This window comes from Glycine soja, chromosome 15 (genome assembly GCF_004193775.1).
Source record: "Glycine soja cultivar W05 chromosome 15, ASM419377v2, whole genome shotgun sequence".
Taxonomy (NCBI): domain Eukaryota; kingdom Viridiplantae; phylum Streptophyta; class Magnoliopsida; order Fabales; family Fabaceae; genus Glycine; species Glycine soja.
In genome coordinates this window covers 48,406,160-48,478,248 of record NC_041016.1, presented here as the reverse complement: position 1 = coordinate 48,478,248, position 72,089 = coordinate 48,406,160, and the positions used below count along the sequence as shown (strand labels likewise).

The following is a 72,089-nucleotide window of genomic DNA, read 5'->3' as shown; positions in this document are numbered from 1 at the left end:
TGTTTGAAACGTTCTTCATGGTACTATGCATTTGTCTTTATTTGTCAGTTACAAGCATTTTTAACCCATCGTTTTTTTTTTATCCTTGTGAAACTACACAATATAAAATTGGCCATATGATTCAACACTGATTATCGGAATGTACAAAATAACATAAGATAATGAATGTCAGAGTCATGTCTCTTTAATTGTAGCCATAGCAAAACACCCTGCTAAATAAGTTAATGGGAATTGTTGTATTGTATCTTCATGATAATCTTTAAACTGACCAAGTTAACACAATAATGAAAAAAAAAACTCCTGGTTTATGCTTCTTGCTGCTATAAGCCTTTAACCCTGATCTATATTGCGTCATTTAATTTGCCTATTTGCCTCATTAAATTTCTTTGAAACTTGTGTAATTTTTAGATTTGATTACAAATAAGCCACTTTGCATGTATTGTAGTTAGGGATGGCAAAACAATCCATTTATTTGTTATCATCTAATTTCTAAATAAAATCTAATCAATTCACACGTTGTTAAAATAAAAAAGACTTTCTATTGGATCGGATGAATCATATAGTTAAATGGATAAATAATAATCCACCTTCTTTTATTTTCAAACCCAATGTACCATATCTATTTGACACTTAATGAATTAAAATCATTTCAAAATAATTTTTTCATATTTAAAATTTATTAAAATATTTGCTCGCATTTTTCATTAAATAATTTTATTCTCACTATTGTAACATCTAAAGTTAAATCAGATTTCTCTTTAATATAACCGTGTGTTAGGAGGCTATTTCAAAAAACTGAAAGTAGTTGGTATCACGGGTTTTGGCTAAAATAAGTTTTTTATTCTTTTCTTCTTGTATCTACCTAGCAACACATATGAAATTAACTTTTGCTTATAAAAAATATATATAATGTTGTAATATAATCGTTGTTTTGTGATGAGTTTTTATATTGAAATTTGATAGTTGCACTGCATCGATTCACAAGAAACATAGGAAATTTGGTTATTAATATAAAATATAATAATTTTTTAATATAAAAACATTTTAGTAATATAGCATATACTCCTAAGAAAAAATAATGTGAATCAAACATGTATAAATAATTTTTTTCCATAAATATAATTTTTTTAACAAATAAAATTTCATATAACAAACGTCTTAATATAAATAAGATCAGAGTAACACTCAATAAAAAAACTAACAAATTAATCAATTTGACCAAGTAAAAATATCTTAAGAGACAGTGACACATTTTATACTTAAAAAATATACTGAAATAAAAAATAAAATAAGGGATAAAAATATATTTTAGAAAGAAAAAAAAAATCTCTTGCTTATTAGTTGTTTTAGGATACTTTTGCTTATTAGTATCATAGAGAAAAGTGAGGGGAAAACAAAGTATATTACATTAGTTGATTGACAGCTGAAAGAAAAGTAGAATTAAACATTCATACTATTTTTTGTAATGAGTGATGATATAATCTCAATCTTAACTAGGTTCAAGAGCTTACTCATACATATATTTGGCCCCATATAAGATATATTATGAGTGAAAACCATAATTATGTTTAACATTCATGGGAAGAGTTTCTCCCACAACCTTCCATTCTGGTCGAGTGTGTAGAAAAGCTTCATTCTCAAGAATCAAGATGAAACCTTTGCTGACCAGTCAAGTCTTTGTTCATTCAAGTAACTTTTGTACTTGATTAAATGATTATTTATAGATATGTTTTATCTAATAAATATAGACGGGACAAGTTTGACTTGAAAAAGTTTAAAGACAGGCGTGACTACTATTCAATAAAGAATGTGCACATGCAGAAATAGTCAGACAGGCAATAAAACGTAGATACACGTAAGCTTGGGCATGACAAGCACGCATGCATGCATACACAATCTACATCATCATTTATGCGAACATAATTAACATTTAACATTTTGGAAGTATAATAATGTAGGACAAATTAACAGTAACTAGTTTCTTTTTTACTTGTATGTGATACAGGATATATAGAAAGTTTGAAATTTTGAGTATTTTTATTTAAGTGAAAAAAATAAACACAAACATCGGTCAAAGATGTAATACTTAATAGACTACAATTAAGTTAAATGATAAATATCTCGGGATTTTATTTGAATATTAATTCAGATACTAAAGAATAAGTGAAAAATTCACATATCTCTATCATATGAATATTATTTTCTTTTTACCAACAATCCTAGTGAAATTAGACTCAAATTATTTGAAAGATTACAAATAGGTACATTATAGACAAGGTCAAAGCCAAAGGGATGGGGTTTATTGAAAGAAATGTTCATATAATAATAGTATCTTATTTAATCAATTGAGTTAATATTTGGGGTTAAGACAAAATTTATAAAGAGATTTAATATAATATTAATTATTATCTTCTAGTTTTTTGAATTTTACTTTGCATGTCACTTTGCTTAATATTTACTTGTTACTCTTGATTGGAATTAAGACTACCAATGCTTTCAACATCTTTTAGTTGTGATTGTTCTATCATTTTTTTCATCAATTGAGCTCATTCTTATATCTTTTCTTAAGGATAGTAATAAGTTTATCAAAAGCATCACGTTCAGATTGAATTAAATTTTCAACTTCACTCTTTTTAATTTTTTTTTTTCAAAATCAGATTTATATTTTTTTTTGTTTGACATTTTGTATTACCACAATTCTATAAAAGTATAATAATAAAATAAAATGAAAAGGTAAAAATATAAATTATAAATAGACTATGTTATAAAGTAAATTAGAGAAAATGAGGAAAGGATAGAACATGGGAACCGGAAACATGAGAGAATTGCATTATTGTTAATTGCAACAATTTGATATCACTTTTTTCACTTTTACTATTCGCTTCTAGTCTTAAAAATTACACTACAAGAAAAACGTCAATTTCTAATAAACAAAATCCGTTGTTAAGGTTACAAATCCATCAATAAATATACATTTTCAATAGACTAAAATCCATCAGCAGTGTCAGAAAAAACTTCTTTCGGAGTTATGTTAGACTTATCCGTCAAAATTACCAACAAAAAGTATTCGTCGATAATAATGTCTGTTGTTTCCGACAAATAATTCGTTGGTGATGGTGTCTTTTATTTTCGACAGGTTATTTGACATTAATGATGACTTTTGTTTTTGACAGATAGTCCATTGGTAAAGGATACTATAATTTTCAATGGATATTTCAACGGTAATGGTGTAATTATGTTTTCCAATGAAATATCCATTGATATTATTATCCATGGATTAGAAACAAACAACAAATGCCTTGATTATTTTATATATTACTGATGGATTATTTATCGGTAATTTGGTTATTAATATTTTTTTATATATTTAAAATATTATCTGGTTATTATATAATATATGCTACTACAAATTAATACTCTACAGTGACAACATATACAATTCAATAATAAATTTAAAAGAGCATAATTTTTATATATAATAATTCAACTAAAAAATTACTGTCATACATCATTTTGAGAATTTCTGCCAGTCTGGATTGTATCATCTTGGAATTAAACATTCACATGATATAAACCTTCAAGGCACATGGAAGGAAGCAAAACCATTTGCTGTATGTCAATTTCAATTTCTTCTATTATTTCAAACTATTGTCATTATAATGCTCGTAAATCTTATTTTTACTCTGTCTAGGACTTTATTTTCTTTTTAGCAGTTTTTTTCTTGTTGCGTATATATGATTTCTTTTGCTACTTTGTATGTAACTTTAAAATTTAAAATATTGTTATAATCAATTGAATTTGAATTTGTTCTGTTTGTGTCCCTATGATTAAAATGAATGGGTTGCCTGGTTAGAATGCCTACTTTTTTATGAGAGGAAAAAAATGATTGATTGAGTGCATTGTTTTAGTTTAATGACTTACACATTCTTCATATTTTGACTTCAATGTTATTCAGATTGGTTAAGCTTCTAACATACGTAAGAATTCAATTTTCATGTGGTGAATGGGATATAGTGGTGGCAGACATATTGGTTGGATGCATCATTAGTTAGATTATAATAGGCAATTGCGCATGCAAGAAATGAAATCGTAAATACAGTCCACACATTAATTATAATGTTTCTAGTCACCTAAGGTAGTAGGATTTAGACGATTAGTTAATAAGGTTGGATTTATAAGAAAAAAAAATCTCATTGCAGCACATCGTTAAATTTTTAGCATGAAGAGGAAAAAAGAACTTTTTAAAGCCTAAAACCTTTGGTAGATCCTAATTTGTTGAAATTATAGGTATGTACATGAGAGGAGGAGGAAAAGAGATATAAAAAGGACTATGAATGGCGTTCAATTGTGTACATTGATGTGATATGTGATATGATGAGATACAAAATATTAAGTGCTATTTTTAATTGAATGAGGAAACAAATCATGAAACCTCATGAAATATGAAAACATTCCTAAGATCATCCAAGATACCTCAAAGTATCCTAGAGACAAACAATAGTGATATGAATGCTAATAAGATATTTTGCAGATATTCTAACCCTCTTTCCCAAGTTAAAGCTTACTGCCCTAACACATCAAACCCAATGGAGAGGACACATCAGATTTTACCACTGAATACAAAGTCCACTTTCCATGGGAACGAAACAGCCATGGAACGGTGGCAAACAGAGGTCACAGGCCAGGCTTGACTGAAGATTGTGAGGCTAGGAAAATGACAGCAAAGGTGGATGGAATAGGGTCAGTGTGCACATGAGAAATTATCATGTTGAAAGTATAGAAACTTAGAGGAGGGAAAAGTAGATAATAAAGGCTAATAGTTTTATCTTGAATACCGATGTGATACAAGATACAAAGCCTCAACTTCTATTCATACTAATTCTATACTCCTAATCTCAATAAAATAAGAAAACAAATCAAGAAATATAATGAAATATGGAAACCATTCATAAGATTATCTTCCAAGTTCCCAGATACTCTTTAATATTCTAAGATACAATATTTATATTTCTACCTATTGGTGTAGTGTTTTCTTGGTTCCATCATGTCATATAATTTTGGTCATAAAATAAAGTTTTCTGCAAAATTAAAATAATTTGTATGAACTGCTTCTACAAAGATGTTTGCTAGAATTAATGAAAACAAAATTTCACGTGTTTTGCTGAAGTTACATATATTTATGCTGTAATCTAAGTTAAGTCAGAAGGCAAAATTATCAAGTACTTAATGTAACAAAATTATGTACAGGACCTTATAGGACCGTATTGGTCTCTCAGAGCTGCTTTAGGGCCCCTTTTGGAAACTCTTATTCTACTTGATAGATTATTGTTTCTTCAAGAACAAGGCAGTGCTCTAGAAGCCTGCATGTTACCGATATTTGATCCTAACATATCCCCAAGAAATGTGGTCATAATTGCAAAAAAGATTGACAAAGATGTAAGATCCTCCTGTTAGTGAAAGGTAAGTAGTGTGTGCGTGTGCCATTAATATTTATGTGTATCCCTACCATTTAATGCAGTTACCCAATTACAGCCCTTTGAATATGCTTTCATTTTATTACTCCATTACTTTCTTTCTGTAGCAAGATTACATCCTAGTCTTCTCTTTCCAAAAACAAAGGTGTGAAACCAGACCATGTAGAATCTGTCTTCGAGCATGAATGACTCCATATTGCCTGGTTGGAGTGGAGTTTCTTTATGAGATTCTTTTCTTGGTTGGGTGATTTTTCTGTCACATGCTGATATTATTAAATCTGTTAAACCATGTAAAGTACAGGTATTGCTTCTCCCCACTCCACTGCTAGACTCTTAATTTCTTGTGAGTTGAGTTGATTCTCAAGACCCTCAAGATGAAGAAAGTCAAATTCACATGGGACAAGGCAATGATGTTGCAATCATTCAATGTCCAATTTTGCTGAGTTTTGTTCATTCTCAAGATCCCCTCAGGACAAGGTCAAGTTCATGTGGGTCAAGGCCACAATGCTGCTGACTGCTTCCCTCTGTCCTTCGTCAGTGAAAAGTTGTTAGTCAGGTCCAACATCACGAGAAGTTACTTTGTTATCATTAATCATATGTAATGTCTTAGAGTAGCTAGCTAGCTGAGCAATTCACTTACATGATGCAAGCTTGTAAATTTTTTACACCCGTGCTGTTTGTATTAATTATTATTGTTAACCTTCCAGAATATATATTTGTATATCATCATTCATTTTGGTGTCTTTCCTCGGTGGGCATGGGAATTTTGTCCTAATTTCTTTTAGAGTGCATTTAGATACAAAATTTTACATGAGGAAAGTAATTTATAAGATAATTTAAATTTCTCTAATCTAAAATTGATTGTTTGGATGTTTTTTTATAAAGAATTTAAATTTTTAGAATTTTAAACAACTAAAATATAGAATTTTAATTTCCTTCTAAAAAGTAAAAAATTGAAATTCTCTTCTTGATAAAAGAGTCTTAAAAAATATTTGCGTATTTTCTTTATAACCTTCGTTCTCTCTTCCACCTGAAAGTTAATCTTATTTTCGAATTCGTGACTCTTCTCTCGCGCTAATGATCATCTTCTTCAAAAAATATCGTTTGAGCTCATGGAATACAGGTGTAAGGGGACACGTAGAACTACATCCGTCAGTCAGGGAAGCAATCGTCGCTACCTATCACGCGGTGGAGGTGCTTGCCGGAGCGAAGGGTCTGGGTCTTGCCTTGTACTGTTGACTGAATGCTGTGATCGGGTGTGGTGTACGTCGTCGTGTCCCAGTTCCCCTGCGACTCCCCATGTCGCATCGATATTCTTTTCTTTAGAAGCATACCAACCAACTGTATCTTTTCTTCTCTCTGCATTCATTTTCTTTTACCCTCACAATTTTTTTTATCTAGACACAAAATTTTAAAAATAAAAAAATTTCAATTGAAATATTTAAAATTTTTAAAATTTAAAATTTCTTAAAATTTTAAATTTCCTTTTCCAAACATACTCTTAAATCATTGAGTATTCTCAATATACAACATTGCTAGAAGTAATTTTCAATAGTATGTGCTGAAAATGTGTAATAGATGTAGGGATCAAAATGTTAGGTACTTCGAGAAGTTGATAGTTCGGTCCAAACTCGTTTATACTGTTGCATTTCTTTCTGAGTCATTTATTGTCGTGTGGTTTTATCATATTGTGCTTACTTGAAAGTAATATTCTTTGTAAAATAGGGTATGGTACATGAAATAGCATTTGCTTTCTTCTTATTTCTGTTTCAATCTCTTTTGATGATCATCTTGCTGTTTAATAAGTTGTTCAACACTTTATGTGGTTCCCTAAATGATGATGCAGTTAATCTCAAGTTCTTGTGTTATTTTGCAAACAATTGATGACCTAGATTTATAGCCTGTTCATTGATGTTAGAAATATTATGTGCTACATGTTTTTCGTCTTCGAGATATGCTCTGGAACCCGAGTACTTCAGCTAGAACACACTTGCATCTACGTGTAGATTCTTTTAGGGCTGTCCATGGTTTAGTTTCACGTAAACCAAAATAAAATCTAAGTTTAGATTAATTCAAAGGGTTGAATTTCTAAATTAAAATTTACTTTTCAAAGGATTGGAAACTAAAATCACACACGTCAAACTTTTGTATAAAAAATCAACGAATTGTGACATATAGGTTTGAAAATAGCTTCATTATCTTAATATTACCTAATTCTATCTAAGAGTTTCTCTGACGTCATGATCAATCTTCATTATCTTACTTGTATACCTAATTCTAAGACTTTGTGTCACGCGTCATGATGATAAATAGGGGTGTTACTGGTTGATTTGAATTAGTTTCAATTAATTCATATAGTTTGGATGGAGTACTTTTATTATTTGAGTCAAATTTAACACAATATATTTAAATTCGTTAATTAGAATTGAATAATAAATTTTATTATATAAATCTATTAGTCTACTAACTAACATGACTTATAGACTCCTTAATTTATATTAAATTATTATTATTATTATTTTATATATAATATATATTTTTAAATTTTAAAAAATTAATTATTATTATTATCAAATTTAGGAACTAAGAATGAGATCACTTATTCTTTTACTAGCTCTTAACATTTTACTTAATCACGGATTTCAATTTTTCTTTGGTTGTAGTACGTCTATTTTTGCTTTCTAATTTATTTCAAATTTTTTTAGATATAATTGATGTTTTAGTTCTACTGGTCATTTTTCTATTTGAAAAAAATTGAATTTTTCAAATTATGGTGTAATAATTTTAGTTTTTGGATTTTTAGGCTTTAGAAGTGTAATACTTAAACTTATTTATTATATTATAATAATGTAATTCCTCTCTTGAACTTTTCTTTTATTATTTGACCATACTTTAACAATTATAAGTAATACATTTAATATTTCATTTTATTAAAAGTTATTGGATTTTAAAGACTAACTAACAAATTTAAATGTTTTGACTTATTGATCTAATTTAATGCAAACTTTTTACAAATAGGTTAATTTAGGTTAGGTTTTAAGTTTTTAATTTCTTGAAAAATCGAATGAAAAAATTAAATCAAACTAATCTGTTTAAATTTAATTAGATTGAGTCATTTATTTGATCAAATCCAATCCAAATTGGCCTAAATACACCCCTAATGATAAATGATTTAATCTTTTTCTTAATGAGTAAATATTACAATTAATTTTCGATGCACTCCGAGATGAAGGACATCCTGCATGACTTAGACGTTGTGATTGATATTGACAAAAAAATTCATATAATTTAATTGTCATATGAGCACATAATCAACACATTTACTCATGCAGACAATTAAAATATTACAAATTGATTAAAAAAATTAACATGAAAAATAGAAAAATAAAGTGTGATGCCATTTAATTAACAAAAAAATAAAAATTTAGGGGTGAATATACTGACTGATATGGACTATGAAACCTACACTTTAAATAGATGGGATAAATTCTTTCCGTAAAATAGATATTTTTTTCTTCAAAATCTGATCTACAAAATCCTGTGGATAAATGGGCCGATCCGAAGTCTAAATACTAATTTGAAAAAATATATTTTCTTTTTATGGTAGAAAATATAATTTTTAAAAAATAAAAAATGTATAAAATTAGAAGAAAAATATTGATTTCATTTTTTAAGCTAAAATCTATCACACTAAAATATATAAACCTTTTAAACATAACAAATTAATAATAACAACTTAAATTAAAGATCAAAATCTTAACATAACAAATTGATAATACTTACACATTAGACTCAGGTGAATTACGCGGATAGTTTGTGAGTCTGCGAATAAAGTCCGCTAGGTTCATGGGCTTAACGACCAGACAAAAAAATTCGATATAGTTATATAGATGTTAGAAAAAGAGGTCCACTGGTCCGCGGGCTTAACGAACTGGTCTGGGGATCCAAATCTGCATATCCACCCCTAATGATGAAAATATTTTGTTAAAATGTTAATTTTGTTAGTAAAGTGGATCAAACTTATGACTTTTTTTCTCTTTTATTCTCCCTTAACCATCCAACCCATATGAAGGGTCGAAAATATCATTTCTAATTAGTGGCGTTGTGGCCAGGACTAGGACTAGGACAGTTTGGAGATGTTAATTGGGATTTAAAGGGGAGGTTATGGAGGTTGTCAATGAGAAATGGTGATATGATGTAGTATGTATGACTTGGTTGCAAGTTTTACTTTTCAAATTTTTGTGGTCAGTAAAACGGGCAACACATTTTGTCAAGCAACGTTATCATTGTCTGAGCACTTAGAGGAATTTTTTTGACCAAATCGTCGCAATACTAATTACACTTGTTTGTGGAACACAAAATGTTATTATAGATCATACTAAATGATAAATAAGAACAAACTCTTAATTGTATAAATAGAGTTCCCCTCAAGTTGAAGCCATACATACCCCTTAGCTCACACTTTAGTTCTCTTGTAACCATGAACACATCTCCCTCTGAATATGCAATCATCTTTGCATGGTTGCTATGCGCAATCATGTTCAACACTGGCATGTGCAGCCTCAATATTCGCTGCAGCCAAAAAGACAAGCATGCTCTCTTAAACTTCAAGCAAGGAGTCATAGATCCATCAAGTGTGCTCTCTTCATGGTCCACTCAACAAGATTGTTGTGAATGGAGAGGTGTCAAGTGTGACAACATCACAAGTAGAGTCACTCACCTCAGTCTCTCATGTTCCACAACTCTTCCAACTTACACTGACAAAGAAGATAAATCACATTGCCTCACAGGTTCTATTCACCTATCCTTATTGTTGGTGGAATTAGAATTTTTAAATTACTTGAATTTGGGGAATAATGACTTCTTAGCTATCCAATTTGATTCTGTGCATAGTCAATATTGTGACTGTGCCAATTCTTCAGCTCTTCGTTATCTTGATTTGTCATATAATGATAATCTTTCCATCAATAGTCTTCAATGGATTTCCAGCATGCCCTCCTTGGAGTATCTCTACCTCACTGGCATTGATCTTCACAAGGAAACTAACTGGCTTCAATTTGTGACAATGCTTCCATCGCTTTCAGAGCTTGATATGGGTGACTGTCAACTTAAAGACTTGAGTCCATCTATTCAATATGCTAATTTTACTTCACTCAAATCTCTCTCTCTCTCTGCAAATGAATTTCCCTCAGATTTGCCTAAATGGTTATTCAATCTTAGCAGTGGTATCTCTAGTATCGAGCTTTACTCAAATTCTTTAAAAGGGAAACTACCCAAGGCATTGTTAAATCTTAGACACTTGGAAGTCTTGAACTTGGAAGACAATAAGTTGAGTGGACCAATTCCATATTGGTTAGGCAAACTCGAACATCTAAGATATCTTGCTCTTAATTTAAACAAGTTTTCTGGATCTATTCCCACAAGTTTTGGAAATCTATCATCCTTAACCAGCTTGTTGGTTGGCCACAATCAATTATCAGGAGTTGTTTCTGAGAGAAATTTTGCCAAATTGTCAAAATTAAGGGAATTGGATATATACTCATCACCACCATTAATCTTTGATTTTGGAGTTTTGTGTCAAGAGTGGCACAACTCTATTTAAAAGATAATTTGATAGATGTGAACATGTCAAAGGTGTTGTTGAACTCTACATTCATATATATGTCATCAAATGATCTGAAAGGTGGCCTGCCTCAACTATCATCCAACGTGGCCTTTCTTGATATATCAAACAACTCATTATCAGGAACCATTTCTCCTCTTTTGTGTGATCACAAGATGCTGAATGGGAAAAACAATTTGGAATACTTGGACATATCCCTGAATCATCTATCTGGAGGGCTTACAAATTGCTGGAAGAATTGGAAATCATTGGTTCATGTTAACTTCGGAAGCAATAATCTAACAGGCAAGATACCTACATCAATGAGCTTGTTATCTAATCTTACCTCCTTACATCTACATGAGAATAAGCTCTATGGAGACATTCCTCTCGCGCTGCAAAATTGCCACTCTCTATTGATCTTTAATGTTCGTGAGAACAACTTTTCAGGAAATATACCAAACTGGATACCACATGGTGCAAAGGCTCTCCAATTAAGATCCAATCATTTTAGTGGTGTGATCCCAACACAGATATGCCAAATGTCATCCCTCATTATTTTGGATGTTGCAGATAACACAATCTCAGGACATATACCCAGCTGCCTACATAATATCACAGCCTTAGTTTTCAACAATGCTTCCTACAACAAGCTTACTTTTTTCTTTCCTATAGATGGTTTCAGTTACTATATCTTCGAAGACAGTCTTGAGCTGGTCACAAAAGGTCAAACAATAGACTATGGAATGAACCTGCACTTTGTGAGCTTAATTGATATGTCAAGTAACAATTTGTCGGGAATAATACCTCCCCAAATGTTCAGCCTCATTGGATTGTACTCCTTGAACTTTTCCCACAACAAATTAACAGGACAAATACCAAATGAGATTGGCAACATGAAAAACTTGGAGTCCCTTGATTTTTCAACAAACCAACTTCGGGGTGAAATTCCTCAAGGCCTTTCCAATTTGTCCTTTCTTGCTTCCTTAAACCTGTCATTTAACAATTTCACAGGCAAAATACCATCAGGCACACAGCTTCAAGGGTTCGGTGCACTCAGCTATATAGGCAATCGCAATCTTTGCGGACCTCCACTTACAAAATTTTGCTTGCAGGTTAGTGAACCTAAAGACACAAAGGCCATAGATGAAGATGGGGATGAATCTGCATTTTGGTCATGGTTTTACATTGGAATAGGATCTGGATTTGGCACCGGCTTTTTGGGAGTTTCCTATAAGTTTCTTTATGACTTGAGAGGCTGACTTTATGCCATGGTGATGGTGATCATCAAAATGTGTATTAGATATATGTAGGGGTCAAAACGTTTGGTCCAAACTCTTTTATACTGTTGCATTTTCTTTCCCTGTACTTTATTGTCTTGTGCTTGTATCATATTGTGCTCGTTAAGATGTAATATTCTTTGTAAAATAGGGTGTGGTATATGAAATAGCATCTGACTTCTTTTCTGTTTCAATCTCTTAGATGATCATTTGCCGTTTCATAACTTGTTTAACATTTTCTGTGGTTCCCTAAATGATGATGCAGCTATTCTCAGGTTCGTGTGTTATTTTTGCTTACAACTAACTGATGACCTAGATTAATTATTCTAAAAATTTCACTATAGCCTGATTAATGATATCAGAAATATTATGTGCTACATGTTTTTGGAGATGCTTTGGAATCCGAGTACTTAAGAGTTAAAAATTTGCTTGCATCTATTTCTAGTTGTATATTCTTTGAGGGCTCTGCATAGTTTAGTTTCATGTAAACCCGAATCAAATCTAATTTTAGATTAATTATATGGATTGGATTTCTAATTATATCACTTCTACTTTTGAAAACCGGTTCTAAAATTGATTTTGGTTCAAAACTAGTTCTAAACCAGTTAAAATATAGAAAACCATGTTTTAACCAAGATTAGTTTTAAAACCAGTTTTGGGTCAACTGATTCCAAAACCAGTTAACTGAATTAGTTGTTAAAAAGTAAATCAATTTAAAAACATGTTTATATTATTTGAATTTTTAAATATGGTTTGGTTTGGATTGTTTTTTAAGGGAAGTTTGAAATTAATGTTTAGTATACATTTAATTGAATATTTTCCACACACTATACTTTCGTGTATCGATATTGGTTGTCCAAGAATGTGTGTTGCAATCGAAATTGTAGATCTATAGATCTATTCTTGAAAGAGGAGATAAATTGTTTACTCAAATATCACAAATTTAGTGTAAGATAAAAGATGTTCAAAAAACACATATTACGGAATAAAATGATCTATTTTATATTTAAATTATATTATAAACATATGACATATTAAAAATATATCTATTGATGAGCTCTTGAAGCAAAAAAATTCTTCAATAGTGTGAAGACTCTATGTGTATTCACACTGAACTCTATTCATCAACAACTTTGACATGTGAAAAATTAAGAATAGAGAAGTGATATTGGGATAATTTTAACGTGCATCTCAAGGCTTTATTTATAGCACGCTAAGGATACCAAATTTCTTATCAAATCAAAATCATTATTGATAGTAACTTTTTTTAAAATTAAAATAATAATTGACCAAGTCAAACTTGTATCTACCCGCCTTTTCAATCTAAATTCCATATTCAAAATCATATATGTTTGTTTCTTGTCCTTCATCAAATCTTTCACATTATTTATATTTTCAGTGTTAGCAAAAATATAATAATATTCTACCTTTTTGAAATCAATTCATCATTTGATTATATTAAATTCTCTAATTTAATTAATCATCAAATATTAAAATAATTTCTTTAATAGAGGTTAGAACACTCGTTTGTGTGTGACCTCGTAAGTTTAATACTAAGCTGATAATATATTAATCAAGTTAATATATTAATCAAGATAGACGTCTAACAATATTCCTTAACGTCCGGATAGCATGAAGTAGTATTTTACTTTCAAGAACCATTAGAAGAGTAATATAATAATTTCTTCTATCTTTACTGGGTTAACTCTAGAGTATAGTATTACTGTCAAACCCTTTTTGAGTTAACTGATAATGACTTACTTAAGAAACTCATTTCTTCTTTTATTTAATTTTTCTGGTCAGGATATAACTTTATTCATAGAACTCAAACTCATTACCAAGAGTTGATGTATTCCTTCTTGATTAATCATTAATTCTACATGTATTTAATCATATCCAATATCCATTCAACAAGTGCTCTAAAGCATTAGGTGTTCGGAATCAAAATAGAACAAATAACCTGTTAATTACTATGACAATCTCATGTCAAAGAAAACTATTATACCTCTTCTTGAGAATTTTCTATTGACAGTTTATGGTAAATTTTAACCAATTGAGTCAGTTCAATGATCACGTCAACATGTGACTCATCTATATATACAAATTAATAAATGAGATATATTAATATTTATCCAATAAATACTATCACATATATATTAATTTATCTAGATTATTGATATTCTACTTACAATAATCCTATGATTAAGAATGATTTAGATTACAATTAGAACAAATCTGTTTTTCATTATCATAATCTATATTATAATAACAAGTCTTTAATTTTAATCAAGGACATTATCAAATAAACCATTTAATCAAATAGTAAAATATGACAATGAAAATAATATTCTATTATTTAAAATTAGAATTGATTATATGATGACTTGGATCGTGAACATACAAATTTATTTCCAACATTTAGAACAATTCCCAACATTTAGAACAAGTTATTTCAAGAATTACAAAAATCAGTACTTTTGTCACGTAATAGAGGTGAGATTATGGTTATTTAACTTAATCTGAGTACAAGATATTTATAAGACCTGAACAAGTAGCTTAGTATAATTTATATAATTCTGTTTTGGGTTGCTATATGCCTAATGATGCCCTGTCGTATATTCCTTTTCTACCTAATCCACTATTTAGATTTGATTGAATAGTTTGATAGTTAAAGTAGATAAATTAATCCAGAGTTGGCTATTATTATAGTTACAATTGTATTCTGTATGGTATAAATAAAGAATCCTAGGGTGTTTTTCACCAGTTCATCTAGGAGTTTTCTGTTCAATTCTTATCATGATGCTGCAACAGCTAGTCAATATTGTTTGCGTCATGTTGATAAGCCACACCAGTTCTTTTGGTTATGTTTTTAAGTACTGCAAACGAGTTATAGCAGGTTTGGATTCATGTTAGATGAATTTAGAATAATCTTAGAACAAACGAGTTATGGCATGCCACATTGAAAGAATTTTGTCATTTTTTTTGGTTTTTTACTTTTAGTTACTTGTGAGTAGGGTAGTGTGACCTTAGCTGCATGTTCTTTATTGATGGTGATTCCGCTTAAAAATGTTATGAAAGTTTGTCATCAAGAAAAAGAATGACTGGTATGTTATGTGCATAATGTTGAGAAGACTAGAGAAAGGCTACTTTGTGGTGCATAATGTTGACAAGATCACTTTCATGAATTAGTCCAAAATTTATGTTCGAATGGAATCTAAACTGCATTTTCACTTCTTACGGACGAGGATTTAGAGGTGCACTTGATGAAAAAAAGACTTTTTGTCTAATCATTTCCGAGATTAACATGTCTTTTGATTTCACAACAGGTATATAAGTTAAGTGAAGTTGCCCAATAGATGCGTGAATCATAAATGGTAGGTGCTCGTCGCAGCAGAAGCGAAGGCAAGGTCCGAGGGTCAGAGCCCGCTCTGATACCATGTTATATTTCATTTTAAAACCAATTGACATTAAGTAAAGTTGTCCAACAGGCATATAAGCTGCACTTCAAGGATTGAGGCAGTCGATGTTGAACTTAGATATTTCCCAATAATGATAGTATAATTTTAACCTCATATTAGTATTATATTCTAAAATAATTTTAACAATGAGTCATGAGTGTTTTGTGAGTTATAGGCACCTCTGAATGGGGTCTGGGGCTCAAAAGAGAGTATACATAAGCTTGAGTGTTTAAAGTGCACCAAGAAACTTTTTTTTTTCTCCTCATCTAGTCATCTCTCCTTGTCATAGAAATGGACCTAAATAAAGCAAAGAATATGGCAGTGTTTTCATTTCTTATGTAAAGAACCTAAAGATTGCATTGAGTTTTTTTCCCCTTATTTTAATATTGCTTCTCACCGGTTTAGGCATTGTAGGTAATAAAATGGTCTGAGTTTAATTTCTACGAATTATTTGTGTAAATTTTTTACATTCTCAGTTAATTAGAAATTATTATACTAATAATTTTTAAAACAATTATTACAAAAATCAATAATTTTATTATACTGTTTATTACCAGAGGCAGAGACTTAAGGAAGCTGGCTGGAGCTGGACCATAATTATGTTTATTACCCTTTCAAAGAAGTCTCTCTCTCACATTATAATTATCTTGTAATTTTTTTATCTTAAAATAATTATCACAAAAATAATGAAGTAAATTTTTTTATATATTGAGAACATTTGCTGGGGTTAATATAGGAAAATAAAAAATAATTATTTTTTATTAGCATACATACTTCATTTGACATAACTTACTTGACAAATACGTTAAATTTTAGGTGTAATTATGTTTTAAACCGAGTCACTTTTATTGCGAGAGCTTGAAGGATTAAATTTGTGAAAATATCTCAGGTTGAAAAGCAAAGATTGTAATTATAATGGTTGAACTCAACAAAAAAAATATAATAATTTTCAATATTTTTAATGTAACATATTTTTTTTTACTTTTATCTCTTATAATATTAATTATCGACAATAAAATTTATAAATAAATTAATGATGACATAAAATTAATTTTATAAAATTATTGTTTTTCATTTATTAAACTATTACTTTTTCTTAATATGTTATTTAAGAAGATAATTATTTTGAGACGATTCAAGGAATGCTTTATTATTAGTATTGATTAAATTGTCTATTTAGCCTTGAAAGAATTGTCAACTTCTTACTCTGTGGTCTCATAATTATTAGAATCAAAGCCAACCACGATTGCAAATATAACTAAATCTGTATTGAAGAACGTAAAAGATTTACATAATAAAAGATTTACATAGATTTTACCAAAAATTAAATAAAGATTTACATAGGACCACTCAAAACTCATGCAACCATGTGTTTAAACTTTAAAAGCACACGTTACTATTTTAAAATGACTAGTGTCAAGCTTTAATAAATAAACCTCTGAATCTAACTTATTTAGTTGAGGATAGCAAGTGTAAATATTATAATTTTTTTTATATCATCTTTGGTTCTTGTATAAAAAAAAGTAAATAAACCTCTTTAATCTAAATTATATTAAACATCATATAAGAATTTCAACACTTCACAAGGGGTGGCAGTGGAATAACCAGCGTGGTTGAAGTGGGAAAAAGCTCTCTGATGACCTCTTGATTGGTGACTAGAGAGAAGATGGCGGCAAAAGCATCAGTTTGGTGTCTTTTTAAAAACTATTTATCAAAAGGGGTTGTTTTGAAACTATTTACCGGAGGGGGGGTCTGTTTTTGTTTGTATTGCGCCAAAAACAGGGGTGCAACTCAACCAGGAATTGACAAGTGGCATGAATTTGTTGTGCCAAAAACTTTGCGCAATGAGTTGCTACACATGTAGTGGCGCAACCACTTTTAGACAGACTTGACTGCTTTGGGCAGCGTGTGACCAGCTGAAAAGGTGTTGTGGCATGTCAGTTGGAGCAACCCTTTGCTTAAATTAAATTAGCTAAGTACAACGTATTGTGCCATTACTACCGGCGCAATACATGCCTATATAAATGAGACACACTTTCTGCTACATTTGTGCATCTCTCCAATTTTCTTTCTTTGGTATAATTCCACATCTCTCCCATTTTCTTTCTCTCTATATTATAGCTTTGCTGATCTTTCTTCTGTAGGGTGAAAATCGACAATATATTTATTAATTTTTTATTAATTTGTATTATTTTTTATGTTATTATAGTTAATGAAAATTATTGATGCCATTATTGATTTATTTTGTAGGTTTTATTATAAAAATGAGTTCTTCGATTATTGTTCTGGTTTATTTGAATGGAAGAATATTTCAAAGTGACGATGACATCAGATTTGAAGGCCCTAAGAAGGCTATTCAAATTAAACGTGGTGTAACTTTTGATGGGTTAAAAAAAAGAATTCGTGATAAGGTAAAATTAGATAAAAATGAAAATATATCTACTATGACTTGTCAATTTTTAGTTGCAGGTAAATATATTGCATTGTAAATTTGTGACGATGAAGATGTTGAAACAATGATTGAAAGTTTTCAACAACAACAAGAAATGGGTGTCATTGAATTGTGCGTTGAAGTAGATGTTGCCAGTGCTTCTGCGTTGAATGTGGCAAATTCACTATTATCATGTGGGAATAATATAGCTGGCAATGAATCAAAAGTTCAAAGATTTGCAATAAATTTAGATGATGATTCTGACGATGATGATTACATGATATCGAATTCATATGTTGAGGACTCGTCGGATGAGGAGGAAGATATCGATGATATATCTGACACAGATGAAGAAGGTATATTTAATTAAATAATATTGTAATCTTATAATATTTTAATCTTATATTTAATTCATAAATACTTTTGAGAAAAAACCGTATATTAAGATTTATTTGCAGGTGGAAGTGGAACTGCATTTTGGGAATCTGCTTCTTATTATAGTAACATTAATTGGAGTCATCCAGATGAAGAAGACATCCGTGGTTTCGATATGGGATCAACCTTCAATATTGGCCAAGAATTATTTGTTGGCATGGAATTTGAAAGCAAAAATGCAGTAAAAAAATGCACTCCAACAGTATGTTATGAGGGTGCACCAAACTTTTAAAGTTGTTGAATCAAAATCACAAAAATATGTTGTTTGCTGTGCAAATCGAAATGATGACATCCCATGCCCTTTTTATATGAGGGCAATTGTATCTAAAAAAACTGATACATGAAAAGTTACGCAGGGGGGACCGCACACGTGTTTAAATACAAGTATAACACAAGACCATGACAAACTTGATTCTGATTTGATTTCTACGTGTGTAGTAGGTATGATTTTAACTATTTTAATTATTCATGTTTATTTATCATTGATTTGGTTTATGTTGATAATTAATTATTGTTATAATTATTTTCATAGGGATGATTAAAGAAGATCCGTCATTGAAAATTTCTTTGATTCAAGAAAGGATCAGTGGTATGTTTAACTATAAAATTTCATATAGAAAGGCCTGGAAGGCTAAACAAAAGGCCATTATGATTGAGTATGGTGATTGGGATGAATCTCATGGCCAACTTTCGTCATGGATGAAGCACATGCAAAATCATTGTCCAGGATCATATTATCAAATATGTGACGATGATTTTGTAGTTGGCAATACGGTGAGTCGTGAATACCGTCAGTTCCATCGAGTATTTTGGACATTCGGTCAATGTAAAGAGGCTTTCAAGTATTGCAAGCCAATCATACAAATCGACGGTACATTCTTGTATGGAAAATATCGTGGGACATTGTTAATGGCAACAACACAAGATGGAAATGGCCATGTTCTTCCGCTCGCATTTGTTGTGGTTGAGGGAGAAACATTAACAACATGATCATGGTTTTTGGCACACTTGCGTGAACATGTCACAGATAAAGATGGTATATGTCTCATTTCTGATCGTCATGCAAGTATAAAGTCAGTCGTTGCTAATGAAGCACTTGGGTGGCAACCTCCCCATGTTTATCATGTTTACTGTGTGCGACATATCGCAAGCAATTTCAACCACAAGTTCAAGAATTAGAAACAAAAACAAATGTTGAAAAAATTAGGTAAGATTTGACTTATAATATATCTTATTTTTTATGATAATTTTACTGAAATTGGTAATGACTAATGTGCAGGATACACTCCTTGCAAACATATATTCAATAGGAATTTTGACAAATTTTGTGATTTGAGTCCTGCCATAAAAACATGGATAGGCAAGATTTCAAAAGTAAAATGGACCATGGCATATGACAGAGGAGGGCGTAGATACGATCATATGACAATTAATCTATCTGAATGTGTAAATAAAGTTTTTAGAGGTTGCCGCAACATACCAATAGCTGCCCTTGTGAAGTCAACATACAGTAAATGTCGACAATATTTTGTAGACCGCGGTCGTAAAGCTCAAAGAGAATTACAAAGCGGTCAGATTTATTGCTCGAAGGTTATGAAAGAGATTCAGAAAAATCAAGAAAAGGCTTGTTCTCACATTGTCCACATTTATGATATTCAGAGAACAATGTTTGAAGTTGAGGAGGCTTACGATCCTATGTCTCAACGAGGTGGACAAAAATGGTCAGTTAACTTAAACGACCGTTACTGCCAATGCGGTCAATTTAGTACTTACCATTATCCATGTTCCCATATTATCGTTGCGTGTGGTGTTGTCAGCATCAACTTTTATCAATAAATAGATGTTGTATACACAAATGATCACATCTTATGTGTTTACTCTCCACCGTGGTGGCCCCTGGGGAACGAGGATGCAATTCCTCCATCTGATGCGTCGTGGACACTTGTGCCTAATCCAAGTTTTAATCGTATGAAAGGAAGGCCAAGATCAACACGGTTAAGGAATGAGATGGATTGGAGGGAACCTTCTCAAACTCGTCAAAAATGTGGTGGATGTGGTGTACAAGGACACAACCGACGCAATTGTCCTCTACAATCTAATCAGGGTAGTTGTTAACGTCATGGTCTGCATGTAATTAGTTATTATTGTCCGATTCAATTCATGATTTTTATTGATGTTGTTTGCTCAATTTTGTTACACACATATTCTAATTAATTCAAACAATTTAAAATAAAACTAATCAATCATCATCATCATCATCATCATGTGTGTTATGGCGGGAGGAAGTCCCACATGGTCGCCCTTCCTCAGGAGTTCCCGCAGGAGAAGGAGACCCAAATAAGTCAGTCATAACATATCCTAGTTGTAGCGGAGGTTGCGTTCCCATGAAATATGCATCTACATATCACAATATATAACATAATAAATAAACAATAAATTAAATAAAATACAATATTAATGGACATTATAAATTAAATTAACACAAAAATTTCATACCTGATGAAGTTTCACTTTGATATGGGTACGGATACAGGGGCGACATTTGAGATGGCTCTTGGGTGAACTGATAAGGTGTGTAATACATTCCATGTTGGCGCTTTGGCATCGCAGGAATAACATGTGCTTCTGCATCCACACTTTCCCTACGTCGCCCTAAACCTTGGGTCTCCATACTCCTACCCAACATATCAAACTGTTGACTTTCAAATTGTGGAACCGAAGGAGGAGCTTCTTCACGTGCCTCAATAATTCTATCCTCTTCCTCAGCTAAAAGAATCATCTTATCAAGGCACGGCGCCAAATCGTCCAAATTTGACACCCTTCTCCCATACGGGGACAACATGAACTGCATTGTTTCTATAATTTCACCCTGCATATAAATTCTTGTTAAATAATACATATATTTAGAAAATGTATGAAAATAATAACCACTTTTTAGAATATTAAAATAAATAAGTAAGACCTACAATAATTAATAAATACCATTAGTCCTCTTCTTGCATGTTGTCGGCTGATATACAATTTGGTTTTACGCCTAAACCACTTCATATACTCAGAATTCACACTGAAGGGCCCAACTTGTGGTGGCGTTTCTTGAAACCGTCTTTCATAGCGACTATTTCATTCATTAAGCGCTGGCTGCAGTAGTCGCCTCCAATTATGTCCACTTTTTCCTTTTAGTGTTAGGCCATGTATATTGCTAGGTTACAATGGAGGGCCAGGTATAGGTTGTTGCAGTCCAAATTGCCTCATGACTCTATCTGGCTGATGCCATTCAACAACATTGAAACAAATCATCGACACTACACATCTCCAAATTGCAGACCCAGCAAAACATAAATGACTCAACAACGCTTGGACTTCTTCAGAGTAAGGGACCCATAAAAACTACAAGGCAATTTAAAAATTCATTAAATAATTACAAATAATAACATTGTTCATTTGAAAATTGTATATTTAGTTACCTCGTCCCTATCACTGGCCATATAAGGATTTCTATTTTGTAACCATCTGTATAAAAATTATGCAACAATAAATAATAATGTGTTACATACAATAATAATTAAAATTATAAATGAAGTCTATAATTTAAAATTGTGTACCTATAACCAAGTGGATTGTTTTGTTGTTGTGGAGGCACAATCGATGGGACTAATTTAGGGCATCGTTCTCATGCCCACAATTGAATTAAGAGAACGTAACCGCCAATAGATTGCACATTATAATCTGTTGCGTTACACATCTCTCTGTATAAATAACTCTATGTAGCAGCTCCCCACGCATAAGTACTGCACTCTTCAAAAGCTACCAGAAATTGCAAATATCTCATGGGGACTCTTTTACTACTTTTATCCACCAACAAGACACCTCCAATAAATCTCAAAATCCAAGCATGTGCAAACATTTTGAGGTGCTCTTCGTCGTCCACATAGTCCTGGATATTTGCAAATTGTGAAGTCAACCAGCTTAATTTCAATGTGTTTCCGTCAGCCAATGCATTGGCATTTGGCCTGACTCCAAGATATTATTCACAAATATCAATCCCATCAATATTTGTGCTGCCAATTAAAGGATTGTCATCCACAGGAAGACCTAGCAACACAGACACATCTTGTAGTGTGATGATGACCTCCCCACATGTCAAATGAAAGGTGTGTGTCTCTGGCCTCCACCTTTCAACAAAGGCATTTATAATTCCTCCATTGATTTTGATTTTACATAATTTTATTGCTGTGTATAATCCAGACTGCTGTAACAGAGGAATAATTTCTGCCGATGGTTGTTCTATACCATGATAAGTTGGAATCGCTCGCCTCATTCTTAATTTTCTATCTGCATCCTCGTTCCAAATATGTTGGGACACATGTTGCTTTTGCATCCACAACACATCATTTTCACGTGGTCCACATATCACATCAAAACTGGATGAGGAGAATGATGAACTTGCCATATCAAATACACTGCATATTACAAAAATAATTAAATTTACCTAGACTACCTGATGTGCTACTTCATTAGCCACACATCATCAGTACGTTAATGAAAATTCTCAAATGACAGATAACTATTTAAAAAAAAAATTGTCAAGTATCATAATAAAAAAAAATAAACAAGAAGTTTAGACATATCAAAATCAATATCTCCCTATTTTATAGGTACCATGAGTTTATTTAAGTCTAATTTTTTAATAGAACTTAAATAATCTATGTCTATTTATGACTGGCTTAAATACAATATAATGCATTTTAAAAAATAGCTTCATTAAGTTTTTATGAATATTTTTTATATAGGAGTTTATGTTGTAAGAGTTTTAAATTCAATAAATTATTTACATTTAGATATATATTGATAACTGCTTATACGTTGTTTAAGTCGTACTTATAAAAGGCTGTCTTATTTTCAAAAACAATTATGATTAAAAATAAATTAAAAATTACAAAATAGATAATATAATGACAGTATATAAATCTAAAAAATATTAAAAATAGAAACCACTAGCCACTATTAACATAGTTTTAGTTTTCAAAAACATATATTTTAGAATCATAACGTGATATAAATTAAGGTGCTAAAATTATATTATATATATCATAACATGATATAAAAAAATTAACATAAATATATAAAAATAGTAAATGATTTTCTAAGATAATTAACATATTAGGATTCAAACTCTGAATAATTCTGGAAAAAAAGATAATTAACAGCTTAGGATTTCAACTCTTAATATTGTACGTATGTAAAGTTTGCAAGTCATAGCTCACTTCTATTATGACTAATACTATGGCCACATGTATTATTGAGGGTGGGAGAGGTAAGGGGAGTTAATCTTGATTACAGAAGTGGTATTTGGTACAAGGAATGATTTTCATGAACTGCACCAAATAATTTTAAAAATAAATAGCAACTAATTAACTATTTGGACCATTTGATGTTGTATAAATCTTGAAACGGATAATTTATTGACATAAACACTACTATAAAAAAGCATTTCCACGACATCAGAATAACATCGGTGCTATGCCAATGTTGTTGAATATGTACCGGTGGCATTTTTGTAAATACCCTGACTTTAACGACAACGTTTTTGGTGCTGCCCGATGTCGTATTTGAGCAATTCAAATGACTACGTTTGAGTAGTGAAAAACGTCTTTGTATTTGACAGAATACAACAACATTTTTTAAGAAATCACCGTCCTTGTTGCAGTTTTACAAATTAAAATAAAATTTTAGAAACTGCGCCATTACCTTTTATCTCTTTGCCCTTCCTATCTGTTGTGAGCACGCCCTAGCTAGCAACCTCCTTCGTAGAAAACCTCTGTGGTGCCCTCCCTGGTCTGCTTCTACATTTCGTCGGTCCCATATTCAACATCATTGCTTTCTATAAAACGATGTAAAAAGCGCAACTTACTACATCGTTGCTTAATTTAAAAACGATGTAGAAAATAAAAGATCAACATCGTTGCTTAATTTAAAAACGATGTAGAAAATCCGCCCTCAAAAAGCAGAACCAAGGTTTCTACATCAGTCATTAGTATAGCACCGATTTAGAAAAAAAACACCTTACTACAACGTTCGCTTATGGACTGATGTTGAAATTTTTAAGTTTCAACATCATTATAATCAAAAACGGTCATGCACCGTTGTAGAACATTGATTGTGACCGATGTAGATCATGCATCTTCTAGTAGTGAAAACTCTTACCTACATACAAATGTTATTTCTTCAGGTTTGTTACTTTACAAGCTAAGGTTAAAATAATACAAAAAAATTTTCATCAAATCCCGAGACTAGAACTCTTTTTTTACCTCACTGACTTGTTCATGAAATCTACAAATTTCACGTGGTTCACATACCATATTGAACACTATCCACCACTCTCTTTTTATCACTTTTTTTTCTTCTCATTTTCTATTTATCTTTCTCTTTTATTGTATTTTATTTTATAAAAACTATAGAGACACAAATGTAATTTTTCCTAGCCTCTCTAGAAGTGAAATAAAATTAAAAAAAAACTAAAAATGTGTTATTGGGAATCATGCATGTCACAAGGTAAAATTATATTTAACTTTTAATTTTATAACGTTAGTATTATATCTAACAATAAAAAAACAAATTGAAAATAATATCACCTATTTTAATATATGTAACTGTCATTAGTAATAATAAAAAATATAAACTAAAATTATTATGAAAGACATATCAAACTACAAGAGAGAGAGCAAGTTCGGGATGAAAGGGAGTAAAAATTACTTATCGGGAAGAAGGAAGAAGGAAGCTGCTGAAGAGTGTTTGCCGGAAGTGAAGAAGTGAGCAAATGGCATGCATTTTCACTTTATAAATGGGGAATGAGTATTGCTACATGAGGTTTGGCGCAACACACCTCACATGCGTACTAGCTTCTTGTGCATCCTGTGCAGCACCTGCGCCCCTACCCTGCACCTATGCTGACTAAAAGTGATTGCGCCACTGCATGTGTAGCAACTCATTGCGCAAAGTTTTTGGCACAACAAATTCATGCCACGTGTCAGCTCCCAGTTGAGTTGCGCCCCTGCCTTTGGCACAATACAAATAAAAATAGACCCCCCAGTAAATAGTTTCAAAACAGCCCCCTTTTGGTAAATAGTTTTTAAAATGACACCAAACTGGTACTTTTGCCGAAGATGGCAATTGATTGGAAGGGAAATGAATGCTGGAATAGGTACATAAAGACTAGGGCAGTTAAAAAGATTGGACCATTTTGATAACCACACTACACTACTGGGGCAAAAATACCAAAAGGAGTCATTTTAACAAATTTTTTACCAAAATGAGTTTGTTTTGAACTTATTTATCGTGAGAGTCTTTTTTTTTTTTTTTGCAGGTAGCGTTAACGAAGGAGGCGCCTTCCGTGGATTGGCGACACATGGCAGGGTCGTGATTGGACGCACCCGCGACTGGCTGCCACGTGTCGCGCCCTGCACGCTGGCGCCCTAGGTCGCGCCTAGCTGGCAGGCGCGTTGACTGGCGATGCTGCCTGAGGCGCCTTGGGTCGCGCCCAGGGCCCAGGCGCGTCCAGGCGCCTTAATGTTAAAATAATTTCTTTAATATGGATGATTTGTGTCTGTATTTTTTAAATATTTTTTATGATAATATTATTATTTTTTTTATTTGTAATTTTTATAGTTTTTGTTTTATTATATTTGTATTTTTAAAAATATATTGGATATATTATATCGTTTTTGTTAAATTAAAATCATTAGTAAAATGTATTTAAATATATCGTTAAAAATATTTAAAATTATTATATTTGTATTTTTAAAAATATATCCAATATATTTTTATTGTCGCATTTAATGAAATTATTATTGTTATTATTTATTTATATGGATGACTTGAATTTATGTGTTTTTTTATATACATTTAATGGTGTTAATATTTTTAATTAATTGAGTATTTTGAATATCGTTTTTTTTATAATAAAATTATTAGTAAAATGTATTTAAATATATCGTTATTTTTTGTTTATTATTTATGATATGTGTGATTATTAATTTATTTTCTTCTATACAGGGGTTTTAATATGGCAAGTTCGTTATCTTCTAATCATTATGATGTGGCATCTAGACTAGTAGAGGATGATTTATTGTGGATGCAAAAAAATCATATATTACAGCATATTTGGAATGGTGTTAACGAAAGGATATTAAAAATCCGACGAGCTACACCATTGTACAATCATACAAAAGCACCGCTAGACGAAATTATTCCATTATTACAACTTTCGGGTTTGTACCTGATAATGAAATTGGCGCAATTGAAAGTAAATGGAGCATTAGTTAATGCTTTTAGTGAAAGGTGGAGACCAGAAACACATACATTTCATTTGAAGTGTAGGGAGACAACTATTACACTTCAAAATGTTTCTGTGCTACTTGGTATTTTTGTGGATGGAAGACCTTTAACTGGTGTTACAAATATTGACTGGTTTGAGTTGTGTCATGAATTATTGGGTGTCATGCCTGACGATGATGCAGTTGATGGGAACTCACTTTGATTGAGTTGACTGGCTTCTTAATTTGCAAATATTCATGATTTTATAGGCAACCAACAAGGGCTTGAAAGATTTTCTCGTGCTTGGATCTTAAGATTCATAGGAAGGGTGATGTTTGTTGACAAAAGCAGTAAAAAGGGTGCCAATGAGATATTTGCAATTTTTGAGAGACCTTGGAGAGTGCATCACTTATGCGTGGGGAGTTGCTCTTTTGGGTAACCTTTATAGAGAGATGTGCATACTATAATATTAAATCAATAGGCGATTTCACTCTCTTGATTCAATTGTGGGCATGGAAACGATGCCCAACGTTAGCCCCGTCGTTTATTTCTCCACAACAACAAAACGCACCACTTGCCTACAGGTATATTTTTCTTTACTATTTTTAATTGATTTTTAATAAATATGTTTGTTTGATGTTAATCATTATTCTATGTAACATTTTATTTTGTTATTTAATTTTTTGTGAAGATGGTTGGGAGGTGAATTTCATCACATAGGCAATGACAATTTACTTGATTTTCGTCGTAAATTAGATGTCATGAAACGCGACGAGGTAACAATTTTAACGTTTATTTATTAAATGATGTTGTAATTCTTAATTAATTTATTAAATTTAACTTTTATATGCAGTTTGTCTGGGTCCCTTATTCTGGACATGTGAAAATGAATTTGAGCCAAGTTTATTTTATTGGGTCTGTATTATGGACATGTATCGTACCACTTATTTATTTTTAAAAAGTGAAATGACACCAGTCGGATAGAGTCATGAGACAATTTGGAATGCAACAACCTATTTCGGGCCCAGTAATGCAACCCAGCAACATACATGACTTGACATTAAAGGGAAAGGAAGGAAGAAATTGGATGCAACTAATGCAACCCGCGCTTCATGAATGGAATAGTCGCTATGAAAGGAGAGTAGAGCAAACGTCGCCACAAACAGGGACCCTTGGTCTGAACTCTGAATATATGAGGTGGTACAGGCGTAAAACAAAAGTTTATGTCGACCCAAAACATGCAAGAAGAGGACTATTGGTATACATTGTTCATTATAATTTAGAAAAAAATGTTGCACTTATTGAAGATTATTTTAATTACTATTCCATTATTTTCTATGCAGGGTGAAATCGCTGAAACACTACATTTTATGATGTTGCCTGTTGGGAGAAGGGTTTGTACTTTTGACAATTTACTGCCATGTATCGAGAAGATCACTCTTTTGTCTGACGAAGAGGATAAGATACTTGAGGCACATGAAGATGCTCCCCCTTCTCAGCCACAATTTGAACATCAACTATTTAATATACTACAACGAAGTGTGGAGACTCGAGGCTTAGCGCGATGTCGAAAAACTATTGATGCAGCAACATACAATTTGCCTCCGATGCCAGAACGACAACATGAAATGTATTACACACCGCTGACATTCACCCAAGAACCGTCGCAGATGTCGTCGATGTATTCATACCCACATGATTTTCAACCAGGGTATATTTTGGCAGACATATTTGGGTCCTTTCCTCCTTCAACAGGAACTCCTTCATTTACCCAAAGTGGTGAACTATCAACCCCAAATGCCCCACTTGGTGGTCCATGGAATGTACCTGGAGATATACTCGACATGGACGACTTATTAGGGGTCGATTTACGTCATGATTTCTCTGCCGAGGCTGACCAAGTGGATGAAAGGGCGAATCATAGAAGAAGAAATCCTGATAGGGCAGCTAGAAATTGGGACCGGGCATGTGGGACTTCGTCGCGGCATCACAGACATAGTGATGATTGATTAATAATGGGTTTACATTTTTTTTGCATGTTTTAACATTTTCATGTACTTTGTATTGTTTTTTTTCCATGTTTTAACATTGTCATGTAATTTGTATGGTTTTTTTCCATGTTAATTTTATATTATTGTCACTTTAACGTTTCAATCTTATTGTGCAATGCTTTTAAAATAAATAAAAATAAATAACGATAATGTGAATGACACATAATTATAACCAAATATTAAATTATCAAGTTACAAAAAAGTTGGTGGCCTATGATGCAAACATAAAACAAAAGTGATCTTTAACGTAATTTAATGGCCAAATCAAAAAGCATTTTAAAACATTTTAGGATTTCAAAATGTATTTTAAGTGAAAATTTATTTTATTGAAAATGTACTTATATATACTTCAAAAAGAGAGAAAATAATAAAATGGAAAAAAATAACAAATAATACTAATAATAAAAATTGAAAAAAAATTAAAATTTTTGATTAAATATATAATTTAGAGTCTATAAAAAATTAAACCCAAAGTACAAATGTTAAACAAATAATGTATTTTTAGTTCTTTCATACAAATTGAAAAAACATTTTAAAATTATTTTAAAATTTAGAGTTTATAAAAACATTTTAAAACATTTTTTTATAAAGAGGCTGGGGTGTGGGGGGAAGAGGCTGGGGGTGTGGGGGGGAAGCTGGGGAGGCCTTGAGGTGCCTGGGCCCTGGGCGTGACCCAAGGCGCCTCGAGTAGCAGCGCGTTGACTCGCGCCTGCCAGCTAGGCGCGACCAAGCGCGCCAGCGTGCAGGGCGCGACACATGGCGCCAAATGTGGGCACGTCCAATTGCAACCCCTCCACGTGTCGTCAATCCGCGGAAAGCGCCTGATACGATAACGCTACCTGAAAAAAAAAAAAGACCCCCACGATAAATAAGTTCAAAACAGACCCATTTTGATAAAAAAATTTATAAAAAGGACCCCTTTTGATATTTTTGCCATACTACTAGTATCTATCACTATGCACTCTTTTTCTCATCCTATAACAAGCAGAGGTGGTTCCTTGTTTGTGAATGGGGTGGTCATAGCTACCCAAAAAGAAAAAGAAATTTTTTATTATTTTATGCATATATTTTCTTAAATAAATATTTTCGTTTTTTTAAAATAAAGTAGAGCTTGGACTCTAAAAATTAACATTTGGTAAATTTGTAATCTTTCAAAACAAATTTGAAACGAATAAAGGTAAAACAAATTGCTCTTAAATGAAAAACATGCAAGGGCCATATATTGAACGACGTTTCCCACTTAATTGTATCCACGCAACCTATAGTATGTGTATTTTGTAGGCTCAAGGTTCACTGCTTACGTTAAACAGAAAATGGAACAGGTTGGCGATTCTATCCCACTGGCACTCACACTCGTAATATATATATCCGTCATTTTTAATGCTTTCTAAATTACGTTAAACTTTTGTTATTATTTTTTTTACCACTATGCTATATATTGATATGAAGTAGACATGAAAATGGTATGGGACGAGTACGAATATTGTCTCTCTAATTTTCGATCTTGACTTTACAATATGTCCTCATATCACCAGATAAGTTAAAAATTATTATCTCATCCTGTAGTCATTGGGTATCGGTATCCCTTGCCGTACTCAATTCAAATTAAAAAAATAATTTTTTTTAAAGAAAATGTTAAAAATGTGATTTTATGAAAAATAAATTGATTGTTAAACATTTATTTTTAACTACTTATATATCAATAAATTTACAAAGTAGGCTTTCACATCCAACTTAACATTACAAACAACTAATTAATTTCCCCACACTACTACTACAAATTGGCCATCCTCACACCAGTGTCCCTAGCATAGGGAGGGGGACCATTATTATTAGCTTTTGAAAAACTAACATAATTGAGCTCCGAGGTTATGCCTGTGAAAACAATGAAGGCAGCTCCAGCTCCAAACACTCCCTTCCTTAAGGTTTGGCATGAAGGTGCTCTCTCTCCCATGATGGGATCACGGTACTCTGTGTGGTACATGTTTCTCACAGAACCCGCTAGAAGGCACGAAGCAGCAATGATAAATGTCACCCTGGATCATACATGTATGGGAAAACAATATCATGTCTTGTATGTTGTTGCCTTTGAGCTTGTCCGGTTTGAGCTTAAGAAGTGCTTTGTGATCCTACATGAGAGTATCAAATACAAACATCTCTCTTGTTTGAAGTGTTGCAGTGTCAAACACATTTTCAACATTAACACCTCCGCAACATTTTCATTAGATGTTCAACTAAATTAAGCGGATACTTCTACACTCTTGAGGTGACACCACCTCCATATGAATAGACACACACTAGTATTATTAAAACAATATTCATCTTTTTAACTTTTAGAGAAGTTATCTTAAATAAAATACTAAAAAATATTAACAATAAAATAAAAAAAGTTAGAAATATACTGAGCATTTTTTTTATTGGTTGAAATTTACTAAAAATTACAAAAATGTGGTGGATCTTACGTCTTATTTAAAAAATCTTTCTAAAAACAATTAGCTAATAGAGAGTGTGTTGGTGACACTCTTCTAAAAATTATATATGTTGTGTATGTATTATGTTCTGTGTTTTTGTAAGAATATGTGCTTTTTAGTTGTATATTTTCACTAATAATGATAAATTGATAATGCAGTGTTATTTTCATTTTGTTTTAATATGTGTGCTAGAAATCATAGAAAAACAATGCTGCTATAAGGTGATAGAGAGTGAAAATCTTTGACCACAAAATGAAAATAAGGTGATATTTTTATAATTACTAGTGAAGATAGAAAACAGAAACAGAAAAAACATTTCCTAAAAAACTAAATAAACCAATTGTTTCTGTGAATTGAAATCAACAAATGAATAATTTAGAGCAAACATATAATTTCTGTTTTTAAGACTGGGATTTAGCAATTAACACATACCGGCTAGTGATATGAACAAGCAAATTGACCATGATCTTGATCCACTGGGTCTCATAGCTCTCCCACAGCACATGCATCTAGTTACCACCATAACGAGACCTGTCACATACAAGAACTAATTGTCACACTTGAGTAAACCCATTTCAACACTGCAAAAATTTGTTTCCAGTTTTGACTTATCCCATCACACCCTACCTACTATGCAAGGAAACAATACAGCAGATCCATGGAGATAATGTTGAACTAGTAGCTAATAGTGTGTCTGCACAATGAAACTAATTCTAGAACATGTTTTATGTATATATGAACAAAATTTTAATCCATACTTTGTTTCCCTCAAATCACAAATAAATGAAATAATGCATCTTGGAATTCTGAATACATTGCAACTAATGAATTGAAATTCAAATTTACGTTAGATTTTCCCCCTATCTAATGGTGTTGTCAGAGTCAGACAACAATCATAAACTTATTCTGCTTTAGATTTTCTAGAAGTAAAATTCAGGATCTAATCATGAGAGAACATTGAAGGTACAAGTTGGTTAAACTGCCAAATCTTTTAAGATGGAAATAATGCTCCCACATTCACTAGAGACTAGAGAGATCAAGGTTATCTTGAGACATGTAATGCAAGCTATACTCATGCCATGGAACTGCTCCCGGTACCTTGCCACATAAGGAAAAAAATAACAGAAAAATATAAAAAAACACTTACACAAATGCTTATTTCATAAAATAAATCTAAATAAACTATAAATAAGTTCTTTCAAACAGAGCCCAAGTCGTTTTTAAGTTTATTAATTTAGTATTTTTGGTAGACATCTTTATGATAGAAGATGAAGTAAAAATAGGAATAGAATAAAAGGCCTTTTGAATGTTGGAGTTAAGTAAGTGGTAAATAGCAATAAGTAAAACCATAATTCTCTACATAAAATAACAACATTTTTCTGTTTTAAACCTATCTTCATGTAATGCAACTTGTCTTTTTATTTTTATACGGCAGCATTTTGGTAATGTGTTAGAATCATATGGAATTTGACATCTGAGTTCTATTTTATGTCTAGTACGTTTTAATAATAATAAAATAGAAACAGAACATGTGATTAAAAAAATGATACATTCATTCCACTTAAAAGATGAAACCAAGGAGAACCTAGAATTTTTCATTTTGCTCTGTCCACACAAACCAAATGCTACTTCACACTTTGTTTGACAGAGAGGATGAAAATAGAAGGGATATATTTGAATTAAAGTAGAGCATAGGAGCTAGGAGACCAACACTATTTCCCCTCTATTTTTCTTACCCTCTCCTTTGTTTCTCCCCGAGCAAATAAGTTTTTTATTCAATGTGAGGGTGAGAAATTTTAGGAGGCAAAGATCATGTGTAGAGGATTCTATACAATTGTAATATGATTATAGATCACTTAAAAATTCATATATATATATATATATATATATATATATATATATATATATATATTAACTATTCAAATAAAATTTAATAATTAACATTCATTGTTCTTATTTTTCATGACATATAACAGATGTATTTAGTGAGAAAATCATTTTTATACGAGAGGTGAGAAAGACAAATATAAAATATACAACCATATATCAATTATCAAGATTAAAAGTTTTCTAAAATCATATAATCAGATAAAAAAGTAAGTCTTAAATGTGTTTTAGCCTAGTACCATATAAGCAAGTTTTAATTTTAATTATCATAAAAAAAATCTTTGCTTTTATTCCTAATATTATGTCATACACATTAATGTGTTTAACATAGGTCAATTGATCATTCCCGATGGCACCCACTAGCATTTGTGGTACTATATTAGCTGTGATAGCTCTAAACTTTTTGTTGATTCCTAAAATAAAAAGTTTTTTTTTATCTACTTTAGAAAACTAGGGGGAAAATAATCTTAAAATTTTAGAGAGATAAATATATAAAAAAAATATTATATAGGGATCAAAATCAAAATTTTCTGATTTTATATAAAAAACAAATGATTTTTTTACAAAGACCAAAATCATAACTTATTCATTTGATAAAGATTATAAACATATTTAATTCTTTTTTTAAAAGCAATATTTAAGCCAAAAAATAATTTGTCAATTTAAAATTTTTACATTATGTATTCTAATCTTAACATATTTGTCAATTTTTTTTTTAAAAAATGAACCATAGAGTTGAAATTAAAAGTTAATAGTGACATCATCTGTACTTTTATCTTTAAAATTAATAATACAAAACTATAATTTACATTTTTTGCGACAACACTTCATTTTCATACCTTCCTTACATATGAAGTATGAAGTCAAGCAAAATTTAAGAGAGAACCGAATAAACAAGTACTGAACCACCTAATCTTTTCATACTAAAATAAATTAATAATATCATTATCAACCTCTACCAAGATTAATCCAAAAAAATTCAATTGAATATTATATAGTTGCTCTTGTTTCCCCATTCAGACTCAGATAACTAAATCCATAGTACTAAAATAGAAGTAAACATCATAAGATGATAGCAAAAGCAAACTCTAAGGAAAAGAGAAACAAAAAAAAAAATAAGCAAAGAAAGAAAGAGAAGAAGAGAGTGGACTCACAGTATTCCTTGTCTGCTCTGCAGCAACAGCGAGAGCAAAAGCAACCAGATCAAGCACAAGCACCATAGCCAGTAACAGAGATGAAGCCATAGTAGCTGACCCACCACCACTTAAATCTGAATATTTATCCACAAAAACACCCCCAAAAAAAGAAAAATAATGGATTAAAAAGACTGAAAAACGGAAACATTATATTAAACTCTTGAGATTATAACCAAAAAAAAAAAAAAAGCCGCAGCAATAGGAACTTTTGTTTGGATTAGAAGTCATCCTATGCTGGGAGGAGGTTTGGATTCTCAGAAGAGAGTGATTTTTCCTTTGTTTGGAAGCAAATGGGGGAGTAAAGAAACAAAGCAAATTAAAGTATGCAACTTTTGGCTGCATTTGTAATCTTTATTATATAATTTTTATTATTATTCAGTCACACCTTATAGTATTATATCATTAAGAACAAAAGATTCAATACATGTGCATGTACAACTTGGCATATAATTAAAAATGAGTTTAAATGAGGCTAGTAAAATTGTTAGTTGTATAGATTATTATAATAGCAAGTTCTCTCTCTCTCTCTTTTTTATCTTATTTAAGAGACAAAAAAATCGTTTATAGTGAATGTTGAATTATTAAATTGGGTTGGATAATTATACATAATCTTACCTTTTTTATTTTCCTATATTAAGTCCTTTAAATTTAAAAATATTATACTACCACCCTGTATACGTTTAAAAATATTACCATAACTTTTATCATTACCATAACTTCAATTAACAATTAACAAATGAGAGTAGGGTTATTGCTTCCTACACTACCCAAATTGCTTCATACGCTCTTTTAATAATGTTTTTTATAACCTTTAAGGAATGGTCATTCTAGAAGCCAAAAAAGAGAGTGCATTATGGAATGTATATTTTACATTTTGGATTTGTCATTCTGGAAGACATAAAGGGAGTGGGGAAAGCAACAGGAAGCAGTAGCCTAGGAGTGGATATATCAAAAGAGGCAGTGCAATTGCTATATTTATGAAGCCCAATAGGCCTATCCCAAGTCCACAAACACTCTTGCACAGCCCTAATTCAAAAGTCAAACCCCTTATATCCCAATTCTGACCAACTAAACCCTAATTACTCTTTCATTCATCTCCCTCCTTAAACCCTAGACGTCGCTCATGGCTTCCGAGAACGTAAGCCCCGAGACAGTATCCAAAGCCGTCGATGCTCTCCTCCAATGGCGCCGCTCCCAATCGGAGATTCAGAAACCAAAACTCTTGGGCGAAGACGAAGAATTCGTGTACCTGATCCTCACGCTGAAGAAGATCCCTTCAAAATCCCGAGTTAACCCTCACAAGATTCCTCTCCCGCACTCCCTCATCTCCCCTTTCTCCGAGCAGTGCCTCATCCTCGACGACCGGCCCAACAAGGCCCGCGTCACCAAAGCCCAGGCCCAAGCCAAAATCCAGTCCGAATCCATCCCCGTCCACAAAGTCCTCAAGCTCTCGAAACTCGCCTCCGATTACCGCCCCTTCGAGGCGAAGCGAAAACTCTGCGATTCTTATGATTTGTTTTTTGCAGAGAAGAGCATTGTGCCGCTCCTGCCGCGGCTTCTGGGGAAGAGTTTTTTCAAGAAGAGGAAGATTCCGGTGCCGGTGGACCTGAAGAAGGGGAGCTGGAAGGAGCAGGTGGAGAGGGCCTGCTCGTCCGCGATGCTGTTCATGAGGACGGGGACCTGTAGTGTGGTTAGGGTTGCCAAGGTGAGGATGGAGAGGGATGAGATTGTGGAGAATGTCGTTGCCGCGATTGAGGGGATTGTGGAGGTTGTGCCCAAGAAGTGGGGCAATGTGAGGTCGCTGCATTTGAAGCTGCTGGAGAGCGTGGCTCTGCCGGTCTACCAGACTGTTCCTGATGTGAAGTTGAAGATTGAGGGATTTAAGGTTGAGGAGAAGAAGAAGGAGAAGGAGAGGGATGGTGAGGTTAGTGATTCGATCGAGGGAGGGACGGAGAAGAAGAAGAAGAAGAAGGGGAGGATTCATGAGGTTAGGTATATGGATGAGAATGTTGTGGAGGCTGGGATGGAAGATGAATTGGCGAGTGATGACGATGATAGTGAAGATGAGATGGTGAGTAAGAAGAGGAAGAAAGGGGTTTCGAGTGAGTTGAGTGGTGTTGAGCAATTGAAGAAGTTGGTATTTAATGAGTTGAGTGCCAATGGGAAGAAGAAGTCAAAGAAGGGCTGCTTGTCTGTTGGGAAGGGGGTTAAGGGAGGTTTGATTGAGGGGAGTGGAAGTGAATTGGTTGTGAAGGATGAGGAGTCGGGGGTGAAGAAGAAGAAGAAGAAGAGAGGGGATGTGAAGGCTACGAAAAGTGTAAAGGCTAAGATAATTAAGAAGGCTGTGTGAGTTGGATTAGTGTTTGATGTTAGAAATTGCTGCTTGATGTGGCTCTGTGCAAGATTGTATGGTTCTGATTTTTGAGCCTCTAGCGGATTTTTGTTTTAGACCGCATTATTATGGTAGTTGTGTGTTGTGTCAGTTCAATTCATCATTTCTAATTCAAATTTACTATATTTGAGGTTTAGAATGATTGTTAAATGGGCAAGAATCTAAATGTTGCATCCCCCACAAGTGTTTAGTATACTAGAGATATTTAGATATTGCATGTTGTTGGAGTTTGACTTGGAATTTGAGATGAAAAGTTGGTGCTGTACTTTAAGGGAAAATGTATCAAGGAAATGTTAGGAGAATGCTGAGAACAAATTAATGCTTTCAATGGGTTGAGTGCTGCTTTCTCTTATTCGCACTGCTTAATTTTTCTGTTTTCCTTATGTAATCTAGAATTTTACCTTTAATTTCATTTCTTTATTTCGTATTAGATTAGGTACCTGTTTTGCTGAAATATTTTTAGTATTATTCTGTGTAGTTTTTGAATTTTCATTTCTTGAATGCTAAGATCAATGTAAAATGTCAATTCTGAAGCCATCTATTTAGCAGTATTTTAGGGCACCGATAATTAGACTGCTATTGTTTTTACAGAGCAATAGGAGTTGAAACACTTGTGAGTTTAAAATCATTCTTGGATTCAAAACTTGTGATTTCGTTCATTCAATTAGGATGTGTTAGTCATCTCTCTATGCCTTGACTGTACTTAGTTGGATACGGATTGGAAACAGTGGTATCAAGTGCATATCTTGGTATTTAGTTTTATCATCTGTAGGGGCTTTTAGTAGATAGCCATAAATTATCTTAAAGATGCAAGCTGGCACACATGGTCAGTACATTATATTTGTAATGATTTTAAGCTACTAGAAATGTTTCTTTTTTTGTCTTTGTTTTGTGGGGTATGGATTATGGAGTGTTGGACTGATTACTTGCGAAAGTTCTTATTATTCTAAAAGAAATGCCTAGACGTATTTTTTTAACAATATCTGCTGAAAATTGTAGTTGATATGGGAATGAGTGTGCATGGTATTTGGAAAAGCTGATAATTTGACCGGAATTCCTCTATAGTTTATACTCTGATGTTTTTTGTATTCATTTGTGTCTTTTTACTCTAGTTTACTAGGAAGGTCATTTCTGTATCAAATAGGTTAATGTTCATGAACACACATTTTCTTCTTGCTAGGCAGGATCTTCCTTTCAACCTTTTAGTGTCTGTCTTTTAAAAAGGCAACATCCTTGTTTATCTGCTTCCAACTTCACTACTGGGCTACCAGATTTGTCTTAAATATTAATCTCTGTATTAAAATGTTTAGAAAATCACCGTGTAGTTGTTAGACGGACTTTATCCCTGCTAAAAGTTGATAACTTGTTAAGTTAGGATCCCTATATGTTCCCATGGAAAAGTCAAAGAGTTAGGGATTTCATCTTGTGCTATAGTCAGAAACAACAATAGAACCTTTGACCTTGTGTGGCAAGTTAGGTTGGACTTGGAAGTGGATTCTCTGTACTTTAGTGATAATTTGAGTTGCACAAGTTAGCTAAAAGCTGCTATTTTCTGTTATACCATTGTACTTTATTTTTTTACTTTTTGATATTGAATTGCTTCAGGATTCCTAATTAGCTATTAGAAAGTTTTAAGGCATTCTGAAGTTCACTTAATACATGTGTGAGATGCAATAGCATTGGCAAACATTTAGCTTTTAGTTTGATATTATTCAAAGTTTTGTGTAACTTTACTAAAGGTTTCTAAATTGAGTATGCTTTGCCCTTTATTCTGTTATCTTTTCTCGTTTTCATTTTTTTTATGCTCATCTGCTGCTAGTAAATAGTTCAACACTTTCTATGGTTCCTTAATTATTTAGTTCTTGTATTATTTTCCACCCTTTAAGTTTCACTACCTCGTTTAATAATATCTGAATCATTATATGCAAACATCGTTTAGAGATGCTGAGGAATCCGAAAACTTGAAAGCAGCCAGGTGCACACTGTTTTGTACTGATGGTGATAATGTGGTGTAATGAATCTGTTCTTAAAAAAAGATAAATTCTTTACCTGAATATCACAAACTTCGAATGATATATTTCGTGGGTAAGTGGAACTTTCAGGAATTTTGTCATGTAATAATAATGAGGAAGAGATTATATGTTCAATAACTATTTCTGAGTAAAATACAAAAAAGACGTGAACGAGTGGCTTACATCATTTGGTATATTCTGGTTGGGCTGCTATGTGCCACGGCGTATATTCTGTTGAATCCTGATCTCTTCATCTGATAGTGATAGTTGATGGCTGAAATGGATAAATCCATAGGTGGCTAATATAACTACACATATATAATTACATGTATATCCGGTACATACTAGAGAGTATTAAGACTATATTTGAATTGATAGAAAGAGATTTGTTGAAGTGGAATTCACTAGAATGAAAAATAATAAATATAAAATTTCCATTTTATTGGAAGAATATATCATTTCATCTCACTTTTCTCGGAAAGAAAAATAAAATGAATATAAATAATTTGGTGTAAATTATGATATTCTTCATTCGTAAGTCAAAAATTAATTTTTTAAGATACTGAGTTTCATTTAAGAGATTTATGATCACATGTTTAAGAAATATGATTATTTGTTAATTATGTCATATCATGTTGATAAATGAAGATAAACAATGAAATATGATATTGTTATATTTAACTTTCTTTCATTCTATCCTCTAATCCTATACAATTTGACCAGTTCATCTTTCTTCAAATTATGTTCATTCGTCCTATCCAACAGTTGTCTCATCAACTACCTATCATGGCGCTGCCAGTCAAATTAGTTCATGAGCTCTACGCGTGGTGATTAGCCACGTCAGTTCTTGTTTACACATTCGTGTTTAAGTGATCCAAACCAATTAGGAAACATTAATATTAAACCCCTTTTTGGTTTATTAATTTGTGGTGTTTCTCTATCAAAAGCCATTGCAAGGGGTGATAATAACTAATAAGTGATTTCTTTGTCAATAGTGGTTGTAATGTTGGAAAGGCAATTTTGAAGACCAAGACTGAGGAAAGAAAGAAACTAATAAGTGTTTTGGTATTGCACCAAGTTTAAAGTTTAAAAGTCTAGCCATTTGATGAACTAACCCTTTTGTAATTTTGATTCCCTTTCCAATTGTGGCGGCTTTGTAACACATGGCAGTGCCACAAAGCACGCCACGTGCTCCAAACTTGTCGTTTTAGGCTTTTGGTGAATGTTTTTCCCTTTCATTTTGATGCAAAATGACATGAAAGGTTACTATCAACAAAAAGAAGAGTGACTGAAGCTACAGTACCATATATACTAGTAAGGCTCCTTAGTGGTTTCAGATAGGCACGACATCACTCTCATGAATTGGTCAAATTTTCATCATGGCGGTTTGAATGGAAAGTAACCGTATTTGCATGTTATAGACAATGGATTTAGTTTAGAGATACACTAAGTGAAATAGACTTTTCAAAACTCAAAAATACTAAAGCGATTGGATTTGGACACATTACGTGTGCTTATCATTTTCCAGATAAATGTGCATCGTTGTTCTCCAAAATTGGAAATTGGACATCGAATTCTTTAGGTGCTTTTAGTCTGGAGTTCATTTTGATAACTATTGCTTATATTTAATATAAAATATTTATTATACATATTACCAAGGTTGTTGTGGGTAATAATCCAAAATCTGTATGATGATATTTCTGGCTCAAATATTGAGCCAGCCCAAAATTATAAGTATTGATCGAAGTTATCACCAATAATAGAAGCACTAGCATACACTTGTGTACAACGAATTACACCACAATTAAGAATAGAATTATTTTCTTATCATACGAAAACAAGATATAATTGCTCATGAGAGGCCTTGCGTCAGGATATCTAACCTAATTTTAACACCTATATGCGCTAGAGTAAATACTCTCAAGAGCACAATACAATACTAACTATCCACACCGAGCATGTATTGTGGTCCACTTTTTTTTTATTATGTAGGAATTGAAATAAGATATATTAGAGTGTGTTTGGTTTGCATTTTCATTTTTTATTTTTATTTTTTGAAAATTGTTTTTATTTTTAAAAGATTAAAATTTTAAAAACATGTTTGATTTGTCGTCTTATTTTTTGTTTTTAAGAAATAAAAATATTAAAAATGTGTTTTTAAAAAGAAATGTATTTTTAGATTTGCTTAAAATTATATTCTTTGTCACCGCGTTTTCATTTTACCTAAAATGAAATTTCTGGTTTCAACTGAAAATACTGAAAACGAGATTTTATTATTTCCAATTTTTGGTTTGTTTGAGAAAATATTTTCATTGAAAATGTTTTCAAAAATTCAACCAAACGCATTTTCATCATCATTTTCTATTTTCAATAAAAATGAAAATAAAAAATAGTCAAATCAAACCCCCTCTTACAACAACTCATGTATTTTCCTAATCGAGTTAGAACTCACTCTTAATACGTAACCGACTTTAGTCATGTGTATGTGAAACTTCAATTCTTATTGAAAAATACTTCTAAAAATACACAAGAAATTGTATTTAATTTTTTTAAAAAAATATTATTCACGGTTGGCTACACAAATACTGCATTGACTCATGGTTACTATGAAGTTTGAAATCAAATCATTATTATAGGAGTTTAGTTTGTCTCACACTGTTGTCTCTGTCACATTCCAGAATCTAGACCTTGTTTAAACCAAGATTCTTTTGGCCTAAAAGCACCATGATTTGTATTGGATGTCAGTTTCTGATTGGCTAAACACTCTTGTATATCTGAACTCTATTCAGAGGTTTGACTTCAGTCACCATTCATTGAAACAGGAGTCGTATTGAACAAGGGTAGCTCAAATTAACTCATGCTTATGTCCCTTCTGTTCTTCCCGCCCCTAATATGGAAAGTTAATCCATTTATCATTAGATTATTAGAAATTAACTCACTTATCAGATTGTGCACGGTTCCCAGCAAATATTCAATTGCATAAGAGAGTCTTTTATATATATATATATATATATATATATATATATATATATATATATATATAGTGTGTGTGTGTATATGTGTGCGTGTGACTTTTATGAGTGTTAACTTTAACTAGTGGTGTGGCAGTCTTTCACCAAAAATATCAGAACGTTGAACATGCTTCATATTTCTAATAGGACTATATAATATATACACATGTGCACACACATATACACTAATTTAATGAAGCCATGGCCTACTTTCTTTGACAAAACTATAACCACTGTTCCTCTTCCCATCTTGATAATGGTCGCATGCAAATGGTAGGCCTGACATAATTAAGACAGATACATTGATGATGAGTTTGCTTGCACATTATGAAGTGGTGTGTCACCTAGCTGAGACAATGGTTTGGTTTCTTGTGTAGCCTATGATTTAAGAATAGGTTAGTATGTTCAAAATTCTTATAAACAAATCCATAGTATCTTTATCCAGGGTTATAAAACTAGGGCTAGTTTTTTTTTTTTTTTACTCTGTGGTAATACAAATGATGTTCGCAATTATATTTAAACATCTCATTTGTGTTCAAATATTTTCTTCCCCTTAACAATTCACCAAACCAGTATTCTTGAATCTTTATGGCAAATTTAGTTCCCCTGTGTATAATTAATAGGCCAAGTCTAGTAAACCGTGTGCATGCACTAGTAAAATGCAAAGTACGACTACGAAATTTTGGATCTTTATATTGATGTCAAGTCAGAAAAAATATATAGGTTCAATGTGTCAAGTTCAATCCAACATTTCACAAACAGCCAGAGTTTAACAAGACATGCAATTGCAAGATTATATTCAAACTCTTGGTAAATGAATGAAGAATTACACTTTATTTTATTTTTTCACATTCAGTGTCCGATAATGTTTCGAGCATAATTGCCTCCAAAAAAATTAAACTGTGGAGAAAAGAGGGTAAAGAAAGTAGTAAGTAAGATGATTATGTAACAAACTATTTAATGGTTTCCAAGGGTTTTCAAATATGGTTCGGAGCTAGAATTGTAATTCCAACGTCAAGATTTTTTGGAGTTTTTGTGATCATAATTACGGTTACATTGACGATGTCTTATCACATGTGTCTTTAGTATTAAAAATTGCGAAAAAGCTATACCTACTGAAAACAATTTAAAACTTTATTAGTTATGGTATTTGGGAAATTATTTCCTCAATAAGGGGAAAAAAACATAATCACTATTGCAATTCAAGGTTTGATGCTACCCTTCCTCATCAACACTAAACTTCTCAAGAAGGCCACACTAGCCGCCACCCCCCTTTCCATGGAGACATTTATGGCACACACGTGACCCTCTCACCGAAATTCAATACCTAAAAATGGGGAACCTGTATTTACCTAACCAGAAAAAAATAAAAATAAAAATTGAAATAGTCAAAATTTCCACCAATTGCCTCATCTGCCAAACGTTGTCATCAAATTCCCTACTCTCCACTCTCCTTGTTTTTTACATGATTGTGACATCCCATACGGTTTTAGTCTACCCCATGAATGTGTGCCTCTTTTCAACCATTGTTATTATTATATATTACTCCATCAATATCCCTATTTTCTTGATGACTTTAATTATATTACCTACATGCAATTTTCTCCTCTAACTCTGTTAATGGATTGAATTTGAAATCAGGGTAGCAGGAAATTGTCAATTAAGTTGACTTGGAGGAACACATAAATTAGTTGCATTGACGATAAAATTCACGTGTGGCTGGATCCACCTGGCCTATATGTTCATGATCACAATCCTACCACACCAAAGGTACTAGCTAGTTTGAGAGCATATATGAAGCAACTTTCCATTTGGTTTGAATCTACTATACCCAAGTGAATATTGTCAAGGTGTCACTTCTGATTGGATTATTCATGCAAGGTAGGGTTTTTCTTTCACGGTTACTATGCACATGCTACTTAATGCATTGCACTGGCAAGTTCGATAAATGTAGCCCTCACATGCCCAGTTTATCTACAATTATTCAGAAAATATATATACTACATTTAACATTTTTTAGCATCTAACCTTCAATGGCATAATGAGGAATTTAACATGTACTAAGGCTTTAAATGAAGGTTATACTTTTATGCTTTACTAGACATTTCAGTTTTTAACTATTTTATGACTATTTAATTTGTTTATATTTTGTTTTGACAATGATATTGTATGAAATGTTAGTTATTGAAAAGTAGTAATTAGTCTCTATGAGAGATTCTAAACATACATAAGCTTACGAGGCTGGATCACTTGATTAAGAGACACAAATTCTTATCACTCATATAAATAAATGTTGATATTTGTTTACAAATTTACTCAATTAAAATAAAAGTATTTAGTACATAATTTTACGGTCACTAACTTATCGTGTTTATTTTTGTATAACTTATTTCCCTTTTCATTTTTTTATGGTTTTAACAAAATTCCTCCCATTTTAATTCAAGAAATCATCATCCCTTTCTCTACAATTAATTAATTAATTACACAATTTATTTTATTTTCAATAAATTATTTGGTCTTTGAAATATGGAAATGATAAGAATTCAAAATTAACTAAAATAAATCTAAAATTAATTACCTTAAAATATATTTTAGTCCAAGAAAATACAATTTATATTTAAAATATATACAAACAAGTCAGTTTCAACTAGTTCAGTAATTCAGTTAAAAAAAAGAAACTAGTTCAATAATTAATTTTGCCAATTACTTCTACATCAATAACCTAGGTTAATAATTATAGTTAAGAACACAGTAAAGAAAATTTAGTTAAAAATTAATTATTTAAATTTCAAATAATATAAACTATTTTCCCAAAACGCATCCAAAATGATTGCATTTTATTTTATTTGTAATTTTTTAATTTAAGTTCTTAACCGTAATTCTATATATATATATATATGTATTCAATACGTGGTGAATATTCAAAATGGAAAAGGTAATTTCCTTAAATTACCTTAAAAGTTCTGATGGAGCATTTTTGTTGTAAAAAAATTATGTGTATTTAAACATTTTCAAATCTTCGTACGTCCTTTTAAGTTTTAAATGAAACAAAAGGTTTTCTATTCAACCTACTGGTGGGTAATATCAGCAAATTAGTTTATTTAATTTACGAATATAAAAAACACAATCTTTTGGTATTGATTTTTCTCTCGTTCCCAAGAGTTGCTCAAACTAGAACTACTTTCATTTTGAAATACGTATCTATTTAAAATATTATACAAAGATTAAAGAAATTCTAAATTTTAAGAAAAAAATCATAGGACCAAATTTATCCTTTAAATATTGTATATATTAAAAAAATAAAAATGACTGAACAGTATGTATTTGGAGGGGGTAAAGGAACACTAGATTAGAGAAAGAGAAGGAAAAAATAAATAAAAACAACAAATATTTTCTCAATGGATATTTGAGAACAATATTTTTTCTTATTTTCAATTTTTAAAAAAAGTAGTAAAACAATAATTATTTTTTAAAACATGTTGAACTAAACACACATCTAATATTGAAAAGTGGCATGTAATTTAAAAATCACCAAAATGGTACTTATTTGAAAATGGAGAATATAATTTCTACTCCATTTCATAAGAGAATCTGAATTTATAACCCTCTAATATCACATGCCTAATTAAGTTACATTTTCTAATAGTTAGATTTAAAGAATTTAGGAGGAGTGACCCTTTTCAACTGTTGGGTTAATAGCAAGATTTGAATTAATCATCAATCAATCAAACCATTAGTGTTCGTGTTTATCCATTATTTTAATCTTATGACTAAATTGATCACCTAACGCCCTAACTCCCCGGCCCTCCTATCACATTTCAGAACAAAATACTCTTTAGGCTATGCGTTTCCTTAATTTGTCTTCATTATATATAAATTATTCACCATAAGTCCATAGCCCATGAACAAAATTAATGAATATAATGACTCATATATAGTTTTGTTCCAAATAAAGGCCATTCAAGAAAATTCCTATGGATGCCAGCTTATCAACAACCAATATGAATACAATTAAAAAGTAGAAGGGGGAGAGAGAGAGACATGGGTTCGTAGAGATTATATATTGCTAGTTTTGGGCAAAGAATTTGTACAAAACAAAAATGTATTAATTCATGACAAAGATAAATAACAAAACAGAGAACAAAATAAATAAATTAATAGAGGGGAGAGAGATCATGCACAAGTGGACAAAAATTAAAATAAATGACTATGTCAGTTCTCATCATCTGTGTGAACCCTCCCCTCCTTCTGTGTGTTGATTTGAGACTGGCTGCTTCTTGTGCCAACTCTCTAATTATTATCTTATTTTCTCCATCCGAAATTAATGTATGCGTAATAGTAATCGTGTTAAATTTAAATATGTTAAAGTCTAATTGAAATTTAATGTTTATCTCTCTGAGTAAGAGAGAGATTTTTTTGGAGACATTCTAAGGGAGAGATATTTACCTTAGTTTTTTTACATCATATATCTATCATTTATAGATAAGATTTACTTTTATTAACAACACCACATTTTTTTATACTTGAAATTGAAATCTAGAATTCCACACAAGCTACCTAAATTCATCACTATTAAGATAATCTTAGTAAAATTTATTAAAAAATATCAACCTATAAATATAACTTATAAATAATGTTGAGATTTATATGATAATTAACTATACAATATGTAGATTAATTAAGATAAAATTATTTCAATTTAATTACTGATTTTAAGTTTGATTCTTGAATATACAATTATACTAAATATTTAAAAGAAAATTCTTATTACTAATAATAATTCTATTAGTATTCGATTGGAGTAAAATTGTCTCTCATATAAAATACATATATTCTTTATAAAAAAAAATACATTATCATTTTGTTACTTCTCAATAAATTTTAATCCATAATTAGAAACATATATTAAAAAATTAAAATGCAATAAAGTATAATTTTCAATATTTAACTTTTTTTATAAGGTTTAATATTTCTTAATCTCATAAGATATGGAAATAAACTAGTTTCCTAGAATTGGAGGTACAAATTCTGTCAAAAGGTTTTTGCCCATAAAAAAAAGTTTCTGTACAAAAAAAAAAAAAAGAATTACGGGTACAAATCAACGAGTTGGCAGTGATTGGTTTGTGCACGTCATCATTCACTGGAGATACACAACTCAATGACAAGTCTACCCTCCCTCCTTGCAAGCAATTACATGTTGACTTACCCACTTGTGATCCCTCCCACATTTATATATATTCCTTTCTTCTCCTTCTCCCTTTATTATACCTCTCAAAATTTCTCACTTGAACTTTGAACTTCTTTTTTCTCTATTATCATCTTTCTTTTTTTCTTCATCTCTTATATTTCACCTTTATTACCTTTATCGAAGGAAAAATGAGCAACATAAGCATGGTAGAGGCAAAGCTGCCACCAGGGTTCAGGTTTCATCCAAGAGATGAAGAACTTGTGTGTGATTACTTGATGAAGAAGGTGGCACACAATGATTCCCTTCTCATGATAAACGTTGACCTTAACAAGTGTGAGCCATGGGATATTCCTGGTGAGCAATATAGTGCCTACTCTTTCCCCTCATATCATGCATTCTCTAATATAAATTTAATTATTGTTTTATACATACATGACATGTTTCTCAATTTCTCTATATATGACCATTAGAGTTCACTATCTTTGGAAATTAATCTCACACAATTTATACTTTAAATTTTCTTCTCATAAATAAATAAAATTAATTTGGGGGGTAATTGATCAGCCAGAAATTTCCTGTAGTTTTTTCATCATCTCACACTCAAAGCCAAAGGCACCCCACATGAGACTAATAATGGACATGCAGCATGCTTGATCCAATATTTCAGTTTCCTATTACGGTTTGCAAAGTAGAAAATGAGTTGTTACTTTCGTTTGTGTTGAATTCTTGTTCTGTTTGAAAGCATGATGAGGGGTAAATTGATTATGTGGGGGTGAGGTGATGATAACAACTGCAATGGCTAGTATAAATCCCAATCTATACGTGCACTTGTGAGTGCTTTGATGGGGAATTATGATACCTGTCATCTCTGTGACTAATGAGACATTATAGAAGCTTTCATTGTTGCAAATCAATTCATCAGAAAATTAATTGAAACTTTGATAGTTATATTGAATTCCATTTTTGGTAGGCCATACCTTAATCCTAATGTCTTAGAATTATATGTCATGTAGATGAGTCCATGAAGCTTTGATTCTTTGAACTTGAACCCGGCCAATAATTATTAGCTATGATATGATATTTTGATTCCGCTGCTTTATATATACATGCCAATTAATGAAAGAGCAAGATCAAAACCGTTATTCTTTAATCTCTTTTTCTTTCTTTTCTGGGATCAATAATTCCATCTATGATGTATGATCTATATTAATTGAATATTTTCTTCCTTGTAATTGAATAATTGAGAACACATATCACTATTTTCAGTCTGCATTTTCATGTGGGTCATGACTTTAATTCCAACCCCAGCCACATTCACACAGATAGGTACAGGTGGCTGCACTCCTGTACTTTATAATAATAAAAATTATATATATTGGAAATCATTATTATTTTTTGTTTTAATAAAAAATAATTTTTCATCCGTACTTAATAATAATTATTAATTAATGCTATGAAATGTGAATATGGATAACATGTACACAAATATGCATACCCATGAAAGGGATCTACACAGTTAGGTTGGCAACTCTGAATGGGAAGTTCTAAAAATCATGTATATGCATGTACATGTGGCTATATGCGATAATATTGTAATACTATCTAACGGTTAATGGAAGATATATATCACCTTCATAGCTTCTTTTTTTTTTCAGTTTGGAATAAATTGACTTATTGAATCTTGTCCTATTATAAAGAGTTTGACAGTGATTTCCACCACAATAATTCAAATATTGATTTTCATTGCAACAACACACTGCACATGAACATCTCATCCCCTTACACATGTCGTGTTAAAGTGATGGAACTCTCAAGCCTTATCACTATTCTAGCTGGATCTCACCATGTTTATTGTACTTTCATGTCAAAAACAAATATACTGTGAGATTTTACTCATCATAAACAAAGACAATTAAATTTACACCTCTTTAACTATCTTGTCCTTATTGATAATTGTTTTTTCCCCCTTCGTTGGATAATAATTTGAAACGGCTATTACTTTACTGAATAAGAAGAGGATTTATTTCATTCTTAATTTTTAAATTTTAAACATTTTTCCCTTTTAATATTTAACAAACAAAAAATACTCAAAATATCTGCATAATTATTGAGATGCTTATTAAAAAATTTATATCAACAAGGGCAAAAAAGATTTCTAGGCCTGATATATTGGGTCAACATTGCTTTGGTGTGCTAGGCCATGGGTTCATAGTTTACATTATTTTGGAAATAATATCAACTGTTTGATTATGAAATCACCATAATTAGTTTTGTATTTTATATAAGCATGTCATATATGAAAAGAAACTGATAAGGATAGGCAAATCAGAAGAAACAAGAACAGTTAATGGAAGAATTCAGCTAGTTATAAATAGGGGCCTATCCGAATAGTAACCAGAATAATTTGCACTCAAATAATAGTAATTGCCTCCCATCAAGAACTATTTGTTTTTTGTATTTTTCTTTAAACTGTACTCTGATTCTTCTTATTATATATGTGTATTTCTAAAATAATCTCAAAGTCTATATAATACAATTGGTAGAATATAACTTCTTTATTCTTTCTTTCCCTGTTTCCATAATCAAAATGTTCAATTCTTATAATAAGACAAAGTAAAGAAAGCCATGAACATTTTTTAGGATTAAATTAAACAAAAGATAAATTGTTAATGTGAACAGTTATTTTTAACTAGTCATAGTTGACTTCAACACAAGACACGCCTTATTGACCTAACTGCACATGTGCCTCATCTTACTGAAATCAAGAGATCATATATCACCAAAAAAAAAGTTAATCAGACCCTTCTTTTGCATATATATGATACTGGTATACTTGAATCACTTATTTTCTTCAACTTATATAGTAACGTAATATTGTTAATATGAACAATTGCTTTTAACTAGTCATAATTGACTAGAACACAAAACATACCACATTATTTTAGCAATGATATATGTAATTGAAGCACGAGATTCTTAATCATAACAATATTGTATTGTAATGGTTGTGCAGAAACAGCTTGTGTGGGAGGGAAGGAGTGGTATTTCTATACACAAAGAGACCGTAAGTATGCAACAGGGCTACGCACAAATCGTGCCACTGCTTCAGGGTATTGGAAGGCCACAGGGAAGGACAGGTCTATCCTCCGCAAGGGCACCCTTGTAGGGATGAGGAAGACTTTGGTGTTCTATCAAGGGAGGGCACCCAAAGGAAATAAAACTGAGTGGGTCATGCATGAGTTTCGAATTGAAGGACCTCATGGACCTCCTAAAATTTCTTCTTCCAAGGTATACATACCAAAGCATTTATGAGTTTAATTTTTATACACCATTAATATTAACTTATCATAAATCATATTTGATATGCCTTTTAAATTAATTATTGAAAAAGTCGACAAACTTATTAAACGTGATGGTTTGTAATTGAATAATAGTATAAAAAACTTTTTTATTTACTTAGGATTTAACTTCTTCGTTTCCTTAACATATTTCAATTATATGCATTTATCTAAAGTAATTTATGTTATGTTATGATAACATAAAATTCCAATGTGTATTGGACCAAAACGAGTTAGTAATGAGGGATTTGTTTTTCCATTAACCACTTTGAATGGTCAATATATATAATATTACTTTATATATAGACTTTTGGCACTAGCCTTGTTTGGTTTCCTTTGCATGAATCAGGGAGGCAACTAGTGATTTGCAATAAAAAATTTAAGGACTTTTGACTTTATGGAATATGTTTCTGGTCTGTGCCGAAACCAAATTTGTCTCACCTGGCTATTGGCTAAATTGTGACTACATAAGATATATTGGGTAGCTTACCTAAGAAGATCCTCTAGGAATTTTTTATTACACACTTATGTAAGCCTATGAAAGCACCAAATTCTTCCAAGTGTAAAGGTTTTTTGCTTGTGTTGAGAACATGGCATATATTATAGGATCAATCATATTGCATTCCTTTCACTTTCTTAACTTTTTGCTTCATCCAATATTAATTGATGACCTTATCTTAAAATATTTGCACCTTGTGTACATGCAGGAAGATTGGGTTTTGTGTAGGGTGTTCTACAAAAACAGAGAAGTTTCAGCCAAACCTAGAATGGGTAGCTGCTATGAGGACACAGGATCTTCATCTCTTCCTGCATTAATGGACTCTTACATAAGTTTTGACCAAACTCAAACCCATGCAGATGAGTTTGAGCAAGTGCCCTGCTTCTCCATTTTCTCTCAGAACCAAACAAGCCCCATTTTCAACCACATGGCCACTATGGAGCCTAAGTTACCTGCCAACCATGCAACTAATGCATATGGAGGAGCACCAAATTTGGGTTATTGCTTAGACCCTTTATCATGTGACAGAAAAATGTTAAAAGCTGTTTTGAATCAGATCACAAAGATGGAAAGGAATCCACTTAACCAAAGCCTAAAAGGGTCACCAAGCTTAGGAGAAGGAAGTTCAGAGAGTTACTTATCTGAAGTGGGGATGCCCCACATGTGGAACAATTACTGATGTGGGACTTCAGTCCTTAAACCCTCTTCCCCTGTGCCACCATGGGAAAAAAAATGAAGAAAAAAACCTAGAAAAAAATGCTTAAGGGGGAAGATAAAATCAATCCATTGTTTTAAGTCATGGTGAATATTTATGTTTTACTTGTGGTGTTTTAGCTATCAATGTATACCCATCCATGATGTGTCCCAATATATTAGGAAAATGGGACTTGTAATCGAAACTTATAAATATTTGTAGTTAATTTTAGTTAGTGGATGATTTTTTTTTCTTCTTCTTGTTAAATTAGATGTTGAACTGAGATCTTATCAAGATCATTGCATCTCTACCTTTATATTGGAGAAGTTTTCATGAGACAATCTTATTCCGTCCTACTACAAGTTTCACATTGGCTAGGAATAGAAATCAATTATAATTTATAAACACTTTTTTTAATTGAACCTATCAAGGTGCTTTATAAAGAACAAATGTGTGAAGGCTTATGAGAATAGAAACGAATAATACCTCATACAATGAGTCTAACAATCAAGATTATCAAACTCGAGAGTTTACGCAGACTCGTGAGAGTTCCATGAACTCGACTTGTAGACTCAACTCGCAGACTCATAAGAGTTTACTTCATATAAAAATAATATCAAAATATCTATAAATAACATACTAATTAAACATTTCAACAATATAATAAAGCAAAGTAGTATCACAAAGTTAAGAATATTTAAATAATCAAGTCTAGTAATAATACATCACTAGTAGACAATAATTTGTAGAAGTTATAATAGTGGTAGATCATTCTCATCGAGAGTTTGATGTTATTAAGTTTGGTATTATTAAAGTTAAGAATTTTCTATTTGAGAATAGCACGCTAAATGAATATATGTTGAATGTTAAACACATGGAAAACAATAAAAAATGACTTACATTTTGGTCTAATTTTTTTAACTTGCTAACTCGTTGACTCGGTGGTAAACTTGAGAGTCTACAGAGTTTACTGAGAGTTTATAGAGTTTACTCAGAGTCTACTAAAAAAAGAGTTTACTCAAGAGTCAACTCGTAGAGTACAAGTGGACTCATAAACTTGTAAGAGTTAGCGAGTTAACTCGAGAGTTTGATAACCCTGCTAACAATACAATGGGGGCCAATTGATTACCCGTGGAGCTACCAGGGCTAAGGTCTCTCTTCTCTTCACTTAAAAGTAGACACTATTTTAGATGTGGTGAGCCTTACAATACAACACTAGAATAAATTTATGTTAATACACTAAAAATTAGAAACGTATAATATGTACAAAATTTTATAATGCTCTAAAAAAACATTTGCATATCTTGTTGGAGGAGTAGCTATCATCTGTCCGGTAAGCCACATTTTAATGGACCATAATATATTATAATTGTTATAGAAATCTTCTCCACAACCACCACAATAATGGACTAACTAGGGAAATCAATAAACAGTCAGTTATATATTTTTTGTTCATACACTAAATCTTTGATGTAATTATTATCTGTTCATAACAGTAGTATAGCGAAAATGAATAACAACAGATTAGGTCAGGCTTTTATATGATGTGATTAAATAAACTAATGGCCCAATCTGATGTGTAGTACATGGACGTTTTATATATAATTTAATCTTTCACACTAACAGAAAAGGATTAAATTAAATAATGAATTTCACGTTTGCTTATAGAATGTTAATATATATTTCTTCTTTGGTTCGGCAAGGGAAGCATAGAAGATATTTTCCTCAACCATAATATTGTCTTCTAATGTTTTAATCCCTAGCAATAGCACTTCCTTTGAATGTTCTTAACTTTTTTTTAGGTCAAAAAGTTTGTATTAAGTGCAATGCCAAACACATTAAAACAAAGGAAGGTTAATCATCTTGAAACTGTCGCTTTCGTGGAGCTGATTAATTGGAAGAGAAAATTAAAATGAGAGAAGACCAAATCACTGTGACCTCAGCTTAAGGATTCTCTAGCTGACTTAGCTTGTTTGGTATTTCTTTCCCCCCATTTTTTAAGAGTTTTGATTTAGTGCAAATATCCTATGGGTTGAGCTCCTCTTTGGTCATTAGAGAGGTCCAGAGAGACTCATGGGTCTTGTGGGACCCACTCACATATGTGGATCACACAAATCCATCTCTTTCCTATGGAATTCTTCCAATACAACTTGAGATGATATTTTTTCATACCCTATATATAGTTTCTATATGAGTTATCAAACAACTTAATTAAATGTTGAATGAGATTTTATGTATGATTTGTGAATAATTACACTTATAATGCATTAAAATTAAGCTAATAGATTATTGTGATTTTGGTATAATGGTATTCACCTTAAGTTACTAAACACGCATACCATTAAAGTTTTTCTTATTAAGTAATAACTATAAATTTTTAAAATATACATAATCATATGATTATGTTAAGCACCATTTCAAGGTGGGGGATATTTCTAGCAGAATTTGACATCTTTGTGGTTATCCTCTATAAACCAAATTTTGGGATGGTCACTTGAAGCTTGTTAGGCTTATGTATAAGGTTGTTATTGAACTAATGTATTGTTTCAAAACGGAATTTAGGGTGTTACACCCAAACTCCTTGTGCACATTGCCAAACTTTTCAATTTTTTTTCTCTTTTTATTCTACTTTTCTGATTTATCTTTTCTTTTTCTCTTCTTCTTCTTTAGATTTGAAGTGTGTCATTTTATCTGATCTCCATCTCTTCGCCAAAACTAGCATCGCAACCAACATTGTAATCAGGGATGGAGGATCTTGGCGACTTTCTCTGTGACCACCAAATCTTTGTGTTTTAAGTTTTCGAAGGCGTTGTGGGAGGAATAAGTGGTTGAGAAAAAGGGAGAGGATAGTGGAGAAGACCCTCAAAGGGCTTGTTCACGATGCGATGTCGTTGTCATTGAAGGCGGAGAAGACCTTCGACAACGTTGTTCTCGATGGAAGGAACTCTTCTTTTCCTGGACAATGACGAGGCAGTCGCTAGCTCACCATTGAGTCATTGACGATGGCTTCCTAATCACGGAGACAACGGGTTTCAAATCTTTGAGTGCTTCCCGCGTCATCACTGACCACGACTTTCGCATCTACAATTGTTGTGTATTTTGTATTGATTTCCTAGATCTAAATGATGTACATATTATTGTATAGATTTGAGATTGAAGATCTAAGTTAAATCAAAGTATCGATTGAAAATATTATTTTCGTTTTGCATTCTCGAATTTTTATTTGTAATTTGGCCTCATTTTCCATGTTCAAATTTATGTGTTGTGGCGGTGTATGGTGGTGTCGTTGTCATGGCCACCATATGTGGTTGTGGTCTAAGAAAGGAGAGAAGGAAAAAAAGAAAAAAGGAGGATAGGTGAGAGGACTGTCGAAAATCACTTCCTCCCCAAAGGATGGTGGGATTATCGGTGGAAATTCTCATCGGATATACGACGACGACGATAGTGATGATCAAAATCATTGTCTTCTTCTTCCCTGGAAGATGTGGTTGCTTGATGGGTGGGAGGGAGAGATGGAGATAGAGAGACAAAGTGGTAAAAGGAAGAAAACAAGAGAGAAAAAAAAGAGAAGAAAAAAAAATCTTGATCTTTAATTAAAAAACAATACATCCAATGACTAAACGAAACTCTGGCATGGTGCCTAAATTATTTTACTTGTGTAATCAAACCACTGTCTTGTTTCAAATGTGATGAGGTGTGAGAGGTACCTATAAACTAAATATCTTGATTTATAATCTCTCTTATTAATGAATTGTAGTGATAATCTAATATTTTGAGCCTATTAAGAGTTTTGATCCATTGTAAGGACCTTTTTTGAATAAGGAAAAGTATTAAAATTTTCTTTTTATAATTGTCGTATTGACTACTAAGGTTCAAATTAAACTCATGATATTATTTATACTATCCAAACTTTATTACTAGGTCGACTCTAGAAATTTGGAAAAGTATTAAATTATGGTTAGATAATGGATAATTTTCTCCGTGACACTGAATCAACATGTTTACTTTATTTACTTATAGACTTAGATGAGCCTAGAACCCAAAACATCATATTCATCAATTTACTAAAAAAAATAACTAAAATATTAACATATTTTATTCTTGACAAATACAAAAAAATTATATATAGATCATGTTTTATAAATTAATGAAAGGATAATTAATAAAGATAAAGGATATATTAATAAAAGAATATAGTCAATTTCACTTTCCAGATATCTACGATTTTTACGGGTTTAAATTTATGTAGCTCATGCACTAGTTATATATTAGCATTTTAATAAATTGAATTGTAGGTAGTCGATGTTGATATGCTTATGAATTATGATTATTTCATAAACATGAATCATATGAACATAAGCAGTATTGACTATGAACATATATAGTATTGAAATATATTAGCATTTGGTATTTTTAGAGTTTTACCTAGGATAAATAATTGTAGAAACAAGTATTTTGAGAATTTACCTACACCAAATATTTTTAGATAGAAGATTTTTGGAATTTTACCTATACTAAAACAAATACTGGTAAAGTCTTTTAAGATTATACCTACACTAAGTGTTAGTAGGTAAAAGTCTTTTAGATATTTATGTATTTATTAGATTCTTATAAGATTCTTCCTACAACAAATATCGATAGGTAAAAGTATTTTTAGGTTTTAGCTACGGTATTTTACATTAGTAGGTAAATGCATCCGTAGGTACAAGTCATTTTTAGTGAGTATTTGGGTCGTGCACTCGAGATTACCAAATGTTAATTTCCTATATACAAAATTACGAATCTTCATTCACTCTTCTCTACATCATTCTCCCCTATAAATTCTGCATCATTATTTTCTTATAAAAGTTACAATTAATTCAATACTTTTCATACTATTTATTTACTTACTTTCGTATCTTAAAATGGCGTTTGTATAACTTTCACCTATTAAACCCAAGAAATGAATTTGGTTGATTTTTATTATTTTTATAATAAAAACAAAAAAAAACGAATAAAACTAATTAATGCAATTTTTTTTATGTTTTTAGTACGGTTCTCTAATTGAACTTAGAATTTTAATTAAAAAAATTACTAAAAACAGATAAAAGTCTGCATCTAATTTGTTTCCCCCCTAAAAGGTAAGTACAGATCGAAATTTGACAATGTACGCACTTTTTTTGGAAATGAAGTATAACTAGAAAGCTCACACATCTGGTATATCAACATAAACACATTTATATATATAGTTAATTATAATTGATAATATAAACGAAATTATAATAACGATCATGTGCTTGTTTTACAAATGGTGTACGAGGAATGAAATAGGATAAGCCAAGAATTCAAGTATGTACAATTTAATGTTATTGCAATAGTCAGACTTCTTAAAGCAGTTTTTTATTACTGCCACCGACAATTTAGACTACTTGGTTAATCAACTTTTTAAAATAATACCCAATCACCTTGATCATTACTAATATTTTCAAGCTAAAAAAAAATAAACTGAAGTCAACTTAATCATCTAAAGTGATTCCAATTTTCAAACAGTTTTAAGAAACAAGTGGATCGATATTGCATGTGAGGTGAAAATGCAATAGATCTCAAGTTTCTAGTTACGCTGGAATGAGAAGATACATAGGATTGTTTTCGAGGGTTTTTCATGTTATAATTTAAAGCATGAGAATGTATAGTCAGGAAAAAAAAATTAGCTAATTTTCTTAAAATTTATAAAACACATTACATGCATATATCGCAGCAAGACCATAAAAGGTGATTTAGAAATGAATTGAAAATTTCAAAAACAGTTATAAAAACAATTACACTTAATTATAATGAATTCGCGCTATAATTCATCTAGTACTGAAGACTCTATTTTCCTTTTAATTCTAGATAAATTCTTATTGAATCTGAATTCTTTCTTATATTGAATAGTAATAAATAACAGAAATATTTTTGAGTTTGATGAACCCTTTAATCATTATTGCAATTCAGATCGAGTTAGGAGAAAGAAACAAATTCAAATATAGAAAATAAATAGAATTGAATTAAACAAATTTAAGTAACAATTTTCTTTGCTCAACTTTTATAAACCGAGTTAAAGCCAAAACAAGACAAATCGAGTTGTGGGTTCTAGGCCTGCATAATAACGTTTGGATTTATCTTCTTTTGTCAGGATGGTTCTGTGACAAGAAATATACATTCAAAATCATTATTATTATATATAGAACATATATTATTTATTAAAATGCTTTTGGAAATCATTACTTACAAGGAAATATTAACAATGCATTTTTAAAGTATTATTATTAGTTAAAATTTATTAAAATTAACATACTCATCATATATGTGAGATTTATTAAATAATTAAAAATAATAATTTATATGATTTTATAAATTTGACCTTATCATCTAAATTAGATCAATAATATTAAGAAATCACATTTTGTATTGATCTAAAATCACCAATGAGTTTAAGTCATCACAAACATATATTTCCTAACATCATAAGTTTAATTTAATTTAGATGATAAGGTCAAATTGAATCAATTTAAAGAATTAAAATATTAAATTAAATTTAAAAAATATTAAAGGATGAAATCAAATTTAAATAATAAATTAGAGAAAAAAAATTAATTTTAATTTTTTTATTCTTTTCTATTTCTCTCCCTACACTCATTAGAGTCCGTACAAAATATAATTCTTATCTTGCGTGTATATCCCCATATTTAGCGCCAAGTGGAAGAGTGTTAGGTGCAAACTCCCTCTACAGTGTATTATGTCTCATGAGTTGGCATCAAATTCATGATAAATACATAATTGGCTATAGCATTCATGAGAGAGAAAAATAAATAAATGTTAACAGTCACATTCTTTTTTTCTCTGTATATTCTATAGCACGAGCAGCCTTTAACTTCGAAACAAACACAAGCAAATACTTAGCTCTTTCAACAAACAGTGCATGAAAATTAAGAATAAAGTGACGGCTAGAATAAAATTTTGGTCTCTCATATGGGATTTTAGTTTTAGTTTGATTTTCAAAGTTTAAAAGGTTTTACTTTAGTTCCTTATATAAAGGATCAACATTCTATTTTAACCTAAAAATGAATGTACCATTTTCAAGAGTCACACGATTTTTCCTTGTGCGTATATCACGAGCAGCCTTTGAAACAAACACAGCCATATATCACAGATTTTTCCCTGTGCATATAATAACATTAGAAGATTAAAGTCAAGTCCTTCCACTCTCGGGTAAGTTTCCTTTTCAATGCGCACGATTGGTAGTGATTGAAAACTTTTTAACATGTATAAGATAAGGTTTTTTCTTAGTATGATTTTGATGTCAAACAAGGATATTCCTATAGCATGTGTGAACAGTTGTAACATAACGTTGAAAGTAAAACTTAGATTAGGTTTGTGCAGATCGAAGTCTAGCTATAACCTAATTAAGCCTTCTCTTGTATATATGCATCAAGTGCATGGGATTCTTTGAAAACAACTCATTACCTAACTCAAAGATTGGACCACCGATGCTTAAACTATCTACCATCACGGAGTTAAAATATCATTTTTATATTATATCTTTAGAAATCTTGGAAACTTTTTCGATGGACTGGCTTGCGCTCTTAGCTCCATAAACATACAAGTGGCCTATGACTATATGAATATTGCTAATATTCCCTAAAAGAAAAAAGAAAAAAAGTTAACTCCCCATTTGCATGTCTTAGAAATCAAAAGGGGCATATTAGTTTTCACGAAATCGTGCCCTCAAAGCCTAGACAGAGGAATAGTCACAACTTGTTTATTTGTATCTATCCCTAACAAACAAAAAATTGTACAAGATGATCCTAAAAATTAAAATTAAAATAAAAATTGTTGACATTTAGATGATGAAAAATTTAGTCCTAGTACAGCATTTGCTTGTTTAGGGAATAAAAAATAGAACCTACTTGTCTTTCTTTCCTACACGAATCAGAGCCTGTATCAAGAACCAAGTTATAACTTTCCTTTATCCCATTTTATTTCAAAACAGTTTGATGAGTTAGCCAAATATGTAGCACTAAATATTCTTAATACTTACTAGATGCTTGTTTAGGGAATAAAAAATAAAAGAACTTACTATGTAATTATTATTAGTTAATTCATAGTGAATTGATTGAGAAACTTGCTATGCTACATATTTGGCTAACTCATCAAGTTGGTTACCTTTTTTTAAACATACTTTTCTATTTTTCTGAGTGCCTTCTATGTTATGTAGGTTGTTTCTTGGATATTATTCACTGATCCATCAAGCAAAGTTGTTGGTTTAATCCTGAATTCACATCTTATTTAGAACAAAGCTCCTCATTCTGTAAGTATTGTAGCTTAAATATTTTTAGCGATTTAATGATGAGATATTTCATTCAATGGAATGGATTTGTAACTGAGATTACCCTTCAATATTGTTAAATGATGCAATATTTCTTGTTTACTGCAGTGGTTCTTGTTTTAATTTCATGGTACATTGCTGCATTTAGAGGTAACTTTTGACATGCCAATTTATTATGTTCAAATAATTCTTTTTGAGTTCCATATATTGTTCACAGCTTTATATTTGACACGTTTAGACAACTATCATGGCAGTAGTTCTAACATAAACATAGGTGTGGAATCTTAGATCTTGTTTCATTTTAGTTCTATTATACTATTTGTATCAGAATAATGTGATGAACTATTCTTATGAAATTATTTAGGTATCTTCACCAGTGGAAATCTTGGATTGCCAAGCCACGAAATACTATTGATTACTCCATTGGTTTAAGTAAATTCTTAGATTTTGCTTTTGAGAATGAAACAGTAGTAGATATGATTTGATGTCCATGTCCAAGATGTGGGTTTATAAATGGCAAAGTAAAGACACTGTTCTGGATCACTTGCTTTATAAACCATTTCCCCAAAACTATGTAATATGGGATCTTCATGGTGAAAAGAAAGCATCAGAGTCTTCTCAAATGGAAGATGTTTTGCAAGAACATGTTCATCCTCAAGATCCAATGGAAATGATGATCAACGATGCATTTGAGCATTGCAAGCAGCAAGACACTAATGTAGGTGTATCACAACCATTAGGTTCAGATGAAATTTTAAATGAAGGGCTAAGGGATGATCATAGTGTCTTTCATGATCTTCTCAATGACAAAAGTCAAACATTTTAAAGGTATAATAATTTTACATATATAACTATTTATCTATACTATTTTGCATATTTATAATGATAGAAGTCAAATATTTTAAAGGTATAATAATTTTACATATATAACTATTTATCTCTACTATTTTGTATATTTACATTTAAATTTGATATTGAAATATTTGTCCTTTTTTGGGAAGCCTTAATTTTATTTTAAGATTAGTGAAGCTGGTGCACAAAGATATTGCAAAATGAGTTTGGGAAGGAAATGGGCTGCAAGTAGGCAAAACTTATGGAATGAATTTAATGATCCAACCAAAACTAGAGATAAAATCATAAGCAATGTGTCGATAGGCATAGATAAAGATCAATGGGCTGGTTTTGTTCATTATCATAAAAAAACATCAATATTGGTAAAAATTTGTTTACATTGATTATTGCATTTTTCTATAGCTAATTATTTGATTACTAAGTGAAATTGTAATAGTTTTGTCAATAGGCACTTTGTTGGAGAAATAAAGAAATTCAAGCAAGTAATTTCGCACACTGGTGGCTTTAAAACTATTTCCAATAGAAGAAATGAGATGGTAATGTCACTATATGATAACTTATATTATTTAGAAAAGTTCAATGTTTACCTAACCTCTATCTATCTTAGTTGTTGGAAACTAGGAAGCTACCAAGTCATGGGAAATTATATATTGAAACTCACAAAAGGAAAGATGGGTCATTTATAAATGATGCAGCAATGGCTATAACAGTAAATTTTAATTACTTCAGAAAGATTGTTTTCAAGCATTATGTTTTCAAGCAAGGGCTATGTAGTACATTTTTATTTTGAAAATTGTCTTAATTGAACCTCTTTAAAAAAAGCTTCTGTTTGTATAATCTAGGAGCTTTGTTTCTTGTTGGGTTCATCCTTAAGTTTTGTTTCAGTTTCTATTTGGGTTTCGTTTTCTTAGGGTGCCTAGCACATTGATAATTTAATTGTTAAATAGTTTAACACCTAATTTTGCTCCTCTAATTTAACATAAATATGAGCATTCTATTTTGTATGGCTTTTGTGATCTCATTTCAATGTTTGTACATTTAGTTCTCTTTACTAATTATTTTTATTTTATTATTTCAGCCAAATGATGCTTCAAGTGTTCCAAATACACCTTTGGATGCAAGAGGATCATCTGTGGCTAACAACCCTTAGTTTGCTTTTAAAGTTTAGTACGAGACTATTTCTAGATTGTTTTGGATTTTAAGTTGTATTGGGATTTACATTAGATTAATTTTGATTTGCAATAGATGTTTGAATTGTAAATCTTAAAACTATGTTAAGTTATTTTGGTTATTGACACTTCAAGATTGCTTTGGATTTTTAGGTTGTATTTGGATTTAATAGATGTTTGAATTGTAAATCTTTAAACTATGTTACATTATTTTGATTATTAGCAAGGAAACTTATTCATTCGTGTTATATGAGTATTTTATATTAATGGTCTATAACTCTTGCAAAAGTGAAAAGTTTTGATACTTGTAAAACAAATTAAAATGAGAATTGTTTTATATAGAACAAGTTTTCATTTTCTACTCCATAAATTGTCAAATTATGGGAAGTTTAAAATCTTCATAAAATTAGGGGAAGTTTAAAACCTTTTTTTAAAAAAAATTGAAAGTAGGGAGGTTTAGAAACTCCAAAAAAAAAAACCCTCCACTAATAACATAAGTTTATAACAATTGTTAACTGCATGGGTTTATAACCTCTAGTAGAAAACCTCCACTATTAGTGTAGGTTTAAAACTTCCACTAAAAAATCTCCACTATTAGCCGAGTTTTAAAACCTCCGCAACATAACCATTGCAGTATAATAAAGGCACCTAAGGCTTTGAAAAAACAATGCTAATTGCTTGTGGTGAATATAACTACGAAGGTTTTTAGAAACTTTAGTAATTTAATTTGCGGAGGTCAAAAACCTACACTAAACACAAAAAAGAATACACTGTTTAGCTCATTTTTTAAAGTGTATTCACACTCGCCTCTTCAAACATAAACTAAAGTACATTTTCTTAAGCCCTAAATGTAACACCCCAAGTTAAGTACTTGGAATATAACATAAGGAGAACTCTTATTAGGACCATTTTGTTATATTTTCTATAAATATTTGTTATTATTATTTGTATATTATTGATTTTTTTCCTAAGCATGTACGTGTGTTGTGACAGTATGTGTTCCTATACACGTGTCTATTTTGTGTATATTATTATTGTTGTTGTCGTCCTTATTATATTATATTATATTTGGTGTTATAAGAGTATTAAATTAACTTTTTATAATTAAAATACTTGAAAAGTTGTCTAAGTCTAGTGTTAGTTTTATGATGACAACCCTAGAAAGATCATATTATATCTTGAGTTATAATTATTCGTTTGAGATGTTTTTTATGTCGTTGGAAAGCTTGTTGAAAAAGTTACAATTCATTCATGTATCTTAGAAACCAAAATCAGCTTTTATCTTAGAGAAAATCAGCTTCAAAGTAGGTCACTCCATCATGAAAAACGCTCCAAGTCTCACATTGAACAAAATAACCTCATGAACTTCTTTCTTCCATTATATATAGAGGAAACCAACAAGCCTTATATGCACCCGAGAATTAAGTGAGCTTAGCGTTAAGCATAGAGCCCCTCATGGAGATTGTGGTGGATGAAGCTATTGGGTCAATGCATTCTTGGGAGTGGTTATGAGATCCTCTTCATTTTCCTGGTTGAGAAATTGTTTTATTTGAGGTTAGGGGGAGTGAGTTTTTTCTTTTTCTTTTGTTGTATGGGTGGTAATGAGCCACATGTAAATTTATGATCTTAGGTTTATAATTATAGCAAGTTTATTTTCTTAGATGGGTTGTGAATACCCTGAGGCACTTTGTTTTATTATGGCTTGGGTGAATTGAAAGGGATTTTGAGGTCAACATAGAAGTTGTAGGCACCTGTCTTATCTTTCGAATGAGATAAGAACCAACTTAATAGGATTAGTACAACTCTGAACATGATTATTAACTCTATCAAGGTCATAGTAATGTAGGAGGAAAAATAAGCATGTAATATTGATATCATAATGAGTGGCAGTACGATGCATGTTGTTTATACTTATGATTTGACGAATGAAATGATGTGATGATATTATTGTGTAAATGAGTGAATGTGCTCATGATAGATATAGTGATTGAATGCATGATGTCCAATAGTATATGTGAAAGTAATATGTCAAGGTATGCGTGTATGTTGCAAAATATGTTAAGAAAACCTATCCTTGCGGGATAGGAATCTTGAAGGGAATTCAAAAATAAATCATGTGCATATTGTCTATGAACCATGCATCATGTTGTGCATATGTGTTTTGAAGTGAAGGACGTTTATGAATTTAACCGGGGAGGTCATGAATGAGTTGATGTATGACTCTAACCTTGGGATACAATAGTTTGGAATCTCCTTTAAGCTCATGTTGATCGCATGTGTTAGAGTATCCTTACAAGGCTAGAACACCCTAACGCATTGTCGGCAATGTCATCTCGGTGAGAGTGATAGTGTTGAGTATGTTGCTCATTGTGTAATAATTCATTGACTACATGGACTCCCGGGTTACATTCACAATGTTTTCCAAAATGATACCTCATGCATACGAGTGTACAGGTCTAATCTACATCACATTTCGTGTGTGAATTTGTGTATGACATGTTTGATTCAGATGAGGCATGTTTGTGTTGTGGAACACAATTGCTTATAAATGTATCTTATATCTTTATGATTTCCTTAATGTTTTAAATTTATTATGAGATGTATCTCACTCCGCGTCTGTTTATCTTGTTTGTGTTTAGGCCGAATGTCACCCTTGCATTTTAGTCTCTGTAAAGTTATGATGACGATTTTACATGAGAGGTTTAGGTCTCCACTTTATATTACTATTAATTTTAGGGTTATGGATGCTCTGAAACAATATAACATTGGAATATAAGTTTTATTCATTTATATACAGATTAAATTAATAAGTAATTTTTCACCATATTTTATTTAATATGGTATGTATGGACTTTGGAGCATCAAGATTTGTTTAACATAGAGTTTCATTATTTATTGATTTTTTTTCTTTAAGTTTGTAAATATTTGACATGTAATACTCTTACTGCGAAATAAATATTTTTTTGTAAGTCGATACATCTTTTAATTAGATTTCACTACGAACATATTTAAAAAATATTACAAGTGTATGTATCTTAAGGTAGAAAGGTTGTACACTAAATGCTAAAAACTCACTAACCACATATACACATAATCAAATCACCAAATTTATTAATTAATTCATTCAAGTACTTAAATTAAATTTATTTTATCTTATATATTTAATTAAATCACTTGAACAATCAATTAATAAAATATAATGTTACATTAGATTTTTTTTATAATTTTTTGAATAACTTTATATTGTACAGATTATTTTAATTATTACACTAATTAATATGTTAATAGTATAATGTCTACTTAAGTGTATGTTTTTTTATTTTATTTTCAACATGATTAAAAATATTTTAAGATATAATATAAGATTAATAGTAAAATATATAACATAAAAAACTGTAATAATTGAAAAAAATGCAATGAAATAACTTATTTATAAATAAAAATTACAAGAATTTAAAAAATTATTTATTTTTATGGAATTTTTTTCACATATCATATAAATATGTAAAATTTATTTTTGTCCTCAAAGTAAAATTGCAATTTATATAAACATATCATATAAATATGTTCATTTATATTATTTTATATTTTTCACTTACTTCAATAGATAATTTTATCAAACACTTGCGATTTAATAAGTTAACTTAAAAAATTTTAGCTACCAATTAAATTTTCAACTAATTTTATCAAATATAGTCTTTGTATTCCTATTTGTAAGATCCGGTTGACTAATTTATCAAAATTATAAAAAATAGTTAATTTAATTAATAGTGATAAATTTATAATTTTTTTTCAAAATTATCTTTTTCATTAATTAATACTTTTTCTCTCTTCTAGTAATTGTTTGTCAATAGCCCAATATATTCTTTCTTTTCTTTTAATTAGGAATATTCTAGTTTAAATTAACTAATACTAAAAACATTATATTGGGTCTTATAAAAAGAAACATGCATCATCTTAAACTTGAGTCTTTTTTTTTATAGGAAGAAAATCATATCTTTTCCATTTCAATAAAAGGATAAATACATTGAGGTACATCATTGAAAGTATAATCATGTGGGAAGGTGTTTGCATTTCTAGCTAAGCTACGGGCTACTTTATTAGCTCGTCTTCTAGCAAATTTGATAGAAATTAAAACAAAGGATATGATGACATTCTTTATTTCATCAATAATAACTCAATTTTTCCTTCATTAAGAGAACTCAGCAACATGAAGACTAACCTTTTGAAACCATCAGCACTTGTCATAGTTGCCTCAATGCCACTCCACATACCACTTTGTTTCCAAATGATAACACTTGTAGGACATGTAAAAAAACTGTGCCAACTATTTTCTATTTCATTATCACATAACACACAGTTTATAGGACAAGGAAACCTCTAGATTGTAACCTATGTCAACTAGGAAGACAGTATCCGCAAGCTTTCCACGTGAAAACTCGGAATTTAGGAGGAATCCTCAATCTCCATAACTGGTTCCAGTCACCCTCTTCCTTATAATTCGAACTTTGAGCAACCAACTCCACAAGCAAGTTGTATGAAGTCTTCACCGAATACAACCCTTTATTGTCCAACTTCCAAATTCGTCTATTATTTCTTATGTTTCCACTTTCCAGGAATGTACATATATATGACTGATGCTCTCTGCCATGTAAGGATGACTAATGCATGGATCAAATTAGTGTCCCATTCTGTCATTCCTTGTATAATAAAATCTTTCACAGTTTGTATAGATACACTCGGTGAGGACATGGACCAATATAAAACTGTTATTCTCACTTCTAACCCTAGGCTGCTGCCACATATTAATACCTTCACCATCCCCTATTCTCCACCTCAAACCCATATATGTTAAGCAAATCCCAGGAACTCCAAATGTTTCGCGAAATAAAAACTAGGTTTATGACCCAAAGTCAAACCCATAAAATCCCCCTTAGGAAAGTGTTTAGCTTTGAGAAATCTAGACACCAAATCATTGGGGTTATAGAGAAAAATTTTCACCCTTGTTTCCCAAGCACAACCAAGTTAAAGGCTCTAAGGTTTCAAAAATTCAGCCCTCCATTCTCCTTACTAATAGCAATTTTGTCCCAAGACAGCCTACTTTATTCCCTTCCCATTTGTTCCCTACCAATAATAATTTAACATATGTTAAATCTCATCACACAATGGTTTGGGAAGAAGATAAACACTCATAACATAAGTGGGAATAGATTGTAAGACAAATCATTATTTGAACCTTAAGTCTTATAAATAAGAATTAATGGAAAAAATACCTGATAAAACTATACACTAAAAGTTGAAACTGAAATTAAACACATACTATTAAAAAAAATATTTTGAGTAAGGAGAAATCTAAATTTTGCATCTTTACTATTGTTGAATTGATTACATGTAAATTAATTCTTATTGTTCAAGTTAAAAATTTTATTAAATGATTTAGTGATATTATTGACAATTAGTTAGTCGTCTTCTATGTTCATGTTGGAATCATATAAATTCATTGAATGATCCAATTAATGATATTGAATTATTTCTTGACTTTAAACCAGGAAAAAAAAATCAATGATCCGGCTAACTAAATCAATTCTTCTTTGCATCTACTCCATGTGTTGGTTAACCATAGTATGAAACATGGAAAAATTCATTAGTTTATCAAATTATTTATTAAAGTTACAAAAATTATTCAACAAAAATAAAAGCAACATGCATAAGCAGATCATCAAGTGATCAACTCATCAAATTCCTATTGGAACAAGATTCCACAAAGAAAAATGCTTATCGTTTATTGATTATTAGGGATTTCTCGTTGAAAAAGATTTTCATATTAAGTTTTGAATAAATAAATACTGCTAAAAGGAGTGGTAATGTCATATGCAAAAACATTTTTACATTATCATATAGTTGTTACATAATATGAAAACTAATATATAAAAATGTTTACAAAAAGACATGGTTGTTATGTTAATAGTTAAATAATAATTTAATTAAAAGAAAAAGAAAAATAACTATTGACAATTGTGATAAGTAATATATATATATATATATATATATATATATATATATATATATATATATATATATATATATATCAGAATTTAAAATGAATTACAGTTTCTATTATTTCAAATTAATGAATATTATATTTTCTCCTTTAAAGTATATTATATTATTTTAAAGAACTAACATTATATTAGTTCGAATGGAATTGGATTAGGATTAAGTAGTTTTTTGTATTTAATCCTTCTATATAAATAAAAAAAAAGATTCAGAGGAGAAACTCCATTGAATTAAGGTCGTCAACTAAAATTCTCTAAAAAAATAATTTTCAGAAAAATGGATAAATATCACTTATTTATAACAATAAAAAAATAACTTTAAAGGATACAATTTTTGTTTTCCGCACATCTCTTATGGTCATGGATATTGCTTGTGCAAATACTATCATGCAGGTACAAGCAAGTTAGCGTGCCTCAAGGCTAAGTATTTCGGCCCCAAGCTTTCTGTCTTCCGAAACATGCATGAAAAATTATTTATATGTATTTAATTACTTTTAATTGTGTTAATTATTGAGAAGAACATTTTGGTGCAGCTGTGAGGCATTTTAATGGGTTGGCTTCTTCACAAAGCAGTTGGTACCAGAATCAGATGCACAACACGTAGTTTAAATATCATTACCTAGGAAAACAAATCGGTGGAATTAATAAGGAATTTTTTCAAAGCTTTTTAGATTTAAGTCTTGTAAGTAAAAAAAAAAAAAGATAAAGTAAAAGTCCGTCCTCTTAAATGTAGTTATTTGGCAACACTTGTGCTAGTTTGAAAAATAAGGAAACTTATAAATGTTGAGCATTTTAAACCTAAATCCTTCATAAAATAAAATAACATTACTTGGGAAGTCCTTACAGAATAAAAACATTTAAACCTATTGCACCTTGCACATAAATGGATTAAAGATCATCACTAACCCCGGACGTTTTTTATTTCAGTAGCAAAATGCTTCCAGCCTTTAACACCTCTCACACGATGAAAGTGGGTATTTTCTAATGATATGTTTAGTATGGGGATTCTAACTTCTATAAGGTCCATATTATTGGTGGGTATTTTCTAATGATATGTTTAGTATGGGGATTCTAACTTCTATAGGGTCCATATTATTGGGTTGACCAAGAAGAATTTGAATTAAGTTCTTTTGTCTGCACTGCCTAGTACCTAAGATTTAGGCACCTGGAAAAGACAACACACATTGGAGTTAGGTGCGAATATGTATCTTGTGGAAACTTAGGTATTTTTATATCATCGTGAATTTGGTCCTACTGAGAAAATACAACGAATGAAGCCTTCTGTGAGATTAAAACTCTAAAAGCAATGCCAGTGCAAGGTAATTTGTTGCTTTTGTAGAGCTCTAATCTAAAACATACTTTATTCCTTCCTTCAATTTGGTGATAAAAAGTCCATCAATTTATGAGCGACATCTAGCGTGCTACATCTTACAGGGTCACAAATTGTGTCAATAATTAATGTCTATCTTGTGTCATTGTTGGAATGATTGATTGCTGGATTTTAAACGTGTGCCTCCTCTGAGAAAATGTTAGGAACAAATTTTATTGATTGATCCTCGAACTTAAAAATTGTTGGTGATGGCTTCAGAATAATGAATATATACCAAAAAAGAAATCATTGGTGATAAAGGCCATACAAGAAAGAAGAAACAACAAAGAAAACCGTAATCAAGATATATTATAACTTGCATTATGAGAAAAGCGTAATTGTTATATGAGAAAATATAAGGCATGTGAGATATATTATAAATTGCATTATGCTACATTAAAAAAAAGGTAATAAAAGGATAGAGGAAAAAAAGCAACAAAAAAAAAAGAATGAAATTTGAGGCAAACAAATGAAAAGAAGAGTATTGCAAGCATTGTATTTTAGTTAGTTATTGTTATACCTATGTTGAATTCAAAGACTACACCAACAATTAGAATAGCCCGGCACATGCAGTATGGTTAAATCCGCGAAGGGTTCTTTGAGGAAAATCAAAAGGTAAAGAACGGCAAGAGCTAGCCCTAATTAATAGTAGAAGCAAAAATCCTCGATTGCTCTTCCTCTTGCATGCCAATTCCTATTTTGACAACATTTTAATCGGCGTCAACGATTGGAGAATGGAGACCAAAGCATGGAGAACAAGAAGAAGAAAAAGAAGAAAGAGGGAGAGGATGAAACTGCAAGAGAGAAGAAGAGGAAACAATAAACTTGGTTTTGTTGTTTTTGATTAAAAATGAAATAAATGCAAATAAAATTTAAAATTTAAAATTCAAATTGTGATTGGAATCCATATATTACACATTCTAAATTTGAAATGTTTCTATTGAGTAAGGGAAGAAGAATTGTCAACAATGACACTACACCATAGAGTGAACTTGGCAAAAATAGAATGACACTTGACAAAAAATTTCTCCAAATGCAGTTGAAAATGTATAGTAGATTGTCGATTGACCGATGTCTGATTGATGTGCATAAAAGATTTGAGCTGCAATCACAACTAGAAAAATGGCTTTTTACGACGGTTAATAAGTGCTTTTAACGACGGTTGTAAACCGTCGTTGTATATAACGTCGTTGAAACGCAATTGCTTTTTATGACGGTTATTATAACAACCGTCTTTGAAAGTGAAAAATTTTCAAAGACGGTTATTACATAATAAACGCCTTTGAATGTTACGTCTGGTCGACATTCAAAGACGGTTATTACATAATAACCGCCTTTGAATGTTACATCTCCTCGAGATTCAAAGACGGTTATTATGTAATAACCGCCTTTGAATGTTACGTCTGGTCGACATTCAAAGACGGTTATTACATAATAACCGTCTTTGAATGTTACGTCTGGTCGACATTCAAAGACGGTTATTATGTAATAACCGTCTTTGAATGTTACGTCTGGTCGACATTCAAAGACGGTTATTATGTAATAACCGCCTTTGAATGTTACATCTCCTCGAGATTCAAAGACAGTTATTATGTAATAACCGCCTTTGAATGTTATATATTCAAAGACGGTTATTATGTAATAACCGTCTTTGAATCTCGAGGAGATGTAACATTCAAAGGCGGTTATTACATAATAACCGTCTTTGAATGTTACGTCTGGTCGATATTCAAAGACGGTTATTATGTAATAACCGCCTTGGAATGCAGTGTCTGATTTGACATTTGAATTCAAGGTATTTATTCCCTGGCAGAGGCTATGACTGAGAGTCTGAGACAACAAATTATAGAATTCCAGGAAACAGTTACTAGTAAGTAATAGCATGGAGTCTATCTTAATTTATAGTTACAAGAATAATGAGAACAAAAAGATGGTAACGATACATGAATGACTTTATATTGCATCTCTAACAAATACTAATCAGATAGTAACTTTATTTAAAAAAATGGTTTTTTCAATTAATTAGAACATTAAGTAATTAAAAATATAACTAAAGACAAATCAGAACACTTATGATCCCATGTAATAGAATGCAATGATAGAATATTTCTAAGCAGCCAATAATTTCAAATTCAAGACTTTTTCTATGCTTACGAGCAACGTGTGTTCATCTTCAATGCGCATCAACTGCTGCCTTTGTTCTTCTTTGCATTCTTCAATTTTTTGGCCACACTTTGCCTCAATTTCTGCAATGGCTTTGTCAGCCTATAAAGGTTCAAATTAATTAGAAACATGTTGATGGAAATTACATTCTACAAATACCACGAAATCATATCGAACCTTTTCTTTTTCCTTGTTCACAATTTCCATATTCTCCAACTCATACTTCCTCTTAATATGATTAATAGCCTGTTTAGAATCAATTGCCAACGGCCCATTCTCTATCAAATAAAAAATACCAATAAAGAAATTTCTTACTGATATACAATTTTTTAATAGAAATGATCAATTTCCTTACCTGTAAATTCTGGTCTTGTATATCGATCAACAGGCTTAGTTGATAT

At 31.2% G+C, this 72,089-nt stretch overlaps 6 protein-coding genes across 8 annotated transcripts in view; 4 read left to right on the top strand and 2 right to left on the bottom strand.

Moving 5' to 3' along the window:
• Nucleotides 1-9,954: 9,954 nt before the first annotated feature.
• On the top strand, nt 9,955-11,076 carry LOC114386250 (receptor-like protein EIX2). Its single transcript, XM_028346215.1, has one exon. The coding sequence runs from the start codon at nt 9,955-9,957 to the stop codon at nt 11,074-11,076; it is 1,122 nt and encodes a 373-aa protein (XP_028202016.1).
• Nucleotides 11,077-11,099: 23 nt separating this feature from the next.
• On the top strand, nt 11,100-12,338 carry LOC114386249 (receptor-like protein EIX2). Its single transcript, XM_028346214.1, has one exon. It carries the CDS (start codon nt 11,100-11,102, stop codon nt 12,336-12,338), a length of 1,239 nt encoding a protein of 412 aa, XP_028202015.1.
• An 18,353-nt stretch (nt 12,339-30,691) lies between these two features.
• Nucleotides 30,692-34,914, bottom strand: LOC114387760. Of its 2 annotated transcripts, none has more exons than XR_003661403.1 (3): nt 34,557-34,914; nt 31,948-32,046; nt 30,692-31,173 (listed from the first exon to the last, which is right to left on the bottom strand). XR_003661403.1 is itself a non-coding variant. In XM_028347961.1 (3 exons), the coding sequence occupies exons 2-3, from the start codon at nt 32,022-32,024 to the stop codon at nt 30,819-30,821; spliced, it is 339 nt and encodes a 112-aa protein (XP_028203762.1). In that variant the 5' UTR covers nt 32,025-32,046; nt 34,557-34,911; the 3' UTR covers nt 30,692-30,818. The 2 variants fall into 2 exon arrangements, 1 of the variants encoding a protein (XP_028203762.1); XM_028347961.1 differs by having other exon boundaries at nt 30,692-31,080; nt 34,557-34,911.
• Nucleotides 34,915-35,659: 745 nt separating this feature from the next.
• LOC114388472 (ribosomal L1 domain-containing protein 1) lies at nt 35,660-37,318 on the top strand. The gene has a single exon (XM_028348976.1). The coding sequence runs from the start codon at nt 35,722-35,724 to the stop codon at nt 36,946-36,948; it is 1,227 nt and encodes a 408-aa protein (XP_028204777.1). The 5' UTR covers nt 35,660-35,721; the 3' UTR covers nt 36,949-37,318.
• Nucleotides 37,319-47,273: 9,955 nt separating this feature from the next.
• On the top strand, nt 47,274-52,005 carry LOC114385885 (NAC domain-containing protein 21/22-like). Its single transcript, XM_028345928.1, has 3 exons — nt 47,274-47,555; nt 50,215-50,489; nt 51,247-52,005. The coding sequence occupies exons 1-3, from the start codon at nt 47,390-47,392 to the stop codon at nt 51,715-51,717; spliced, it is 912 nt and encodes a 303-aa protein (XP_028201729.1). The 5' UTR covers nt 47,274-47,389; the 3' UTR covers nt 51,718-52,005.
• Nucleotides 52,006-71,479: 19,474 nt separating this feature from the next.
• Nucleotides 71,480-72,089, bottom strand: part of LOC114387701 (light-mediated development protein DET1-like) — a 1,775-nt gene continuing 1,165 nt past the window's right edge. The window contains exons 1-3 of one of the 2 annotated variants that reach the window (XM_028347906.1): nt 72,044-72,089; nt 71,866-71,966; nt 71,480-71,790 (exon numbers count right to left, since the gene is read on the bottom strand). The exon at nt 72,044-72,089 is cut by the window's right edge and continues 34 nt beyond it. In XM_028347906.1, coding sequence (XP_028203707.1) covers nt 71,635-71,790; nt 71,866-71,966; nt 72,044-72,089 — 303 coding nt within the window. In that variant the 3' untranslated portion in view covers nt 71,480-71,634. The remainder of the gene's footprint in view (nt 71,791-71,865; nt 71,967-72,043) is intronic. The other variant, XM_028347905.1, reaches the window with a different exon arrangement.

Coding starts and splice junctions, on each gene's coding strand:
- LOC114387760 (XM_028347961.1), bottom strand. CDS start 32,024: ATGCATGTGCTGTGGGAGAGCTATGAGACCCAGTGGATCAAGATCATG. Junction 31,081..31,947: donor CTTGTTCATATCACTAGCCG/GTATGTGTTAAT, acceptor TGTATGATCCAG/GGTGACATTTATCATTGCTG.
- LOC114386249 (XM_028346214.1), top strand. CDS start 11,100: ATGTCAAAGGTGTTGTTGAACTCTACATTCATATATATGTCATCAAAT.
- LOC114388472 (XM_028348976.1), top strand. CDS start 35,722: ATGGCTTCCGAGAACGTAAGCCCCGAGACAGTATCCAAAGCCGTCGAT.
- LOC114385885 (XM_028345928.1), top strand. CDS start 47,390: ATGAGCAACATAAGCATGGTAGAGGCAAAGCTGCCACCAGGGTTCAGG. Junction 47,556..50,214: donor TGAGCCATGGGATATTCCTG/GTGAGCAATATA, acceptor ATGGTTGTGCAG/AAACAGCTTGTGTGGGAGGG. Junction 50,490..51,246: donor CTAAAATTTCTTCTTCCAAG/GTATACATACCA, acceptor GTGTACATGCAG/GAAGATTGGGTTTTGTGTAG.
- LOC114386250 (XM_028346215.1), top strand. CDS start 9,955: ATGAACACATCTCCCTCTGAATATGCAATCATCTTTGCATGGTTGCTA.